This window comes from Strigops habroptila, chromosome 13 (genome assembly GCF_004027225.2).
Source record: "Strigops habroptila isolate Jane chromosome 13, bStrHab1.2.pri, whole genome shotgun sequence".
In the NCBI taxonomy this organism is placed as follows: domain Eukaryota; kingdom Metazoa; phylum Chordata; class Aves; order Psittaciformes; family Psittacidae; genus Strigops; species Strigops habroptila.
The window spans coordinates 8,494,788-8,566,876 of NC_044289.2; the positions used below are offsets into that span (position 1 = coordinate 8,494,788).

A 72,089-nucleotide genomic window follows, 5' to 3' on the forward strand; every position below is an offset into this window, starting at 1 on the left:
ATCAGTAACAGTAGATCTGTGTGCAAGGACACACAGCTGCATATCAAATAGCACTTCCACGCGCTGCCATTCGACATCACTCTTCAGGATGCTGATGAATGTGCTGACAGACAAAGGCTAATTGGCAGACTGTACGGAGTCAGTTTTTGATGACACAGGAGAAATAACAGGAGACAGAGCAGGTAACAAAGAAAGTTTAGAGGGAATAATAACAGAGACATAGAGAGGATTTCATAAGAGGAGAGTGCACAGCCTGAAATACAGCAGGAGGGAACCAAAGAACCCAAGAAACACACAAAAGCATGAAAGAAGGGAAAAGGTAAGGGGGAACTAACCCTTTACTTACTGCTATTAAAAACATCTCTGATAGGAAACTCGGTTTGGGATGGCACTTGCAACACTGTGATCTGGTTCACCGAAACGTTTGCTCAGGGTTTGTGAGCCTACTCCGCAAATGTGAATCCATTTTCATAAGAGCCCTGACTTGATATGTATTTTGTATTTCAAATTGTGGGCTCAGCATGGAGCAGTTTCGCCTGATTTTCACCTTGAGATCTGGGTGCAGACACAGTCATTATGAAGGCATTCATTAAAATATTTTGCTGGACATTCATTTGCAAGCAGAATTACAGTATGTGATTTGTGACCACCAACGTGTTCATGGCTTTTTGTAAGGCTACTTGTACATGGACAATCCTGAGTGTGTGGATACAGAGTTAATTTGAACACAGTCCAGATTTTACACTCATTTATACTGTCTCTTACTATGGATTTCTATAGCACCCAGTTGCAGGAGAGCTGACTGGGTCTTTGAGCAATTGTACAATGTAACAATTGTTACAATTGTACAACGTAAAACCTGAAGAAGGGATTTTATGTGGAAACCACCTGAGAAAGATGATGCAAACTAAACCAAATCCACTAAATTGTCCACAGACAGTTCTTCTTTAATTGCAACTGATTGGTAAAGGATTTCCTATACTTAACTCTGTAATTAAAAGAAGATTGACAACCTCTAGTATATTCTTCCATTAGAAATCTTGCATATATTTCCAAAGCTGAATTTTGAACCTTAGAAACTGCATTCGAAATATTGGCTAACATAAATCACCTTTTATCCACTATTCTCAGAGAAACTGCACAAGTTGAGGATATGGATCCGTGTTTCTAAGTGATTTGCGTAAGTGCTTATTAGCAGAAACGTGGGGAGCAGAAACGTTGCTCAGCCAACTAATGGATGTAACTGACTGAAGAAGAACATCTGCATTTAAATCAGTTGAGCCTGCAGCTGAAATCTTTTGCCACAGTTTTTAAAGGGAGCCAGAGTGCTTGGCATCTTCTTCCCCAGCATAATCCCATTGAGCCAAACAGACTGTGGCCAGACAAAGCGTCTGCACTGCCGATTGTGAGGTTCCATCAAGGATTTAGACATCTCCCTGATCTAAACTCCAGTTGTAAATAACTGCAGGTGAAATATGCACCCATAATTATTGTTTTCCTCACAAAAAAAAATGGTGGCATTTGATCCTTTTCTTTCTCTTGTTTTTATTATAAAGCACAAAGATGAAAAAGACACCATCACACTCTGCACTGTGCACAGAGACATTTTACCCTTTAAGCCTCCAAAGAAATATCAGGCACAAGCAAATGACCTAATTACTGTGTCTGCATTCAGTGTGTCCCAGGTCAGTGTGCAGATATATGCATAAAGGCAATAGCAGCTTTGGGAAATAATCTTCTTGATTATAAAACAGCATTCTACCTGTTCTCCTGTGTGTAAATATGTGCCACTCACCAAAATATAACCACGCAGTATCACTGATTAGGTATCAAAATGGATGGGGGATATGTGTATGTTTAAGGAGCATATTTAAAGCTATTTATCTCCTAAATCACAACATCGGCCAGTGGGAGCTAGCCTGACCTTTGCATCATGTGTAAGGTCTTTAAGTTGGATATTTTTCTCAGTAACTGACTCCAGAGTTAGCTGAATAACACCCTCTGATAAACTGAACAAATATAACCCATGCATTTACTTTTATTTTTCCAGTGTCCATAATTGTGGAGGTTTTTGTTCAAAAATGAGCATTTACTACTGCACTGAGGTAGAGAAGACAACGTGTCTTTTTCCTATTCTCTTGGCATATGAATCGGATTTCTAAAAATTCACTGTAGTAATCACAAAATGCTGCTGCAAAGAATTACTTGATAAAACCTTTTGAGATTTCAGCCTACCTCGTCCCTTTGTTTCATAACTAGAAGGAGTATAATGAATGCAAAAACTCTGTGAATAGAGCTCAGCAGGGCCTACTTTTTTCTCATGACTCCTGTGATTATAATAATTTGATTTTATAGGTGTCTATCCTAAGACCCCAGCTAGGGAGCAATCTTTACTGAGTCATGAACTTTCACATCATTAAATCTTTCTACATTTATTTTAAACATATCAGAAGTGTCAAATAACTTCAGATCTACTAAATTTTATTTGCATTGGGTAAAATGAAGTTTAGCCACTCGGGAAAATAAATGAAATAGTTTTCCTTAGCACTCAGGAACGTAGTTGGGCTCTGGAGTCTGTGTGATTCCACCCATGCGGCAGCACAGCCCATCTCCTGAATGGGCTAGGACACATGTTTACAAGGACAGGAATTTGAGTAATTTCCTACCAGTCTGAAGGGAATATTAAACTCTTCTGACAGTTGGATGTATATTATTTATGTTCCTTTTTTTATTGTTGTTGTTGTTGATTTCAAAAAATATTTCTTTGTTGGTTCAACGCTGACTCCCGATAGAAAGTGATAAAATGCCCAATATGTTAAAACACCTTATCACTAAATCAGAAGCAGAACTATAAATTTTGGCTTTTGAAACGGAACTGACTGTTGAGGATCATTTTGCTTCTGAAATATTACAGCAGTGATCAATTTGCTGTAAAATTAAGCAGTTTAGCTCTGCAATCTATAGATGGAAAACATGTTGTTCTTGAGCAAAGTTTATGCCCTGCCCAAGGGATAAATTAAATTTTATGGGTAAGACATGCATTATTATATGCTTATCTGTTTAACATATCATTCTTTTCCACATCAGTATTATAAATATTTTTAATCATACATTTGATCTCTTGTGCATATAGTGATATGGTAATTCCCCCTGCCCCCCTCAAAAAATATAACCAAACACAGTTAATTCATCACAGAACAGGGAAGAATATTCTAATCTTCCTAGGAAATATTCCGAAGATTGAAGCAGACGCACTTAAAATTGGGGCTACTTTGCCATCACTCAGTGGAATGGAATTTTCCTGAAGGAAGGGGTGGAGCTATGTTGCCTATTTTTATTATGGTTGTTATTACTGAATATTTATATTACAAGTCTCTAATCAAAACTGGGGGCTGCAGTTAAGACAATTCAGTTATAAAAGTTAGAGAAAGCAGTCAAATATATGCATTTAATAAACTTGCTACTGGTTTTATAAATTTGTGCTGATTTTCCTTGAATTCTATAAACTAGATTCAAGGCTCTCAAACTGACCATTGCACTGACTGTCCAACACTGGTAAACTTGTCTTAGAATTCTGCTTCAACAGAAATGGGTCTTCTGAAGGAAAGAGTGGGAAGCTGTGAATCCTTTGCCTTTCACACATGAGAAACAGCTTGAAGAAGACCCTTAAGGTGTTTGCAGGAGGAAGAGATTGAGGAGTCCTGATGCAGTGACAAATAAAATCATAGGTACAATCATCTGTTCAACATTTACAATATGTGACACGATAGTGTCCAAATTAGAAGCAGATTAACTCCACTTACCCATGTTTAGTATCAGCTACATCACTTGAATATATTTTAAAAATGGCAACCTTGTAAGAACAGAGTTGAAATGAAGGTTGAAGCTGGGAAAGTCAGTCATCTCCAGTACCTTTTCACCTCTTTTTCCTTTCCTTTTCCTTTTCCTTTTCTTCCGTTTCCTTTCCCTTTCCCTTTCCTCCCTTTCCTCCCTTTCCTCTTTTCTCCTTTTCTATCTTTTTTCTTTTCTTTTCTTCTTTTCTCTTTTTTCTTTTTTCATTTCCTTTCTTTTCTTCTTTCTTTTCTTTTTCCCTCTTTTCTTTTCTTTTTCTTTTCCTTTTCTTTTCTTTTCTTTTCTTTTCTTTTCTTCTTTTCTTTTCCCTTCTTTTCTCTTTTTTCTTTTTTCTCTTCTTTTTTCTTTTCTTTTCTTTTCTTTTTTCTTTCCTTTTCTTCTCTTTTCTTTTTTCTTCTCTTTTCTCTTTTTTCTTTTCTTTTCTTTTTTCTCTTCCTTTCCTTTCCTTTCCTTTCCTTTCCTTTCCTTTCCTTTCCTTCCTTTCCTTTCCTTTCCTTTCCTTTCCTTTCCTTTCCTTTCCTTTCCTTTCCCTTTCCCTTTCCTTTCCTTTTCCTTTCTTTTCTCTTTTCTTTTTTTTCTTTTCCTTTCTTTCCTTTTCCTTTTCGTCTCCTTTTCTTTTTTCTTTTCTCATTTCATTTTGCTTCTTTTCATTTTCTCTTTTCACTTTTTCTTTTTTGGGTTTTTTTTTGCTTCTGTTAAAGCAAATTAAAGGGGGTAGACTCAAACCCTCAATTACAAGTTAATTCATCTGGTCAGTTTAAATGAGAAAAGCAAAGACATCTTAATTTGGATATTTGCTCACCAGTCACCTTCAGCATCTGTTATCTGTACTTGACGTTGTCCATTGTGAATACTCCATGTCATACTATGTTTTATGTGAAATCTCTCCCCATATCTAATTTTGACTTGAGATACATGCAAATTCTACTAATTTCATTTGGAACTGGGCAACATACTACTTTACTTAGCTTTGAAAACGTAAAGCGTGGGTCCTTGTAACATTATCTTCATGGCTGACAGCTCTTTTCTGCTCGCACCACCCACTTGCTTCCTTTCAGTCATACAGATCATCAGTCTTCTAGTTTTTGGTGACATGGGTATCACTGACATTACTTGATCTGCACTAGTTTCTTACTTTTTATTTCCTGTAGCATATGATTCCATCAGTTTTTCTTATCAGTTATAAATGCTTTAAACTAGCACATTTTAGTGCATTTTTTAGACTGCCTTTAATATGTTTCCATGTGACTAATCTTTTCCCATTTTCATGGAATTAGAAGTTTAAGGTGAATATCATATATATATAAATATAAAATGCACTCTCCTTCAAGGTAAGACCTATGCCACTGTGGAGAAAGTGCTGGGTGATGCACTGCAGGGGACAATCTTGCCTTGCCAGGATGATGTACATACTAGAGGTAACCTGCCTTCCTCACTTGGAGTGTTGTGAGGATTAATCAGTGAATGTTTTATGTCCTTGGAAGTTGTAAATAGCTAAAGAATTGCTAAATATTATTTTTCTCTTTGCACTGTATATTCAAAGGTGAGTGGGTTTGAGGAGACAGTGCAGATGTGTCCCTTATTATCCACATTCTCCATCACGGCAAGGAAGTTCTGCAAATGTACGTACATCTCAGGAGTATGCTGCCAAAATGTAATTGCTGCAGGTGTATAAATGGGCTGCCTTCACTGGCTTTTTGGTAAACTTTAGTTCCATTTTTATAAAATCCCTTCTAAAATATTGCTCTCTGGAGCAGGCACTGTCTGTATGATCTGTGTTTGTACAGCTCGGTGGGACCTTGATCTGTGACTCAGTCCTGGATACTAGCACGCTAAACCAAAAATACATAAAAATGTTACTCACTGAGCAGAAGTTGTATCAGGCAAAAGATGCAAGTCCTAGGCATAATAAAGATAAAGTAAATACCAAGATATTCTGACTAGTCTTTATGAGGGATGTAGTGCTGATAAAAAATTATGCTATGAGCACTGATTTGTAAACGATTTATGAGCACAGATATTTACCTGCGCACTAAGGGGACGTCATTGTACATCTGGATTTTAAGACTCTGTAGAACAACTGCCGTGATCATACGTAAATGGAAACTATTTGAACAAAGAGCAGACAATAAAATAGTGTTCTCTAGATAAGCACTCTGGTGGCCAATGCCTGGGGTAAATATAAGTGAATAACATTTTCTAAGGTGATGTGATAAAACTGTTTTGTACATTGAAGATCTAACGAAGAGAATGCTGAAATGAAAATGTTAGAAAAGCTTTTGAGGAAAAGAAGGGGGTGGACACTCCCTGTGCTGTGGCACAGAAGGCGGCTCCTCAACTGGTCTGTGAGAAGCATCTCTATTTGGAAACGACCATGTATCAGGTAAGAGAAACACATGTATACCTGTATGAAGAATGTTTTTAAGAGGTAATTTCTCTAACATACCTTTTAACTGAACAAATATGACAGTGTTGAATCTCTTATTACTAATTTTATAGCCTATAGAGATTAAATATGCCTGATCAATTCAGATCTGTTAATCCCTGCAAATGCAACTCAAGTTGTAGTCTGCAGATGGGAGGATGGTGTGAGCCATCCTAAATGCGATGCCAACTGGAGGCCATAGTCTGAGAAATCTGCACTCAGAGGCACCCAGTAGACCCCAGACATGCGAGAAACATGTGAGATTGGGTTTATGTTCTATCTTACAAAATATCCATTATAACTTTACGATACAACATGTATGGAATTTCACATTTGAAAAAGCCATCCTACATGAACTACTCCGTCTTGTAAATCCCAAGGAACAAGTATTAGGGCAAGCATGAATTATTGTAGCAGGATATTAACAAAGACTGCAGTCCCATGTATAGAGTTCAATGACAATTTGCCACTGAAAACTGGAATGAGTCCCCAGATGGGATAGTGAAATATGTTCATACTTTTCCTTGTCTCTTGGAGAAGAACAAGACAAAGGAGGTGGTTCTAGGACTCCAATATCTCACACAACTCAACTACACTTGATTATTATTTGCTTCTCACAACCTGAAAAGAAACCTACTACCAGATTTGTCTGTCTCAACTCTGTTGAATCTGAACACTTTCATACATATGTATGGATAGCTTAAGTTTTTATGAGCATAATTTGGGCTTTTCAAAATAGTGACACAATAACAAAGCAAAATTGAGACATGCATGTAATTTGAATACTGATTTGGGTTTATCTCTTTCTGGTACTGGCACTTTTGATGCTGCTCTTTTCCATTCCATCTTCTTTCTGTTATTTCCCAATGAATGGAATTAGTTGTGAGTGCATTTGCTGTTTCTAACAACCAAGTATGAAACCTGAGGAAATATATATCTATGACCTCCCTAAGAGTTTTGGACAGTTACTCATTTGCTGCTACCTCGGAGTTTTCTATCGACTACTTAAGGACATGTTCCTGATCCTCTTGTCAAATAGGAACGTGAGCACTGTCAGATGGCTAGTGCCATGTTTCGTGGCATTTTCAGTACCATAAGCCCTGATTTTTATTTACAGCAATGGAGCATTTCAAGGATGTTACAGCAAAGGATGCCTTCTGATTATATTTAGGGTCAAATACCGTCAGTGAGCTGTTTGCATACATTTGGAGATGCAGGGCAGGATTCTCATTACTCCCTGGATTGAACAGAGGCACTCAACAAGCTATCTTGTGGGTCACAACGGTCAGGTGCATGCCTGTCTCTGCTGCTGCATCATCTTGCAAGTTTAGAGTTATCAATCTAGTTATCAGTCTATGGTAGAGAACTGGGTATGATGAAGCTCTGCAATGCCTCCTCACCCTTTTTTGAGGTTTATGAGTAACAGGCAAAAAAACAGACCTGTCACACCAACACAAAAGCACAGAGGCCCCACGCATGCAGTGGCAGGCAGGTCCCAACAGTTTAGTGTTGTGGAGAATCTCATCCTAAAGATTATTCATTAAAAGCACCCACTTAATAATTTCAAAGAGAAAAAACTAAAAAATGCTCAGGGGCAATCTATGAACAGAAAAAGGGTGTTAAATTCACCTAATAAATTATTTGCACATTGAATAATTCATAGAAAATCCAGAAAATCCCACATTTAGAAGGGTTTAATTCAGTGTGTCAGCCTCTTCTGGAAAGTGAAGCTGCCTCAAAAACTTTGCATTTTCTAAGGTATCATTCTGGTATATTGCCACAGCAGAATTTCCATCTGGATCCAGATGTGTGGTTCGAGTTTCTTGTCCCTCACACCAGCCAGTACCTTATGATAGAGGGAAAGCCGCAAGAAAAATCTGGCAACTGGTTTATTCTGTCACTAACAGGAAGCTTCTTGCATTGGGTAGAAACAGGAATAAAGGTTTTTCATAACTGTATTCCCAATCTGGCAGATATTTCCCCGTGTTTCAATTTTCATAACACGAGCAGAGACTTGCTCAGTTCTTTGAAGTTAAGCAGATGTACTGACCAAGTGCAAGTCTACATGTGTGTATCATTTACTGGTCACCTTATCATCTGAAAAATTGTTATGTCACAGACAGACAGACTTAAAATTACTTATATAAACGTAAATGAATATCTAAGACCTTTTGAAAGCTGTTAAACATGTGACTTGATCTTGTGGCAAAGAGTTAAATTCCACACAAGCACCGAGTTTACTTTAACTTTGGATAAAAATTTCAAAATGTACAAGAAAGTAGGCTGAAGTATGTTCAAATGCAATTGAACGCCTGGCACTTTAATACATAAAGTAGGTAACAAAAGAAACATATGAAACTTCATAAACAGAGATTTTTAAAACAAATTCAGTAATAGACTTTTTAAACTACCAAATCACTGTCAGAGCATATGTATGATAAAAGACTATAAATATATTTTAAAACAATCTATTTCCCTTTCACTTAGCTGCCAAGATCTCCATTAGGAGGTTTGTGTTTCCTTCCAGTGTTAAAGAATATCTCTAACATCTGTGGTGATGAACGGTAAAGAGTGTCAGTTCTGCTTCTGAAACATGCAATGCCGCCATTTGAAGGAGGAAAAATGTGAAATAATAAATATGCCTTTGGATAGAAGTCTGGTGCAACAGAAGATGTGCAAAGCCTCTTTCTAGGTTTGATCTGGGTTTCTTCTATACACCTACATGAAGTGCAGTTAATTATGCAAATCTAGGTCAATAGGAAAAGTATTGCCCAAAGATGCTGAGCCCAAACATGAAGTGCCACAAAACATACTACAAGGACTTTGTTTCATGTTTCCTTCCTTCTTTCCGGGTATGAGGAAGGAGAGAAAGGCAAAACATGAGACAATCTCATCTTAACTCCTCATGTTAGTAACCACAACTTGGAAAATTATTTGCTTTTTTTCCATGAAGGTTCACAGAAAGAAGAGAGGAATGTTGCGTTGGCTGGGAATTTGGGAGATTTGTGGTTGCTTTGCTTTTCCACAGTTGCTTTCTGTGTGATTTGGGACCCTCAGTGCTTCGTTTCCCTATCAGTAAAGGAAAGCAATAGCATTTTCTGATGGTTAAATAACCATCAATAAACATGTGGGTATACTAACGATTGCAAAATGCTCAGTCATTATAATAAAAGGGAGATAGGTACAACCATCGCACTTTTATAAGAGATGCCCATGTCAGGGGGGTTAGAACTAGATGATCTTAAGGTCCTTTCCAACCCAAATGTCTGCAGGAGCTTTACTGGAACCACAATACAAGGTGCCACAGCTCCTGCTGTGGCATAAAAGGACAGGCAATATTTTATCATGGCAAGTATCTTTTTCAAAAAGGAAAATTCCCATGTCTAACCTATAACCAAGAAATGTAACAGGATCTGCAGAACTTCCAAGGCCAGGAGAATTCACAAACACTTTCAAGCAAAGTGATCACACTCCTCATTTCAAGAAGAAAATCCAAACAAGCCACACTAGGTTTTAAACTGTGTAAACGATGTCTAACACTCAGAGACATGACTGATAAACACTTATTCTGCCTAAAACTGCAGAAAATTTTTAGCATGAAAGTCTTAACAAATATTTCAGCTATTCCCAAATTTTATGTGGAAAAATTCCTGCAATTACTCCTGGAAATCTTACTTAATCGAGATAGGGTGTGCTGCCTCTTCTGCAGGCAATAATGAGCAGAGACTTCAGTGACACTCCATCTTAAAAATAACAAAAAGAAAACTTTTTATTTTACAATTTTCACTTTAATCTCAGAATCTAATATCCAGCACTACTTATAAATAATTTCAACTGATATGCATGGGTTAGTTTAATACCCAAATGCATATATACAACAGGAAGTGTATATGTATGTAATTTATAAATACACAGGGGTATTCAAAGGACTGTATTTGCAGATCTGATTTTTTTAAGGACCCTGATTCCCAATACTCATCTGTCAAAGACGGACGCTGAAAACCACAGTGGTTAAGTAATAAACTGCTTACTCCTCAACCTTAACTACAATGAAGGAGGAAAAATCAGTGTAAATCTTGCTACTCAAGCCTTAATCAATTTAATATTTCGCTTAGCTTTTCCTTTTTCAGCATGTATATGATTTTATATATGATACGCATGGGTTTAAATTTATTATCTGTATATATGCTCACCCCCAATCGCTAATTTATCCTTAATTTTTTTTGGTTAAAGTTACACACTTAATGTTATTTTAACATAGGGCTTTTTTGTAATGTAATGATATTTAATTTGCATTAGCACAAGTGACATACAATAGATCATGCTATTATCATGATTGATAACAGATGAACTGGCATAAATTCAACGTTATAAATTGAGCCTATAAATGAAACTGTGATTTTACAGGAATTACTGTAGTAGAAAGGCTAAGGACCCTCAAGTCAACCTTAGTCAAACCCACTCTTTAGAGTTTTATATTTTATGCCTGCAATAAATGCTTTTGTGAAAGCCCATAACCTGCAAAAAAAAGTCATTGGAAGTCTATTAATTATAATAATACTATCCAAAAAGCTGTGAGGGCTTATTTTTGTGACATCACTCTTTGATTTCTTACTGCCTTAAATTATCCCTTTGTTGGCTGGGTGAGGGTAACAGTCATACTTTTGTCATTAAATATAAGGAGTTTTAAAGCCTGATCCACCCTAGCTCTAATTGATATTGCTTTCATTTGGCAGATAGTGACCTGATTTATAATTTAAATATGCATCATTATATGCACCTCTTCTGTATAATGAAAAAGCGAAGTTACTCTCATCTTTTCCTGCAATGTTAACATCAAGGAAAAGTATCTTTCTTTTTTTCCCTTTTATACTCAGAGCCTAATTGAAAACTGTTCATTGAATTTCAACATGATAGAAAAGTCTTTTTATCTCTCAATTTGTCCATTAGCTATTATAATTGAAGTATCTGCTACACAGCTGAATTGATATTGTTCTTATTTAAATTCTGGATTTCTCTAAGTCTTCTATGAAGCATCAACTAAAAAAATATGGGTTAGGAGACATTAGCTAACAATATTGCCTAAATGGGACATTAGACTAGCACTCCACATGTGTAAAGCTACAGAAAGTAGGAAGTCATCTAATTTTACAGGAGAACGTGTTACATAATAATCTTAACAGCATGACCATAAGCTTTGCTAATTGCCACATCTGTTTAACAGCTGTCAGATGTTTGCCATATGCTGCCATCAATATTACAACGGAGTACATTACAGGGAGTTTTATTGTGTTCGACTGTTATTTATTTGCCACAGACATTACTACAGCCAGTGACGTCTATTTATGTTAGATCACTAATTATATTTTAAAAGCTGCATGCAAAATCCAGGTTTTTCAGCTTCCTTAGACCCCAGTTCTGATGAGGCAACTAATAACTTCTTCCCTACGGATCTCTGAACTGATTTATAAATTTCTAACTCTTCTTATGGTAAATAATTCTTCCACAAAATAACTTATTTATGCTGTTTTTGAAGGATGTTTCTAAACCCACCTTGTGTTTTAATGGTGATGTTAGCAAGAACTCAAAAATAAACTTCTTTTCCAAAGAACCCACTACATCCCATGGTTTTTTTCATCAGGACACAGGTCAGGGATGGAAGATAATTCAGTTGTGTGCCTCAGAAGGTTGATACCCTGATTCTAGTCCCAAACCTGCCACTGCCTCCCTCATAACCTCGATTCATTGTATGATCCTAATTCTGCTTTGCTGATCTATCAGCTAAATACCTGCTGTACATCTGTAACATCAGGACTCATTAAATGTCTGTAGGTGATGCAGCACGATTACCATGAAAGTGTATAAATATGGCTGATCTCTGCTGTTCTTCCAAACCTTCTTGCAGGGATTTTTTAAATGACTTCTTTCAACTGGTCTGTCTGTTACTTTTTTGTTAAATATAGCTACTACAGCAATGAAATAGGAAGCAGAGATTGACAAAGTGCAGACTAGGCAAAATATGCATGATGTGATTTAATATGAGTTGATAGGTGTCACTGATCTCTATTATAAATAGACTCTGTGAATTCCATATGATGTATTATTTATCCATTGTAGATGCCTTTTTGTTTCATTAATAAACCTGGAAATCAGACGCATACATTTCCAATGATGAGGTTTTGGCAATACAAGGCATTGTGGCATTTGTTTGCAATTGCTCAATTATTTTGATGATTTTCTTCTTCTTTCTGTATAAATGATTAAGGCTTTAGATGTTTGTTCAAGATTCTCCTGATTTTAGCTCATTTGTCCAGCTGAATTCTTTTTTTCCCCTCTAATTAGAGAAGATTATTGCAGTGTAAGGACTCCCACTTTAATCTGAATTCCAGCTCCTTTGAGCTGCTGCACTGGAGTACACATCAGTCCTCTGACTTGGGTTTGTGTCCAACTGTGAGGTCTGAGAACTCCAACACATCTTGCACTAACAATGCAGTTTCAGTTTAGATCGGCCTCAAAGCAGAAAATCTAATGCTGTTCTACCTATAGTTAAAATGTTTCCCTGGTATTTTTGTACTTGAGAAAGTTAAGAAAATACATTGTTGTTTATTTAGACAGGAAAGGACTTATTTTTTCAAATTTCTGAAGAGAACAGCAAGCAGCAACCAATACCTTTCATTTACTCTTTCTGAAGATGCTCAAGCAAAGCTATCTTTGAAGACACTAAAGGGCAAAGAGTTTAAAATAAAAGGCAAAGCTGGGTGTTGTTCCAGGAGCCCCATCGTCAAGCCTCAGAGCCCTCTGAGACGGGTGAGGATGCTGGGGGAGTCACTGAAGGAGGGCAGTGGGGCTGCGAGAATTAGGTGCTCAACTCCCATGAGAAATCAAACTGCCTTACATGAACGCCTCCATCAGTAATCTGAAATTTGTCTGCCTTCTGCATTTGATCTCCTTATTTTCTTATATGCTTTTTTAATGCTGTTTGTAGCCATTTCAATTATGTGATTTCCTTATCTATATACCAGTGAGAATACTGTGCAAGACTTTATAAACAGCAACTAAGTTTATCTGACTGTCATTTGGTTTTCATTATGCAAGATAACAATCTTTCTCATATCTTATAAGAAGATATAATGTGATTGTTTCTAAATGGGGAAGGGAAAAAAAGGCTAGTCTGCATTATCCTTAGCCTCGCAGCATTTGTAACGTCAGTAGTGTCAGCACAATCTCCAACATTTTTCCTTGCTGTGGTCCAGGAAGTATTATCTCTGTAGTTTTTTGTGTTTGCTGCTATCTCCTCTTTTTCTCCATTTTAGACACAGTGAGTTTCTTATCTGGAGCATGGCTATGTGGCCACAGGTTTGCCTGTATTCAGTCTGATCATTCCTAACTGTTTTGTGGCGCTTGTGCACTCAAGGGAAGGATGAGAGGCAATTGTCAACAGTTCACTGTATTAAATATGGATAGATATTATTCATGTAATTTGACAGTTCTTGACTTTCAGCTGTATAATGACAGTGAAACGGTAGGAATTTCAGCAGCCGAACTTCCGTCTTACTTCAAGATAAGCTTATCAACTGTAGCCTGAATCCATTCAACTCATAAGCAGATCAAAACTCATGTCATGCTGAACTGCTGTGCTGATTCCTGCTTCCTACTATTGCTTTACATGTCCATATGGTCTTAGTTGTTTGCCATCTTACAGTTATTTTGCAAGGTTTTTAGGAGACAGACTGTCTCTTGTAGTTGTTCAGCACCTTGTACAGTGAAGCCCTGGCTGCTGCTTGATGCCACCAAATGCTCATGTAACATAAATAACATGTAATGAAGTGATAATAGGTGATGGTCAGCCCTTGTATTTTTTTCTCTCTTCATCAGTTATGCACTCAACCTATGAAGAGTAGCTGCTTTGTTTGGCTTCCCATTTAACGTGAAAAAATGCCCTGACATTTATCCTGTGCTATTTATCCTAGAGGTTCAGCGGGATCTCCGAACAATATGCAGGAATCACGTATATCATCCCACCACAGCAGCATGGTGTGGCAGCTGCAGACTAAACAATGTCTTTAGGTTAAGGATTGACCAAGTATCTGTGGAATTTCCATGCTCCCTTACGTGCCTTCTGGATTACACTTTCCAAACTGGTGGGATTTCGTGTCAGGGGGAGAAAGCTGTATCTGGAGAACAAAAACCAAGAAAAACCAAAAAAAAAAACCTGCAAAAGCAAATGTGAAATCTCTCTTTAGTCATCTCATTTGTTTTCTTCTCTGCCAGTTCACTGGATTTGAGTCTTACTGGGGCTGTACACTCCTCTGGGCTAGGACTGTCTTTCTGTTTCTGCCTGTACAACGAAAAGCATAAGAACATATAAAAATGTACAGATGTTGCTACTAGCTGCAGCCACAGGCTGGTGTCTTATCTTCAGCTTGACTGTCTACTCGCCATTGTGTCCAGTATCCCCTCTCTAGTTGGCAAATATGGGACACTAACATCAGTCCCTTAGACTTCCCAGAATATTTTGGATTAATTTATATTTTTTAAATCCTTGTTGATATGTTTTTCCTCTCTGAAGTTGATCACTTTTTGATTAGACTTTTGAGCAGCAGTAAACAAAAATGATCCTTATCAGAATAATGGAAGACACAGAAGTTTTGCAACTTCTTAACAGTAGAAAACCCTTTGCTATTTGAGTTTTCACTATAATATGTTGGTAGAAGTATAACCTCAGGTTTCAGGATTAAATGCATGCCTTAGTGGCTCAGTTTATGCATTCATAATATTTACAATTAGAAATAATGTAATCAGGAATAGAATTTTTTTTTTATTGACTGAGTGCACAAAATTAGTTGGGGAGAAAAAGTAGTTTTAAGCCGTGCTTTCTTCTCCACAATTTAGGATCGTTTAACCTTCATCTCTGACATATATTAGGAAATCATAGGCTAATGAAGTCCATATGGGGCAGTTATTACAGGTAAAGATTGCTGCGTCCCTCACTAGATTCCCTTCTGCACAGCAACGTCCCAAATGCTCTGGACGGAGTAACAGGACATAAAATTACCACAGTGACCCAGTGCAGTTACACTGTGCAATGGTTTCCTGTAAATATTTTAATTCCTTTGTAACAGAAAAGTGAGGCTTTAAATGGAAAAGCGGATGTGGAGAGGGCGCAGCATCATGTAATTGCGAATTCACATGCCCTGCTAGGCAGGGTTAATGGGCATTGCCCTGCAGTAAACTGGCTCCTGTGAATCCTTGAAATGTCAAAGTGGTACAAAACAAGACTCTGAACCAGGTCCTTCTGGTGTTAAATGGAGGCTGCAGGGCAGCTCTGAACCCAAATGCATAATTTGTAGACACAGGATGTCATTTACCATTGCTTACCTCTCATTAAAACTAATCAGAATGGCTTTCCGTAAAAAAACGATTTTTAATTGGAAAAGTCAAATCTGTGAACCTGTTTGATTTTTCCTTGCAAAGCTGGAAACATTTTGCTGAGAACTGATGGAGAATGTTCTTGTTTCTAGATACTTTCAAAACCACTGAATGACCTTTTTCCTTCAGTCTGTAGCCAATGAAAAGTATTTGTTTGCATGCTTTGAACAGCAATTTTTGTCAGAAAAGTAATTCTCCATCAAAAAAAAAAAAAAAATGAAGGGATGTTTTCACTTGCCAGATTGAGAAGCCCATTAATGCTGGGATGCAAACAGGAGGGCAGGCTCTTACAGTGGGCTTCCACACTTCTCATGATACTTTTCAACAGGGCTGTCACTAGCTGCACAAGGTGCAGCAATGTCAGTTTTAATTAAAACCTTTTGTTTTACCTACTGCACAGAACAGCTGCAGCACAAACTGAGAAGCAAAGGCACCTCAGCTTGTACAAGTTCAGGCTTCGCTGCACGTAAATAGGAGACATTACTAACATGAATGCCACACAAAGCTGGTTTGTCCCATAAATTCTAAGAAATGCCGCTCACTTCTCCCTGAAATATTCCACACAAACTTTTGCTGATTTTCGAAGAATGTCAACTAGAAAAATGTTTAAGATGAAGGGGCTTTAGGTAACAGACAGTTGAAGGTATCAAGTTCTTTTGAAATTTCAGCATGACTCAAAGATCGGCAGTATAAAATCTTAACCCTCCATAAATAAAAGATAACTCTCCCCCAATCCCTAAGGTTCAGCACTGCCCTATGTGCCACTGCTCATCCCTGCCTGACGATCTCACCTGCTGCGCTGACTCAGCTGCCACCACTCTTTTAGGATGTTCAACCTTGTAGTTAGTATAGTTCTCCAACTCTCAGCAGCAGAGTCAAAGGAATGACTTGGGGTAAAAGCCAACCATGGTCAAAGAGGCCAACGCAAGTACGTACATTTTATGCTGACCCATCCCACATGATAAATCTTGCCTGGAATTGAAATGTCCATGTGAGTATGTTGAAAATCAGATGGAGAAGCAGGTGCGATCTTGAAGGAGGTAAGTTATCTCCTTTCCCAACAATTAAAATGGGGCACACTCCACCCACACCACCACCACAAACCTCGGGTGGGCCCTAATCTCCCTGAGGACCCATTATTAAGTAAATACTACAGGATATCATAAGATGGTGTTTGATAGTTTTTGGTTTATAAATCTGAGCTGCAGCCATAAGGGTGTAAGCAAAAATTCACTTTGAAGCAGGTAAGTGAACAGAAGGGCTACTGTGGGCCAGCCAGCCTGAGCCCCCAGCAGAGCCATCTGGGTGTTTCCCAAGCCCTTCCACCCAAAATCAACCCAAGACAGTTTACACCAATGTGTTAACTGAAGCTGAGTAGGGAGCATTCACGATGACTGCCCTGTTGTAAGGTGCTGGAGGTGGAAATGCTCCACATGGGAAGTGGTGATAAAGACCTGAAAAAGGCAATGTCTTTGGCAGTACTGCTGCCCAGCAGTACTGCTGGCTTTCTCCAGCCGCAGTACTGCTGCTTCTGTTCCCCCTCACAAGCAACATGCAGGTAAACATATTCATCTCCAAGGAGGGGGACATTGTTGGTTAGATAAGATAATCAAGTTATTTTAAACTGAAAAGCTGCAAAGTCTGGTGTGCAATGTGTTTTTATTTCTTTGCTTGTTTTTCAGATGTGTTTTTTTTCCTTAATTTGTGAGCATTCACAGAAATATCCTTGCAAGATGTTCATCTCATTTTCATGAGTATTTTATGAAAACCCCAGGGAACAACAACCATATTACCTGAATTTACCTTTATATCACAAGATACAGGTAGCAGCTAGTCAAGAGACGCAAAGCACCTTTGGAATTTTAACTTGTTAGGTGTTCTGCTTAATATAGCTGAGCAAGAATTTATGCTGGCATTGAAGTTTTCAGAGCCAGGCTATGCTATTTAAAATGGAATTTCACACTAATGAGCCTAAAATAAAATAATGTGTGGAAGGAGATTTCAAAGTATACTCAATTGTATCAGTCGTTCTGTAGAAACAGAGAAAAATTACAAATACAACCAAACAGCACCCTCTTCCGGACACTATCGCCCATGCAAAACGCTTGCTCAAAAATACAGATTTTGCAGGAAGTCGCAAGAGCTATTCTGGTCCTAAAGGAGAAAGGGAGAGAAGGTAAGATGCTACAGATAACGTTTCACATTCCATTTTCCAAGAAAAACATAGAAAATATTACGCTACTTTTAGTTTTCTGTATGCTTTATATTAAATCATGAAAAATTAACAGAAACATAGCCCATTTTCTTCAGAAGTGGATCCTAGTGATTAAAGGTTCATTTTCATCACAGTTTTATCATTCCTGTAAGGTTTTTCAGTGGGTCACTCAACAGATCAGGGTTTGTTGGTTTTGTGGGTTGTTTTTTTTTTTTTTCTTATCCTTCATTGTTGTCTATTTCTGAGCTTATAATAATTTTTTTTCTGCTATGTATGTTCAGAAAATAGTTTGTGGAGCTACATTTATTTCGTAGGGTTTTTTACAAGCAAATACATTTTATGTACTTAAGATTCCACCTTTTTTAGGAAGGTGCTCTCATGCTTCTGATTTTTGATTGAATAAATTAAATTCTCAAGTTCAAGTTGCCAATGCAAATTTAAAATTTGCTTTCCATGAATATGCTGCCACACTCTCTGAAATTCATGAAGCCCAGTAATAAATGAATGTATTTGTTACAGGATTCCTGGAAAGCAAACATGTATGACCACAGAGAATATTACCATGATAAAGATTTAATTGTAAAAGAAAAATGTGTAGCAGTTGAAGTTCAGATAGTATTTCCCTTGCTCTGATTTTTAAATGCAGATGTTGTTCTAAAGGAACTTCAGATGTTACCCCCTCATGGTTGTTACCTTTGTGACATGAACACAAAGCTAAAGCCTTCTTTCAGAAGCATTATAATAATATGGGGGGGGGGGGGGAGGAGGGAAGAGGGGGTGGTAGAGTTCAAGAATAGTAGCAATAAATTGTGGTGCAAAAACAAAATACTTTTTTTCCCTTAATTATTATTATTTTACATCAGGCTGACTGAACTAATTGCCTTGAAAACTAGACACTGGTAGGCAGAATCTTCTAGTTGGAATACCCGCTGACGCTTTGTAAAATAGCAGTACATTTATACAGTTTAAATGCAGAGTTCTTTGCACATTATGTCTAACAAGATTTGGAGTAAAATTTCTTCTCTGTGTCATGGACAACAATTAAAATTAGCATACAAAGTGTCTCATATACTTTGCTGATCATTCTAATGATATCAAATGTAATCTACAATAGCATAAAAAGAAATTCAGCTCTTGCTCACTTGAATAATCCCACTAAACTCAGAACAGGAGTTTTCTCATAAGAAGGACTTGCAGTCATCAGGAACTGTAGCTCCAATGCCCAGGATGTGGTATTTAATAACTAGTATGTAATTACACAATAGAAAAGGCATTTGCTTTGTATCTACCATCAGCTAACCTAAGTGAAGAGATCTTGTAATTTAAACGCTGGAGAGGTTTGATCTCTAACAGCCAAGATATAAGCAGAAGTCCTTCTTACTGTCATCTGACAGTAAAACATCTCTCTTTTATGGACCTTTGCAGAAACCACGGTTGTGTGAAGAGGAAACCCAATAAAGGAGATATGATGGCATTGCTTGCACTGAAATTCTGCAGGCTTTTCTATATGCACAGACTTTGTGAAAGATAGTAAGATCTATAGAGAAAAACTGGCGGAAGATGATTATTTTTGGTAAGCTTTGGAGTGTATGAATTAATAAATTCTAGTTGTCCTGGCTCTTAGGAATTCCATTCTGTTTAAATTTCAGTTTTGTTTTCTGCTTTTCCTCCCCGGTAGAGTTGAACCTGGGAATAGCATCACTCAATGACTCATTAGTTTGATAAAGTGGCATAAGTGACTATAGCTACAATGGGCACTTCTAGCTCAGAAGCATTTATATGTCTCAAGGGAATTCTGAAAAATACCAGAAAGTCTTTAGGTACTGAATCACAGGCAAGTATTTTGAATCTCTAATTTTTTTTATATATTCTTTCCTATGAGAATGTCAGTACTAAAATATGGAATATGCTTCTCCCACTTGGTTTCTATTACTTGTAAAGCATTCAAAAGCTTCTAGAATAAAATTACCTCTATGCCCTGCTAGGGAGCAGGCAAAACTCCAGAGAGTATCAAGACAGTCCCTCTGCTGTGTGTTGCTGGTGTAGCTTTCCATTTTTAACCCAAATATAATAATAAAAATGACTAAATATTAGACTGGAGCTGTACAATCTTAGATACAGCATTTATTTGTTACCATGTTTATCCCAGTGGAGTTTTACCGTACTTCTATATTTATACAAAATGTTCTGAAATATATTCCATAAATTAGCTAGTTTATTTTCATGTGTGACATATTCATTATCATAATAATGTAAGTTTGTTTTAAAAGTTTGTTCCAATTATGATAGCAGCCAATTTGCATTTAGGAAAAAAAGAAGAATTGAAACAAAAATACAAAGAGATAAGTGCAGGAAGGAAGAGAAGGTATGGCAGAAAAAAGGTCTGCAAAGAAAGAAGCAAAGTGCAGATAACAGATTTTAAAAGAAAAAATTACAAAGCTTAAAAAAAAAATCTAACAGTTTGATAATAGTTTAGGGATACTCCAATTCAGCACAAATCTGAAGCCCACTCAACTCTCATGGGAAAAAAGTGGCGTGAAACATTTTCTTACGGATAATCAGAGCCTGATATCGGAGCAGCACTTCCATGCATGAAGCCCTAAGCCACTGGAGGCTGCCTGTGCACCAGCTTTGGCAGCACCAAAACTGGACAGCCCAGGCTGAGCATCTACCGGTGCAATGGTTGCTTGTTCTCACAATCTGCAGCATACAGAGTAACTGAGCGAGGAGACTGCACCAACCCAGGCTGTCGGGCATGGGGTGAAGGACAGCTCTTGCTGAGAAGCAACTGCTGATAACCAGAAATTCTCCAAGAAACTGATTTCAACCCTGAAACAATATCGCTAACTTTTCTAATCCTAACTGCGTATTTTCCACTTGGTGAAGGACAGTGAAGCACGGTTGCAGAGTTAACCCCATAAACCCCCGAGCATTTCCCCTTTGTGGATTTAGGTCTGCTTTCTGACAATGAGCAATTAGACATCTCAACATAAAAATACATTTCTGTTTTGTTAGAGTATTCATTTGAAGTTTAATCACAGTTGTCAATGTGCTATTCCGGTGAATAATATTTTCATATTATTTTACAGTTCTTACAGCAATAAGAAATATCTTAAGGTACTACACTCATTATTTAGACTGTATTTATTGTAGAGGAAAGCAATGACATTGAAAATATTGTATAAATACCAAATACATTAAACAGCAAAATCCCTACCTTGCATTATGAATTGAAATATTATTTTAAAACATTTGAAAATCACCATCATCATAATTATGTTATCAACATAGAGACAGATTACCTATTATTTTAACATAATTAATTTGAGCTCGGTGCATTTATGTTGCTGTGTATGTGATTATCTGTCAACACAATTATGAAATGCTAAAAATTGGGGTTTTTTATCTTTAATTGGCTAGGTTTTCTCTTTAAATTCACTGTTCATTTGCCTCCATCTTCAACATCTAAAATCTTTAATTACATTTATGGGGTTTTTTTGTCTGTCCCCTAGGCCACATTCCAATCTCACTTGGGATGTTTTCACACCAGGACCTTCAAAGAGAGATAAGCTTTCCCTCTTCAGTGACCACAAGCTTATAACCAAGTCTACGTTCTTTTCTTGCGATACTGTTGGGGATTTTTCACATCTTATTGGTATGTTCTGTTCATTTATACATTTATACTTCTAGGGGTTTTTTGCTCTTTTAAACCTATCCTCCTCCATCTATTGTGAAAGGCAAAGGAAACAATAAATGGTGTAATATTTTAAAGGGCTTTATTAATATACTAAATATATAGTATAATATTTTAAAGGACAGGAGAGCAGGGTTTGTTCTCCTGTCTAGCTCAACTGACAACTCTCTTCCCAGTACTTCAACAGGGTTGGGTTTAGTGATTATTTTCTTTTTTCTCTCAGCTTGCAAGGTAGGATATGTTGCCCCTGTGTGATCTGTGAAGACAGGAGGGCCGAGGGAGGGGGTGGAAGCTCTGTATGAAGGTAAAAGTCTACATGTTTCTCGTCATACATAAACGTCCATCTCCAGGAAAGCACTGAGGCCACAGCTGTCCAACACAGTACCCGGGAATGCCTGTCTCTGCGGCTCTGATGAGGCCTGACTTTTCATGCCTCTGATTTACTTTTCTCTCTCTCGTGATTGACATTTGTCTTTTCTGGGCCTTGTTTGCTTGCATTGCATTTGTAAGGACCCTGAAGCACTGCAGTATTTTCATTTCAGTCAGGTTAAGGGTGATGAAGATTACACATGCATACTGATTTATGCCTTAAAGGCTGGAAACAGTGTCAAGTGTGATCTCAGCAGAGCTCTGCTCGATGACTCAAGTGCTCGGTACGGTGTTACACTCTCAGACATCAATCCTCATCCAGTAAAATGAAAACTCTGTCCAGAACGTCGTTCAATAAAGTCCTGATCTGTAAGTGTTATTAGTTATTAATAAGATAATAATGGGGTTTTCAATGTTCATGCCAAAGCCAGAATTGAGGCATCATCAGGCTAAGTACTGTTGAAACACAAAGCAGCAAGCAGTGCCAGCCACAAAGAGCTTTCCCTGTAAATGTGCACTTGATAACCAGTATCTCTGCAAGCTACGTTATGCGCATACTCATGTGCTTCAGAGAACATTTTGCTATGAAGATCTTACGCAAAGAGGCGATATAACTGTCAGTCCAATGTTTTTAAAGGCAGGTCCTTATGTCTGGAAGTGCTGTATGTCAGGAGTTCTTCTAAATAGCAGTGGATATAAAGCTGGCTGTTATCCCAAAGACACGAGGTGGGGTTTTTCAAATATTTCAAGCTCTGCATTACATTGAAGCCAGTGCCTATTGACTGTTTTTTCTTCTTCTGTGAGAGAAGAAATGTATGTGGAACAAAAAGCAAAATAGAACCCAGAGAAAGTGATGTGACAGTAGACATTCCCTTAAGATATAAAAGGCCAAGGACTTGAACGACAGGCGCCTGCAGTGAGAGTTACTGCTGCTTCTTCTGCAGGTGCCTTTCTCTCTCTGGTTTTAACCACATGTAGCTGCCTGGATCTGAAAATTCTTTCCAAGCATGACATTTTTAAAATCCATGTCCCTATGAAAAGTATTAATTTGATCTCAACTCCTCCTTCCCTCAATGAAAAAGCCTGAAAATTCCCAGCTGAGCTGTACTTGCAGCATGCTGGGAAATACCAGAGATGGGAAGAACAACCCAAGAGCTGTCCAAGACTGAGCACTTTCCTTCCAATTATCTTCAGCCCTTGCCAGCACAGGGAACCAAGCAGTTTGGTTTGCTACTGACCAAGTGATTTTTGCAAGACATCTGGAAGGAATGATAGAAGGGGCGGAGGGAATTCCTCTTTCAGATGCCAGTTGCAGCCATACAGTTAACTCTGAATCTTTTCCTGAAAGTTAATTTAACATAGCTCATTAATAGTGTCCAATTGAGTAATGTAGCAAATGTTTCTGAAAGAGCTGGTAACGTACCAGACACGAAACCATTCATATCTGACTCAGTAATGCAACCTCAGACCACCCCTGTATCAATTAAATATTGTTACCCTGACACTCAGACTGAAGGAGCAGGCACATCAGTGAGTACAGCTGCAATGCTCTTTCCCTGCTGTATTTGTTCTGGCAGTCAAAAGGGGGCACAGAGCCTGCCTGCCTGTCACTACAGGACCTTGGATAAGTTTAAATTCACTTTTTAACACAACACAACACCTATTCTTTTCTAATGAAGTCAAACGGGTTTGTAGCCTAATGAAAAAGCGTTAAACTGAGGGAGAAACTAGTATAAATAAGTTACGCTGTACTCCAAAGTACACCTGTGACTGCAACTGTAATTGGTGGATAGACAGGCAGGCACTCTGTCAGCTTCGGAAATGGGTCATAATGTTCTGGAAAAAAAAACAGCAAAATGACTTAAAAAGACAGCTTTCAGTTCTACAGCTCTATCTATACTGTGGAAAAATAGATTCAGGTTGATTATTCTTACCCGAAGATTTAATTTCTTTTGGATATAATCCCAAAACAGTCACATCAGCACTAACCGTAATCTTGTTTCTGTGCTCTGTTTTATAGTTACTGCCTGTGTAGCCATGCTAATATAAAACCATCTGTATTTCCAGAAATCAATGTAAATTCCTTGTATTTTACTATTTTAGAAGACAGAGGGGATTCTGAATAAATTTTGAAACTCCTACTAATGTTCCACATTTAATACCCATTGTGTGGAGTTCATTTGGCTTTCTTCTTCGTTAGTATTTCAATGTGTTAATCAAATTCTTAATCTAAAATTGGACTAAAATATATCTGAGATCTTGAAGTGAAATAAATTTCATCCTTACAGCCAGCACTACAATGTGCTATCTAACACAGTTAGCAGGTTTCAGAGGCCGAACTAGGATTATCACCTTTTGTGTCTTATCTTGGCCCCCTAACAATCCCATGTCTGTGCTATATTGTTTTGGCAAAATGGGTCAACGGAAATGTCAAGCAGACACCAGTTTCCCAGGAAAATAGAACTTCAAGTGTAACATGAACTGGCATCTGAAGTTCTGGATATGTTTAGTGCATGTACAAGCTGTTATGCATTTACTAATGAATACACAGTTAAACCTACACAGCTGTAAAACCACGTAGCACCAAAATCCAATTCACAAGGAGAAAGCAGAATAGTTTGTTTTCCGATCCACATTACATCCACATTATATGACCTTCAGTTACCCATGTTAGTCCATTTTCCTCCCTCTGCAGGCACTTTAGCCCTGTATCACCAGGTTAGCATTTTCCTTCCCACTACCGTGCACTCCCCAGAGCACAGAATATCAGTACCTAACGCAAGTCTGAAGGTAGCAGAAGCCTGAACTGGATGCAAAATGCGCATAGAAGGGATGTCTGTCACACTTCAGCTGCCAAACACTGAGTCTTTACTGACCCCATGCAATTGGAACTTTCTGTGTCTTACAGCTTGGCAAAATTCAAGTAGCAAAAGGCATCTACCCAAACTAAAGGCCATCTGACCTCCAAATTTCCATTTTCTACTCAGTGTATGTATAATGCTGGGTGTCCTTGAATCACCGCACTTTTAATACAGGGCAAAGCAGCATAACTTTCAGTGAGCTGGCACTCCAAAATGGCTGAGCCAGTTTGTTGCTGCAAAGCCCTGAACGCACTTGGCACAGAATGTGTCAATCCCCCTGAAAAGGGGTGTCATCTTATAGGAGTCTTCTCCAACCCCAAGCATGAGGAACACTATCTCCCTGTAATGCACACCAAGGCCTACATCCAGAAACCCGCTCAAATGGAGAGGCTTTCCAATAACTTCAGTGAGCATCACTCTTATTTGGCACTATAAATTAAATTATCTTCGACATTTGGAGTGAGCATGACTGAAAGAAAGGTTGAGGGCTTGTGGAAGACAAATGGCCTGTAAAGCAAGACTCTTGAAAATGAAGACTGGCAAAAAAAGCTGGAATACCAGAGTGGTTTTCTGGCAATCATGTCTGTGTAACCACTTTGGTTCTCTGCAGTTATTAGTACTGCAGTAGCAGTAAACATGATTTTCCATGAAGACCAATACTATGACCTGAAAGGCCAAAACTTAAGGCTGGTTTTCACTGCTTCTACTGCCCCAAGACCATCTCAATGCCAGACCCAACTCTTTGCCAAACTCCCAAAAGCACTGCTAGGAACATTAAAGCTCTAATTCAAGATGAAAGCCTCTGAGGTAAGTGGTGCTGAAGCACAAGCGAGGCCTCAGCCCTGCTACCACAGCCATGGCGGAGCAGCATGGCCACCTCACCGCCGGGGCAAAGGTGCCATCTGCTCCACAGCGAAGGCACACACAGAGCACTCCGCCTCCTACGGAACGCACAGGGCTCCCGTCGGCTGACATAAGAGTTTTATAACGGTGGTCTGGCTTCTTAGGGATGTGCCTATACGGGTCGGGTGGCAGAAACGAGACAGGTTCAGCCGCGCTAAAGCGAGGAGGGGGCGCAGCGGCAGCAGCCCTCAGCCCGCCGGTAGGTGCGGGCAGCCGCAGCCTCGTCACTGCCACTGAGCATGCTCGACTCCTCCACATCCGCCCTGCTCGGCGGCCGAGAAGCGCGGGGGGAGCGGTTCCCCGCCGGTAATAAGCCCCTTGCTGGAGGCGGCGTGCAGGACTCACTGCCGCCATGAATCCCGGCGGTGGCGGGGGGGCGGCGCCGGCTTTCCCCGGCCCCGTGCAGTGTAAGTGCCGCTGCGCGCCAGCGAGGTATGCGCGCTCCGGGGCTGGCGCGGCGGAAACCGAGTTGAGTTGGGGCCTGGGCAGGCCCCGAAACCTGAGTAGCGCATGAAACGGGCGGGAGCGGAGCCCGGGAACCTGGCTGCGGGGGGGGGGAACCCGGGAATCTGGGTGAGCGCCGCGGCCGCACCGGCGGCGGGGGGCTGCGGGGCGCCGAGCTTTGAGCCCGGGCGAGCTCTGTAGAGCCAGGCCGCGGCCGCTGGGCCGGTGCCCTTCGCGACGGGCGGTGGGGACCCCCGCGGGACCCTGAGGCCTTCGGGGAAGTGTGTCCGGTGGCAAGGGTGACCGGTTCTACTGACAGCCCTGGGCCGGGAGGTCACGCAGTGCCCAAGGGGCCCCCGCAGGCCTAGGCAGGGCCAAGCCACCCTGGGCCCGAGGGGACTGCCCCGCGGCCGAGGCGCTCGGTCAGTGGATGTCTGTATGTCAATTTGAGTGGTTTCACGCATTCCCGTTTGCTCTGGACAAGCTCCTGACAATGCTCTTGCTCCCACAGTCCCCGGTGGTACCACTGTGCTGGTGGAGCTCACCCCCGACATTCACATCTGTGGCATCTGCAAACAGCAGTTCAATAACCTCGATGCCTTCGTTGGGCACAAGCAAAGTGGTTGCCAGCTCACTAGTGCAACGGCCGGGGCCACAAGCACGGTCCAGTTTGTTTCGGAAGAAACCGTGCCGTCAACACAGGCACAGACCACAACTAGGACCATCGCTTCGGAGACCCAAACCATCACAGGTACCATGGTGTTACAGACCAGGAGCTTGAAAACACTCAGTTCAAGCAAAGTGGCAGCAGCATACACCCCTCTGCTTGTGTGCCCCCATCACACTAAGCTAAAATCACAGTTTTCACATTAGTCGTCACATACCTGCAAGCAAAGAAAGAATAATAAGTGGTGTGCTGCTGCCTTGGTTTTGGTATGGCAACAGTTACTTAATTTGCTGCTTGAGATACAAGTTTACTTACTTAAAGAATTGGTTAAATCTGATGTGGTGCATAACCAAGTTGTGCAAACTAATTATAATTGTCAATACTTATGAAATATAATCAAATTACTATGCATTTTGGTTTTTTAAGAGTGCGCTTGATGAAAAACAGACAGAGAATTGCTGTTGGGCACCAGTCCAGGCCTTTTTATGTGAGAACACTGCATTCCCTAACATTGCTCCCACAACTAATTGGCAGGAAAAATATTACTCAAAATTTCTGCCCATGCGAAGGCTCAAGTGAGGTCCTGATCCTGGAGACATTTAAATAAAACTAGAGTTTTGTTCCGCGTGTGAAGGTTTGCCCTTCTATATATAGTTTTATTTTATTTTATTTTGGTCTGGGACCTTACTAAAATCCAAATTATTTGAGTTTAATTTGGATAGACAGATTAGGGAGAGAATCTGGAAGAGCAGTGAAACAAACTGAATTCGGGGCTCACTTCCAGGAATTTTTGTATTATAATCCCTGAACTCAGTGTGGGTTTTGGATGAGTCATTTTTCTGCTTCATATTTACTCATCTTTAAAATGAGGGCAGTTACATCTTTCTGCCCTTTTGGGGTATAGCGTTGTCTAATTGATTTAAAAGCTGCTACTTTGGCTGAGATTGTTTCATCTGTTATTCTTGTGAGTAACAGCTAAAAACAGTATAGTTGAAAGACACTGAACTTTTTTAACAATTTTAAAAAAAGAAATTGTTTACATGATGCCTCTGACAACATTTGCTGTATAAATAATTTGAGATTTCTCCCTTTTGGGCTGTAGCACAGCTGGTGTTAAAAGACAAACATACCTTTATTAATGGAAGACCTGGACAAGCATCAGAAAAATAATGAACTGCTGAAGAAACAACAGTGCAGTCAGATAGGATTCAGCGAGACAAGTGGGCCTACGTAGGTTTGTACTAAGTTCAGCATGGCTCATCTTGACAGAATTTTCACTGATTGCAGGATAGCAAGGGAGAGAAAAGCCATTCTCCTTTCCCCTTCACCCAGGTGAATAGGAAGCCAGGAACAGGAATTTTGCTGGAAAAAAGCAGAGTAGAGAAGTAATTAATGAAACTAGAAAATAATTAGGTTTTTCTGACTGGAGAAGTTAATATTCTCACATTGAGCTGTTTTATCTGTTTAGTTTCTGCACCAGAGTTTGTTTTTGAGCATGGCTATCAAACATACCTGCCCAGTGAGAGCAGTGAGCCTCCAACTGCTGCTGTCGTCTCTACACCACCAAAAGCACGATCAAGAAAATCCACTTCCTCACTTACACAGAAGAAACTCAACTGCTGCTATCCAGGTAAGATGTGAACTATACTTTCTTCCTCCTCGCTTTAAAATTGATAGATTTCATATACTGATACGCACAGTAGTTCTGTCTGGTTTAAGCAGTTACAATGTGCAGAAGGTGTGATGTATTATCATTGATACCAGTAGTAGTTTCGCTGTTGATTTTACGTATCCTTAGGCTTCAGTCCTGTACTCTGGCAATGCTGCAAGGAGTTTGCTACAGACACTGGCCTATGCCCACACCACAGCAATGTAAGAGCAGAGTCTTGCTACCTTTTTGCTGACTGCCATTGTTGTACGTGAGAAATATACGTGCATTTTGCATTATATGTTTTGTCTTTGGTCAGTTAGCATCTTTATAAAGATAGTTTGAGCTGGAGTATTTGGAGACCTTAATTAGTAAAAACCACTCAATATGCAGAAAACGTGTAGAGATAGCCATGAAGTGAGTAGTTGTGTTAGTGGTAGCAGAAGTTACAGCCTCCTTTCACAAGCTTGCCTTCATTTGAAAGGCACATTTCAAATGCTTGACATTCATTTCTGTACTCTGAAAACGTAGCAGTTTCCACTTAGGCAGAATTCCTGAATGGTGAGCTGTTACCAAAGTTCCCAATTGCACTAACTTGAAGTCATATGTGGAATTAATTAGTTCCTCCAGCATCCCCTGTGTACTGTAAAGAGCATCTCAAATCCTAGGCAGAGATTCCAGAGAATTTGTTTCAAAGCTTACAGAAAATAGTAATGTAGAGAGTGAATTGCCTCCTAGGGGAAGCATTAGAAAATGAAAGTTCACAGGTAAGCCGGTCACTATTTTAAGTAGATGTGAGTAAACAAGATGGGGAATTTGTTATCTGTTAATACTGAATTTAAAAAAGTAGTGTTCTTGAAAATAAACATAATGCCCAGAATATGGTAGTATATTTTTGTTATTTTGTTACATTTTCCTTGAATTTCATGATCTTGATCTTACCATTGTCAGGTTGCCAGTTCAAGACTTCCTATGGTATGAAGGATATGGAACGTCATCTACGAACACACACAGGTTTTTAGAGTTGCTGTATTTTGTTTTTGGTGTGACTTTTTCCCAGAAGGAATTTTCCCACAAAATAAAGTCTCTATAGATAGAATGTACGCGTACGGCTGAACCCGTATCGTAGTTCTCTGTGCCTGGGGAATTGCCCTTTGTGGGTAAGACATATCCCACTATGGACAGTACTGCTCATGAGCGCAGTTAAGGCACAGTTAAATTTCTGAGGTGCAGACTATGTGTTTATCAGGGTGCAGTGTGGTGGTAGTGCATAAACCTAGTTTCTTCTTAATGTGGAACGTTTCCAACATTTTACTTCCCTTCCCCCTAAACTTCAATTTCAGAGTTGTAAAGGGAGAAAGTTCCAGAGGGCCTTCCAAATATGTTGCGCTTGTGCATGCACCCTTCCGGAGCATAAAAGAGTTCTTGGCTAATAGGCTGATGAAGCCCAATGTCCAGCTTTTGAAAACTAGTCCCAGTTCTGTTAAATCCCAGTGTGTACTTTTTTTTTATTGCAACAACATCCTTATGGTGCAAAATTCTTGATGTGTTGATGCTCTTCTGTTTGTTTCAGGAGACAAGCCCCATAAATGTGAAGTTTGTAACAAGTGTTTTAGTCGTAAAGATAAGCTGAAGATGCACATGCGTTCTCATACTGGGGTCAAGCCTTACAAATGTAAACACTGTGACTATGCAGCTGCTGACAGCAGCAGCCTCAACAAGCACCAGCGCATTCACTCCAATGAGCGTCCTTTTAAATGCCAGATCTGTCCTTATGCAAGCCGCAACTCTAGCCAGCTAACCGTACATCTCAGATCCCACACAGGTACGTTTGTACTAAATTTCAGATTTTGAAGGTCATAGGAAAGACCTTTAAAAGGTATACAGGAGTCAAGAGGCCAGAAAGGGCCTGTTTGAATTCTCAGAAGCATCTAGGCATCCAGCTTCTGTGAACTTCTTGGGCATAGAATTTAGTAGGGCAATACAGCTCTACTAAGAATACATGGAAGCAGTCAAAAGACAGATAATGATTCTTGGTAGATTTTCTTCTAAAATGATTTTGAAACTATCTATTGGGTGTTCTCAAACCAGTAGAACTGAAGGACCTAATTGATTGATTAAGAGATAAGACAACCTATCTGTATCTCTCAATTCAAGTCCACTATATTAGAAACACTGAAATTACCTTATAATTAAACTAGTTATATCAATGCAAACCTCAGCTGCATACTTTAATTTTTCTTACATCAGTAAATTAGAAAGTAATTAGCAGCTTAAGTTACATCATTTTTTGACCTTTCTTTGTGGTACCTGCCAGTTGTAGACTGATAGTCATTAACAGTGTCATATGAGCAGCCAAAACTATATTCTTCCCATGTAATTTTTGCTCTGTGGCTAGGAAGCTTTAGCTTTCAGCCCTATAAACATTGTATCATTTTATATTTGCATTATTTGCCTTAAGTTTCATTTTAATCAGATTTCCATTTTATAGATTGTTCCTAGAAGAGATTTGCTGTAAAGATACTGCTTTATAGTTGTCTTTGAACAGTTGTCTCTGTATGTTGTTTTTCACCTAATCCAGGGTACTGGATTAGTTTTTGTTTTGTCTGTTATTCATTTGATTAGTTTGGTGAATTCTAGCTGCAAGGTGACTATGGTTCAGTGATTACAAGATTAGCTTTGAACCTATCCTACATCTGATTCCAGATTCAAATACTAAACAACATTAATTCAGATGTGTGCAAGATGGGATTTATTTTGAGTAGATAAAAGAAAGAAATCCCTTGTGCATTTTGAAGGAGGGGAAGGTTAAACCAATCTGTCTGTAGCAGAAAAGAATATTTTATACTTCACAAGTCTGCTGTGATGGAATAGGTAGGACTGTCAGGCAGTTATTTTACAAGTTTTTCCTCTTTCTATTGCTCTGTAAGAAGATGCCATGGTCAGTCAAGATGGTATGGGTTTTTATGAGAAGTTACCTGTTAGTAAGCACACTAGTCAGAGAATATGGTACTGCATTTTCCCCATGTCATATAAGAGCGTGCATACTTGTACATTTATGTACATGGCCCGGTATGCTCTGAATTTGGCTGTGGGAGAACCTGTGAATGATCATGATTCTTTTGTATTTCCAGTCGAGTTAGATTTTTGTGGCATTAAATATTGCAATACTTGGGAAGCGGTTTAGGCTACCTTCTTTCTTTTTGGTAGATCAGTCTCTTGTATCATAAGCCATTGAGTTATGCTAAAATTCAAGCCTTTTATTGCCTCTTCTATTTCTCCAAAACAAATCCTTTTTCTGTAAAAGGACTTCCTTGATTCGCTGAAAGGCAGCACAGGAATTCTGAAAGTAATCATTTCATCCTTGGTAGGTTACAGAGCTGTTACGCACACAGCCAGTTTTAGGAGAAAAGCGAGACTGGTATGTAGAATGTATTGCTGACTGGAATTAAAATTAGTCATACTCTAGAAGGTGAGTTGCTCAGAATTGCTCAGAATGAGATCATCATCATTACTTGTTGAACTACGCATCTAAAGATCAGTTTCCTGTTAGTCTGAATAAAACCACTCTTACAACTAATAATTCCAGGATCACTCTAATCTTTTTTATTCTGACAGATTTTATATTCTGTCAGTGTCAATTAGGTATGGGCAGAAATGTAAAGAAATAAATGTAAAGTTATAGACCACTCTTTAAATAAATGGAACCAACATACTTTGCTATATTCAGTAAAATTACTAATTCTTTTTCATATATTGTGCTACTCTGTATGTGAGAATTAAGTCATTGAAATACATACTGTGCCTTCATCAGCAAAGTAGATAAAAAGTCAGCAGCTGAAACTGTAAAATAAATGAGATGAACAAACAGTGCATCTTCATTAATAAAATCTGTTTAATATAGATAATACACCAAGCATCTCAATTATTAAACAGATACATGGATTAGCACAGTAGGCCACAACTTGATTTGAAAAATACGCAGCTAAACCAATGACATATGTAGCTGGATAAGCAAATTATGCAAAATTATACAGCTATCACAAACTCTATAAAATATTAACTTGTAAAATAAATCAGGCATTTGCAGTTTGGTTATTAAAGAAGATAAATGCTTGCTGAAGTAAGTACACTCTCATTTTCCTTCTCTCACCAAGGGTATCTTAGAACCTAATAACACAATTCTTTGACTTTTTCAAAATAATACCTGTTTAAAGATTTCATGCTCAGGTATTTTAGAGAACTACATATTTAGGTTAAAGAAGAAAACTGAACAGTTATTTAGTTGGGTTTGTAGGTTTGCTTTGGATTTTTTTTAATGACTTCAGAACAGAGTTACCAGGTCTTTATCCTGGAATTGATTATGGACTAAACAGAGCTACAGCTTCATTTGGTCCTGCGTGTTGTGATACAAGCCTGCAAATAGAAAAAATGCAGAATAGTGGTTTAGATCCTGGCAATTCCAATGGTTGTTCATGTAGTTAGTCTGACATAAATAGACTTACAGAGCTCTTGCAGATAAGTGTGTACATTTTTCATGCTTTATCTGTTCAGAATTTGACCTAACTTTCAACTACTATTGTTCAGTTTCTGGATCAGCATTGCTCTCAGGGAAAAAGAAAAAAGGCACTTAGGACTATTTTCTATACTTGTTTGCATGAATCCAAACTGATACTAGATTTTTCTTGAAGTGATCTGTGAAATGTTATTGGGTATGATACATGGTGCAAATATCTCTTTCTTGGTTGCTGTAATGCCAGAAAAACAAAAGCTTAATGTTACTTCTCTGTGTAAGCAGATTTCCCTAGAGTCATGTATTTGCATGCCTGTTTCATTAGTCTCACATTTGTCTTTGCCAGGTGCATTTATGTAGCTGCTGTGATCCCCTTTTTTGTTTGGGTTTTTTTCTTCCCCCCTTTTTTTTTTTTAATAGTGATGCTCTGATTGTGCAGTCACCTGACACTGACCTAGATACGGACTTTTGTCCCTACATCTCTCTATGTTCTGGCAAGAGTTTCCACTGCCTTTCTGTGCCCGCAATAGTATTCATGTCGCACCATGTGAACCAGGCTTAAAAAAAAAAAAATCCATTTTTCTTGTCACCTAATCTAACTCACCATGTGAGTACAAGAAATGTATAAATGTACAAAATGTACAAATGTACAAGAAAGGCAGTATGGAATGTATGGCTGAGCAGTAAGGCTGATGACCATTAAGCATCTGTTTCTGCAGTAGCCTACCATTTACCTAGGCTTAAAGTTAGCCTACAAGCCTCCCTGTAGATCCTGTAGTAAACCCAAGACATGGATGTGTTTCTGTTGTTTTCTTAGACTTCAAAAATACAGCAGCTGCTACAGTGGTTTTTTATTAATTTTAAACACTAGATGAGATACACAATTGCTAAAGAGAGGCAAATAAGAAACTTCAGTCACTTCCTGGAGCATGCTGAACAGTGTTACACACAAAATACACTAAAAATGGAGAATATCAAAGATGCAGACATGAAAAAGCAACAGATGCTGGCAGACATGCTTGTGGAGAGTTTGCACACAGCTATGTCAGACCAGGTGATAAATACTGTGTCATTAAAGTTCTCTACATCTTAAAAATGTGTTGGGAGTTTGCGGGTATTTAGAACACATCAGCTGTACATAATTCATTACAACATTGGTGTCTCCAGTGGATCTTGGTGTCTCATCTGTAATTTGAACTGGGGTTTTTGTTGACAGGAGATGCTCCTTTCCAGTGTCAGATGTGTCCTGCTAAATTTAAAATCAACTCAGACTTGAAGAGGCACATGCGTGTGCATTCTGGTGAGAAACCTTACAAGTGTGAGTTCTGCGAGGTCCGGTGTGCCATGAAAGGAAACTTGAAATCACACATTCGTATCAAGCACAGCATGGAAAATACTCTCAAGTGTCCAGAGTGTGAATTTCAGTGTGGAAACAAAACAAGCCTTCGCCACCACATAAGAACTCATCAGCCTGAACAACCAGTGAAGTGCTCAGAGTGCAACTACTCTTGCTCCAACAAGGCAGCTCTGAAAGTGCACGAGCGAATTCACTGCAAAGATCGTCCTTTCAAATGTGAATTCTGCAGCTTTGATACCAAGCAGCGGAGCAACCTGACAACTCATGTGAGGAAAGCTCATAGTGACAAAGTTAAGACCAAGAAGCAAACTATGGAGAAGAAGGAAGGAGATAGGCCAAAGCAAGGTGGATCCAGGCAAGTTGCCAAATTGGATGCCAAGAAAGCATTTAAATGTGACCTCTGCGACGCTTCCTTTGTCCGAGAAGATTCTCTTCGGAGTCATAAGAAGCAGCACAGTATGTATAATGGATCTAAAAATAATGAACTAGCTGTTCTACAGCTCCAGATGGATCCTAGTCGGCAGAGCAGCGCCCCAATTACTGTCAGTCATCTCCAGGTGCCACTTCAGGCTGCTCAGGTTTCTCCATACAGCGAGGGAAGGGTCAAGATCATTGTGGGACACCAGGTCCCTCAGACTAACAGTATCGTTCAGGCTGCATCAGTGAATGTCGTGCCTCCTACGTTAGTTGGCCAGACTCAGGAAGACCTCTCAGCCAACAGCCGCTTGCAGCTTTTGGGCCAAGTCAGTTTGTTGGCACCACCTCCACCTCCTATATCTCAAAGTGAAGCTGGGCCTGTGGCACAACCAGCAGTTCTTCTCACAACCCATGACCAAAGCAATGGAAGTGCTTTACATCAAACTCTGATTCCTGCTGCTCCTGTCAGTAGTCATGAGGCTTCAGCAAACCAAGCTTTCATCACCAGCTCTGGAATCAGCTGCTCTGACTTAGAAGGCCTTAATGCTTTGATACAAGAAGGAGCAACAGAAGTGACTGTGGTTAGTGATGGAGGTCAGAGTATAACAGTGTCCACTTCAGCTCCCCCTCCTCCTATCTTTTCTTCACCCTCTCACACAGAAGCCCCAAAGCAGACCTATTCTATCATTCAGAGTGGAGCCCATACAGCTTTGCTGTGTCCAGCAGACTCCATACCAGATTAGTCACAAAGTACTATTACTAAACAAATTTCAATCTCGGAGGCAGTGCTGAATTCAGCAGAAATGCATAGGATAGAAGTGAATGCAGGATTTGTCCTACAAAGCCAAATACGTTCCACCTGCCCATTTTACTTTCTGTACAGAGAAACATACATCTTGTATGTGAAAAAGAAGATGTGTATATTTATGTGCCTCTGAAGTCAGAGGCTGTGTTCTTTGTAAAATGTGAGCAGTGAAGCAACTGGTGAGAATTTCTCCAAGCAGAAAGATGCCCGGAATGATTCTTATGTTGTGCTGGTTAAAGTAAGAAAGGCTCCCTCACCTTATGGTAAATTACTTTCACAGTGGACTCATTCTTTCATGCAGACACAAAAAGGTGATAGTCCAAGCCATTCTGAAGTTTATTTTTAAGTGAAGTCTGTTTCAATTACATGCTATGTATGCATTAGGTGTACCTGGCTGATTGTTGATCTGTAAGAAATGTCTACTACTGGGTCTAATGCAGCCTCAGAAAAAATTAAGGGGGCTGTTTCTTACTATATGTAGAAGTTGCTAGTACCTGGCACTCAATCAGGAAATGCTAATGCAGAAGGCCAGGTGACCATTTTTAGAAAACAAAAGAATCTTGTCTGTCCATCAGTAACGACTGACTTTGTTAGTAAGAACATTATTGCAAATCATGTATGTGGCACAGTGATCTCTGTCAGAGGCACCTGTGTTTTCAAGAGCAAAACAACTGCAAATATATTTTTTACAAACACTTCTTAAATTTTGTTTTTATTTTGGTGCTGCCTGTTTGTAGTTGCATGGATGGTAAAAGTGCATTATGTTTTGGCTCTGCTCTTTTCAAGTTGGAGATGAGGAAGGAAAAGTTTGAAGAAGGAAAAACTAAATGAAAGAAGTAATAGATTCTAATCGAAGGTCTGAAACTCTAGCATAAATTCAGATTGGATCACAGTGAGTTAGTAATTCATCATTATGTGATGCACATTTCTATAATGAATGAAATCTAGGCTGTATTTTGAACTATACAATATTATAGTCCTACCTGGTGAGCATTCCTGTAGTGATAGTTAATATATCTTTGCTACCAAACTCTCTAGTCTGGAGAACAGACACTCGAGAAAATAGATGGCTCTGTAGGTGCCTGGATCTGCAAAAACCAGATATCAATTAACAGCCAGACAGCATCCCAAGGACAATTGTTAACATACATGAAGACTGAAAAGAGAGTGTTATCAAAACCAGCTCTGAGATTCCCGCTTTGAGAATCAAAGTCAAGTTAAATTTCACAGTGTTTGCTAGTGGGAGACATTGAATGATCGCTTTAAGTGCTAGAAACATGCTTGGAAACTGTATAACAATTATCTAATTAGGGCCACTTTCTGAATAGTCCTCATGTCTGAAATCTTTAGCTCGGTCAGTCTTTATTTCGTGTAGGTGGGGTGCTCCCTGCTCCTTCCCTCTGTGTGGTACATACTATATGTACAGTGTAAGGCTTCCTGCTGTACAATGGCGAGTAGGAAAATGCAATCATAACTCACAGTTGTACAGGTTGTTCTTGAAAATGTGACCTTTGGTTTTTGTTGAAATAAGGTTTGTTTATACTTGAATGCTCCAGTTTCACTGTCATTATTTATGGGAAGTAGTGTTTTTGAAGATCCATAGCTCTTCTGCCTTCCAAATCCTTGATTCTTAATATTCCTTTATTTGGAAGTTATGTTGGGTTTGGGGTTTGGTTTGGTTTTTTTTTAAAATCTAGGGTTTGATTTGAACTGTCTGACAGCGTGCCTGACACTTGTGGATATCAGAAAAGACCACGCTCCAGTGAGAGGGAGAAACTTCATAAATGATTAATTAAAAAGGCATTATTAAAGACTTGTTTCCCAGGCCCATGCTGCATTGAAATATGAAGCAAAAGTTCTGAGTTCACCAACAGTTGTATTTCAGGGTTTATTATTTCCGGCACTTGTTCAACTTTTCTGGTGATACAAGTTTGTCTCCTGTTAATTATCTCTTCCCTACAGATACGTGATTTAAGGAGCTGACAAGACTCAGTTCCAAGTCACTGAGCACACCTATTTTTATATAAATTAGAAGTAAGTGGGAGGTTTTTTACTACATTAGATGACTGCAGAACATTCATTGAGAACAATAAATTGAAAGCCTAGATACTCACACTGGCATCGCTGTTTTGTGGCTCTCCAGCCATGTTTCATGTTTCATTGTTGTGCCTATAGCACAGACCCAATCATTGCATTTCAACCACTTTGAGACTACTTGTAAAGCACTTGGAAGATAAAAGGCATCACAGGTAAGTGCTTGATCCTGTTATATGTGGTCCCTCATATCCAGGTTGTAAATGATCACTGGAGCAGCATGGATCAAACACTTCATTATCTTTGAATTAAAATGCATGGCATGGTAGCAATTCTTCACTATTAACCCATCTCTGAATGTGTGTGTACTTATGTGCGTGATCTAAATCGTCAGACTGTGTACAGTGTTTCTGTGCACTTGGCCAATAGTTACCGTAAACACCAATGAAAGATGGGAAACTCAGTCCTGAAACAGTAAATACCTATTTTTCACCCAGCTTACAGTGGTTCTAGACCACCTGCAGCACTCACGTTGCAGCGGAGGAGATGCTTCCCCAGAAGCACAAGTGCCTGGTGGGGCTGAGCTGCCCAGGCTATGGCACTTGTGACCCACAGCTGAGCTGCAGGAGAGGGGAAGTTCAAGTCTATGTGACCTGCAGAGGGAGGGAGCTCCTTCAGGTCATCTCAGCGGTCTAGGACTGTTCCACCAACAGTTACACTAGGGTGGCAAAGTAGATGGTAAGCTACAACCAAGATCAAACAGATGATTCGGGTGGACAGTTTCAGCTTTTTTGCTAAATTATAATACTGAGCAGCTAAAATGGTGATAGCAGTTCAATTCTCAGCTTTCAAAACCTGTGCTAGGTCTTTGCGTAGGATTAGCTAGTCAACTGGTGATCTAGGTTTTAACACTTAGATATTTTCCTCAGACAAACGAATCTAAATTGATCTGCCCTCACATACTTGGTTTTGTCACTGGTAAGTGTGCCTCTGTCTCGGTTTGCTCACATCATTTTCCCAATATTTCTGGCTGGCTGATTTTATGAAGGCTGACGATCTCAAGGGTAATTATGTTCTAATTTCTACAAGCCACATGGGTAAGAGAGTTTAAGTATCGCTACTGAGGGGCTTGCATGTCAGAGACCTGGAGCTTTCCAAGTGCTTCAGCTGGACAAGAAAGATGGGAGCTGGTGGACATGTGCTGCTCTGAGTTGAGAGCTGGTGGCTGTGCATTACTGCAAAGGGGTGGTAGTCTTATATTAAGGCAAAAGTTAGGACGTAGTTAAACTTAACTGCTGGTGCTAGTGGGTTCGGTAGGCAGGCTTTCAGTTAGAGGAAATTGTACCAGGCCTAAAAACTTGTAAGTGCAAATGTACTACAATTTGGCAACTGGGGAAAAAAAAACCAAAACATTAATTTTCGTGTACTCCTTGGTATAAATGAAATCTGCATGCAAGGCTTCATGAGCGTGAAGTGTTTTGTGTCATCTATAGGTGGTGCTGGAGATCCAGATAAACTTTTAACTGTTACCCGTTTTGCTTGGTGATATGTTTCCTGTTAAACAATTCCCCACTTTTAATTCTTTGCTGGGTAAAAACATTTCAAAATCCACTTTTATAAGAAAAGCTTAGCTATAAAATCTTACTTTCACTTAAGGTAAAAAGCAGCAAATAAAAAAAGTACAAAGTTCTCTACTCTTAAAATCCCATGAAGCAGATCTGTGGCCAAAACTTAATCTCACAATTTATGTTCAATTGCTCATTTTTTACTCCCTGTTAATTAATTTTACTCTGTACATAGTTTGCAGCTGCAGAATTGTCGTGCACTACAAGAATGATGCAAAATGAATGATTTGACAAAGCTGATGGTTTGAACTGCAATTTATCTGTGTTTGCACTTGGCCAACAGACCTGCACCCAGGGGATGCCCCACCGCGTCCAGGAATCTCATGTTCAATCTAATGTTGCACTCAGCGTTAACACAGCTCTGTTATCTGCATTTCAGTTTCACAAAAAGCCTTGTTTACCTTCTAAAATAGGAAACCAGTAGATTTGTCATATTGTAAAGACTAACCTTCATTGTGGTCCTGTGTGTGCCTCTAAGATAAACAGGAAAGATAACAAAATGGTGTGAATGAATAGACAAAGCTTAGTGCCGCTTCTTCAACATTGTTTAGCTGATTGCATTATGTTTAGTTGAACAATCTAGAGACTTCTTTCCTCCACCCTAAAAAAAGAAGCTGATAACCAAGGCTAACACGGGGGCAATTGTTTGGGTTGTGTTTTTCAGTTTTCCAGCATTCTGGCTTTATTTCTCTATGTGACAGTAATGGTCTTTGTGTTTTGAAGCTGGCAGAAGCAGATTGTTTTAATCTGATATTCGTTTAATACATTCTTCAAGTTATCAACAGAACTATCCCTTGAGAGAGCATGGTAATTCATAACAAGTGTCTCTTGTAGAGCTTGCTTGCATATGGTAAACAAATAGTAGTCCTTCCTAGAGTTCTGCCGGAACCTCGGAGCTCTGTAGCAAGTTGTCTCTTTCCCAGACAAAATATTGGGATGGATTTTGTTCTTCTTGCCTGGGGACCCCCAGGGTAAGCACTGAGCCCCATGGTGCATGTGGTACACATGGGGTGAGCAAACCCGTCTGCTTCTCACTTCTGCTCACTGGTTACAAAATGGATGATGTTTACACTGACTTTTACTGAACTGGCTCTAAGGGACAAACGTAAAACTTAAGTATTTCATGGTTAGCTTCCTTCAGCACAGGTTTTGTTCTCTGCAGAGTCTCATGCCTTTCACACAAGTTGCTTTTGGGGTCCCATTTGTGAGTTTACAGTGTGTTTGCAGTCCTCCCTCTTCTGTGAATGTGAATTCCTGTGACTGTTTAAAGAAATTGGGTTAAACAGAGCAAGAGCATTAGCCAGAACGCTAAGCAAGCAGTGGTGCATAGCCTGTATGCATCGCACATAAAGCAACTCCCTGCCCTTGTATCCTGCCAACTGGGTTTGATTTTGTTGTTACTCTGTGACACTGCTTTTTAAAACCAGATCCAAGTATCACATGAGCAGAGGCTTATCCTCTGCAAGACGCGCTAGAATGTGCTTTTCCATCATGTTTTTGTGATGTAGGAACATGCAGCAGGGAAAGAAAAATACAAAGTCGAAAGAAGAAATCGTCTTCACCACCTTTAATTGTGTTTCGAGGTGGCAGCTATCTGTGTGAGCTCCTACACAGTGTCCCCAGAAAGATGCAGTTTGAACAATAAACCAGCAGCACTCAGGATTAAGGCCTCTATCAGTGTTGCTAGTATCTTTTATGTGGTTTTGATAAACACTTCAGCTGTCATTTGCATCAAAATGGCAGATTCCTGCTCAAAACTAGCATCAATTTGTCCCGTGCACAGGGGGGGTTACTGGATACGCAGATGCACCAGAAAGCACTCCTGGATGAGTGAATGGGATCAAGTCCTCATGTGAGGTGAGACCTAAGAGCAGCAGAACTTGGCCCAAAGCTAGCTCCTTTGGGATCTGGGGGAAAACCAAACTTACATTGAATACACATGATTTTTGCAATTAAAAATTGTAATCAGAATATTTCCCAATCATTTTGGCAGAGCTGTTTATTGCTCTTATGCTCTGACTGCAGTGGAAAGTACCTTCTGTTGTGGGGTTTTAAATTGTTCTTTAAAAAATGTTAGAATCATGCCAAGACATTTTTCTCCACATTACAAACAACTGGGGAAACGCTTCTTTTCAATACATTTATTCTGTATTTCTGATTCTTTATTTAATTGTGTTTGCAGTCAAAATATAGTTGTCCTTTTCGCAATGTGATGCGCTGGTGGCTGTAAAAATATTTGCTGTGTCCTCAGTGGAAAGGCTTCTAGCCTATAATTTCAGGAATATTGACTGGATACTCTAATGGCTTTTTACATCTGTAGCTGGAAAATCTTTAGCCTTGTTATTTAAATTTTAAGAAGAGAAACCAGTATTGTTAGGAGAAACTGATGTCTCCTGTCACTTACCCCAATGACCTCTCATAAGGTGATAAAGGTTTCTATAGTGACCTGAGGAAGTAATGTCTCAGGTATCATTGTGAATTAAAAGTCTGTCGCAGGAAAAGCTTTCTTTTTTCTCTCAGGTATCCTGTTCTGGTTTTGTCTTTATTCCAGTTGCTAGACATGGAGAAGGACGCATAAAACACACAGTATTTGGTTACATGGCTGTCTTTTATCTTTTAGAGACTTCACGATGTTGTAGGGAAGTAAAAACGTCCATGACAAAGCAAAGTTGGATTTTTTTAATGCTATATACCTTTAGAGTAGCAAATAACACTTATGTTCAGGGTCTGCTGCTGTAATACCACTGAATTCTGTGACCTGTGATATCAGCTAATTTATTCCATAACCTTCATGAGATGGGTTTGCTTCTATAAAAAACAGGAATTCTATATTATTGCAGATTCTTTTTGGCAGAGGTGGTGCAGGATTGCTCTAAATTTCTGGTTTCAGACCTCATGTAAACTTGCTTTTAATGTCTGAAAGCCAAAGCTCTTTTGGTTAGTGATAGAGTGGGTGAATTTTGTAGGTAAAAGTGGAACGTTATCTGGGAAATAATTATTTGAGGACCTGTAGTGGGGTTTTTTTTGGAGGGGTGTTGTTTTTTGTGAGTAGTTGTGTTCTGGTGCATTTATGCCTTATGCTCCTGGATAAAACATGTTATGCCATGAATGTCTTTCAGTTTATCAAACCTGACTTGAGACACACCTAAAACAAAGCTTGGAGAAACCTCCAAATTTTCAGCTTGAGTATCCCATCGATGTATTTCAAAAAGAAGAGCTGTTAAAATCTTCGTGCTATCTGTATAAGCAGCATTTTGAAGTAAAGGCTGGTCCTACACAGCAGATTTGTGCTGGATGTCCCTGTTGGTGAGAACTGTGCAGACAATTTTCTATCATTTTGCTTTTGATCACAAGATGGAAGCTTATTGAGACTGGGAAGCCCTGGGCCGGTTGGGGCAGTGCAAGACCAGTGGTTCAGGTGGTGTCACAGCCCTCAGCCATCATCCCTTTCTATCTGGTAATTGGTTTTGCACCTTTTAAATGTTGGTCTCTGAAAGAAAGTACTCATCCCCTGCCTTTTCTTAATGCAGATCACAACTTCATACTTCCAAAGTAAGTCTCCACTTAACTGTTGCCGGCCATATTTAAATATTATATTAGTAATGTGTATTTTCAGTGAGTAATGCTGATGCATTCCCCACCTGGAGAAGGTGACGTGTGCCTCAGAAGTATATTGTGAGGACGAGAATGACTTGGATACCTCAGTGATGAGCGAGATGCAAATACCTAGATAGATACTGGAGATAGTCACATCTCATGATGGCCTAAAGGAAAATCTGAAAGAACAGGAATGCATAAAGCTAAACTGCATAATGCATAGCAGTCATAATTAATAGATTAAAGTTCTTTGTGAAACATGCTTTTTTATTCTAATAAAGGAAAGGGGCTATAAATGGTGACAGTTTTAGAAAAACAGCAGTGTAAGATGCCATGCTGATGCCATGTTACAGTTGTAAAGCTAAAGAGGTGATAAAAATGTACTTTGTTTTTAAATTTTTACGAGACTGATGTAAGGCTTATTCTCTTAAATAGTAGCACTTTTGCTCATCTCTGCCTGTATTGGATCATTCTCTTAAGTACATATGGTTGCTGGGGGATTATGAGAAAGTTGCCAATCCTTGCTTCTTAGTCCCTTCTAAAAAATTCACAATTTAACTTGTGAATCAATTTGCCTAAGCAATGTTAGATTTTGCTTTTGTTGTAAAATCATGTAGATCGGCCACTGATACAATTTTAATCGGCTGGAGATGGTCATGATTTTTTCTCTTTAAAAAAAAAAAAAAAAAAAAAAAAAAGGCCTGCCAGCAAAATTGCTTTTTGGTGATGACTCTGCTTGAAAAGTGCTCTGCAGGGGCCCATTCCCAATTGATTATCTTTCACAGCTAATAGCTTCAAAGGCTATTTGGTGGACAGTCCAGTTTTACATTTAAATGTAAATCTTGATAGCCTTGACAGACTGATGATCAGAAAAAAAGGAGGTAAAAACAGTAAAATAAATGTACAGCTGGTATAACTTTCACCAGCTCCTCCAGGGGCAATTGTAGTAAAATTAAAGCGGTTACAGTTTGACAAAGCTCTTTAGGGTGGACAGTGAGTGAAAACTTCCCTCAAAAGATCTAGCATTAATAAGTTGCTAAATAGCGTGTCAGCCTTAAAAGTTCAGTACAGTGTCAATGGCTCCCATTTGTGCTTCATTTGGATTCAGGAGTAAAGTTCAAAGCACTGAAGCCACCTGGGTAAAGCCAATCTTTTTGATGAAGCTACAGCAGAGTTGTCTGGCAAACCAAGTTCACATTTGCAGCTAAATCCTCATTGTAGGCTAGGTGGCATCAGCATGAGAAGACGTGTTGGTTGGCCACCAGTGTCCTGCAGCATGGGAGAGGTGGTTCTACCCTTCAGGCCCAGGAATAGGAGCTGTGCTTCTCCTCAGTCCCTGCTTGGATTGGCGAAGGTGGTGTCTGGATTTTGACAGACCTTACAAGTATCACCAAAGTGGTATGGAGATAAAACAAATGGAGATGGCAGAAGTCTGGTTCGCCAGCACCGTGCCAACTGCCCCATCCCTTTTACAAGCTGGCTGGTGCTTTGGTGAGGTGAGGGGGGTACAGGCTTCAACCTAGTGTTCATCTTGGGAACAGATGAGGCAACAAAAGGACATTGAGGATTGCATAGTTGAGGGTTCCTGCAGCAGTGATGTGCCTGTCATCTTCGCTGTACAGTGACTGAATTGTGGCAGCCTGGAGGACCCTGCAGAGGTAGCCCACATGCTTTGCCATAGCTACTTTGCTTCTTTGACCCTTTCCCTGAGCCTTATCCCTTCCTTACACATTCATGTCAGGTCACAGTTAGCATGTTTGTTGGCTTCACTGCCTGAAATGCTCAGGACTCTCTGAGTCACTGGCTGTGATATATTCACATGTCAGCTGCACCATGTTGAGCGAGGAAAGCAGTCATTGAGGACAGCAAGCAGTTAATGCCATCCCATTGGCAGGAACCCTGGGCAAAGGCTCTTCACAAGAGAAAACTACTGAAATCAAAGGCTGTCCGGAAGTAACTCAGGTTTCTTACCTCATTGCCATCTTGTTTAATTTATTATGTGCTCCAGGACCCCTTACATAGCAGGAGTTAATGTGGTTTTGAACTGTTTGGTTGTGTGAGTCAGTGACGAGTCCTTGACCACAGGAACTGCTTGCAGGGTTACAGATGCAACCGCTACTCTGGTCCTGATGGCCAACCTTGCCATCTGCTCCCCATTGCTTACATAAAGTGCTCTGAAACTGTGGTCAGTGGGTAGTGCTGCCTCTCTGTCTCATGCTAAAATATGTTGTCAGGGAGCTGTAATCTCAAACTGTAATCTCAGACTGAGCCACTGACCACTGCTAACCATCAGTGTGAATGCTGCTGGTCCCTGTGCTGTGCTTCCACAGGCCATGAGAGAAAAGGTGGACAAGGAATTCCTCATCTCCAAATCTGAGCAACTGTGAGCAGGTACCTTCTTCTCATTTTTTAGTCTTTGTTGCCATGGAAACTGAGCCATAGGCACCCGCTGCTCACTTCCTCCTCCATAGTTCTTGCATCCAAACACTCAGGAATACCAGTTAGCCACTGTCCAGCATTTTCCAGACTTTCAAAGGAAATTAAAATAAGGGACAAAAAGGGAAAATGCTCAGCATAAAAGCCATTGAGAAGCAGGAGATCAAGGAAGGAAAGTTTGTCTATCTCAAAGGAAAATAGGAAGGTAAAGAGCTAGGCATGCTTGGTGACGAAGAGATAGAAAAAGTGTTTAGCCTGAGCTAGGGCTGCTGCAAGCGACTGGAACACTCCGCAAAAAATTCCCCTTGTCCTCTACTGCTTTTTCATACCAGTTTCTCAAATCATCTATGTAAGATGGTTTGTACTACTGCAACTGTAATAATACCTGGCACGGCTCATCCATGTGTAGCAACGAAACCAGCAGCTGGGTAGGAACACCTTGCTGGTGCCTCCAACCTAGTCATGGGGCTGGTTAGCCACACGTGGTGCTAGCTGGGTGCATGCTGGGTGCAGCACCCATCAGCCTCTGGGTATTGAGCTAAACTCAAAATGTTTGAGGTAGGGAAGGTGAAGAAGGCAGACCTTGAACTTCTTTCAATAGCAAGTCCTTCACAGGAAGAACATGCTTTTGTTTAAATTCCACTCCAGTGGTACAATATTCCTGTGTAACAAAGTAAAATTCATCTAAGCCTATCTTTTCCTTTTTTCTTCTTTCATTTTTATTTATTTTCTTCTTTTTTCTTTATATAAAAAAAACCTCAAAACCCCCAAAACAACAAACAAACAACCTCCCCCCCCAAAAAAAACCAAAAAAAAAAACCAAAACCAAACCCTTCTACAGCTCCATAAATCCTCTGCAATAAATCCCAAACTCCCTCAGGAGTGCTGACTAGCATAGTAAAATTGTATCAAATTTGTGTAGGATGGCGTTGTAGTAAGTAGCAGTAAATTGACCATAGTAAAATGGTATCAAACCTGGGCAAAAGCCCACCTGCCTTTTATTGGTCTGTCAGTCCAGGACCATAAATTAGCCTCCCTACCAGTGAAATCATATCCTACTTCCAATATAAAATTATAAACATGCATAAAGCATGTTAACAAAACCTGACACATACCTCCCTCCTTCCCCTGCGGAATTCACTCCCAGGTTTTTATTTAGTCAGAATGTACAAAGTCAAAGAGCCAGCAGATACAGAAACATCACCCAATCAGCAACAGCACTGAAAAGGCCCAAAATTAAAAGGTTTATACCATGAGAGAACTCAAACTGTGGGATTTTTTTGAGCCTGAGCCCCTCCAGACACTGGAGTAGTGAATGTCCCTGATGTCGTGGGAGCAGGCAGCAGATGGGCAGGACCTGGCATCAGCTTGGAGTAGGGGGTTCCTGGCACAGGGCCTCCTGTTGCTTTTTGAGGGAAACCCGTCCATGCATAGACAGTGACTGAGGGATGAAAACCTAGCGGGCTCCTTGCAGTTACTGAGCACCAGCTCGTACAGAGCAGTTGCAGCAAAGTACTTAAATTTGAATTAATCCTCTTTTCCTCCCCATGTAGATAAGTCTTTAATAATAAATCCAACTATCAATCCGGTTTATATGAAAGGATATGATCTATAAAATCAATGTGCAGAAATACAAAGTTCTGTCTATATTAAGCTCTTGAATATATTATTCATGTGGCCACTGAACTTTGTAGGAATCTTTCCATTGACTTCACCAGGCTTCGTGTTAGATCCCTAGTTAAAATACTCTTGGTCATATGGCTGGTACAGAAACTCATAGTAATACAAAAGAAAACAGAAAAAGAAGTTTGCTTTACTTGTTCTTTTACCTTTGTGATGTGCCACCTTCCTGCTCTGGGTTAGGTTTTCAAATATCTCTTTCAGAAGCTGTTGATGCATGCATAATTGGGGCATTTGCATGTGCAAATTTCTATTATTTTCTGTGCATCTGCATCTGCACAGTCCATTGTATGCATTCCATTTTTGCATTTGTTAAACAGAAATACTTTGGAGGAAAAGTAGACGCTCCCTATAATTCTTCTATTTAAGATGATAACTAACAGCAAGTATTAAAACGAAAAATAAAAAACCACACTCACCATTAAAACAGTATTAATTCCTACATAAAAACCAGTTCATCCAAAGGTTTTCCATTTTGTACCCACCCATGCTGTAAAGATGTTGACTTTTTAAATCACAAAGACTATCATTATTTTAGTTCATATTTAGGCACAGAGACTGTACCATAAACTTAAGAATATTCCTCTCTTTCTTTCTGCATTGTTATTAGTGGAAAACAATTACAAAACACAATTTCTTTGAAGGGGACTTCCCAAAAACTTAATCCCTATTCCTTTTAATTTTAAAGATGCTCCATTTAAACATTGCATATAATTTTATGTATTCATGCTTGGTAAAAATCTGGGTGTTCATAAATTTTCTGTGCCCCCCGTCCTGCTTCCTTGAGCTAGCTTGTCTGAAGGAAGAAGGTATCACTATGGTAATTGAGAGCAGTTTGGCAGTGAGGGGTTAGTTAGCATTGCTGATGAGTTATGCTGCCAATACCATACTGATTTCCAAGATAAATGCAACACTGAGGCATAACAAAGCACAAGTTGTGGCCAACTGTCTGCATATGTGATCATCTTATAGTGATAATATAGCTTGGAGTTGCTTTTATCACTAGCTTGGTGATGCATTTATTGTGGGGTTTTGAAAGAAAAGGTTTAAATTAAGACAGTATGGCGTTACCAGCTAAATTCTTTAGTTGAGCTCCCAATCGTTGAACAAGTTGTTCTGTTGACATTGAATGAGTCTAAGAAAAAAAATGAAGTATAAGTGATTTGCTAGAAAAGCAAATAATTTGGCTTACAGTTACAGAAACAGAATGTGAGGCCCCTCAGTGACCACATCACCTTCTATGTACAAACAATTGATAATCTTATCAATGCAAAGTTGCCTCCGTGCTGCATTTGAAAGCAAGTTGCCTTTATTCCAGCTTCCACTCCATTGAAATCTGCTATAAATACCTACTTTATAACACTGACCCAATATATAAATTGCTTAGTTCAAAAGAAAAGCTTTTTTGGAGGAAGGGGATGGGGAGATGGAGTAAACGCCATGTGTTGTAAAAGCTAAGTGGTTTTATTGGCACTTTAAAATACCCTTTTATGCTGAACTCTATCTGCTCTGATTATATATAACAACAGTAGTTATGTATTAAAAATGTGTGTCAATAGTTCTACTAACACTGTGATTTGTCATTTGTGTGCCAGAGGTCCCAACAGGCTTGATTGACAAAATCCAACCATGGCTTAAAGGGATTGGACGCTGGGGTATGTTGTTTGTTGGGTAAATTGAAAAGAGTAACCATCTCAGTGATTTAAATAAGAAACTACATGTATCGACCACAAAAAATGCTAATGCAGTCTGCACTTGCACATCTCTTACGGATGCCCATTGTTGATGGTGGTGGAGAAGCCTAGACTGCTGTACCAAGTCAAGGAGGTTCTCGTAGGAATTTATCAATCAAATAATAAATAAAACCTCTAGTAAAGAGTAAGGAACGGGTTTACTCATATTTACATAGGAAGGCTGATATTCTCTAGTGGTTTAGTACATGCCCTCGTAACTGTGTGGCTAGATGTCAGTGCTGGTAGACCCTATGAACTCTTGCTCCCAAAACAACACCTCTACCACAGGAGGTAAAGGTATGTCTCACCAAGAGATATTAAACCTTGTATTTTCTATGGATGGGCTACTCAGAAGTAGCATACATCTGTTTTTGTGAGACTGTAGCCGGGATGTATCCACTCAGACATAAAACAAGCGATACCACAATTGCTTGCAAAGATCAGTCAAGCTTTTAGAAGGATGAGTTTCAGACAGTACTTTATATAAAACAGTGAATAAAGTTTCACTGCGCTTGGCACAAGTGAAGCTGTCCTCAGGCAGCAGGTGTCGAGCCTGTTTGTTCAGTGAGGAGAACCTCTCTTTTTAACCCGCTTGTTCTGCCTGCGTGTGAATTCACAGGCTGTGAAATGAAACATCCTCCCGGACAGCTCACTCTTTGAATTCTCTCAGCTGTGTCGTACATAAATTATGGTACTCTGAGACCGGAGGAAGTAATTTAATGCTGGAATTCTCCAAAGGGTTTGCCTGCTTGTTTTGCTGAGGTGTAGCTATGTTATACATTATATATAACCAGTGACTTTTGAAAAACCCCTCTTCTTTGCAGTCATAACTATTCCCATAGGAGTTAGATCAGTGACTTTATATTAATTGCAGAGTACTCAGTACTTTGTTTTCATACCATCCTTAGCTGAAGTCCATGCTGAGCAATGCCTGCAGAACCAGCCAGCTGCTTCTCACCTTCAGTGAGCATGCTTTGACCAACGGGCCACAGCTGGAGAGCATGCACTTTCCCTCTGTCTATAGATATACCAGCTCCCTTGCCCTTGCAACCATGTCTTTAGGTGCGTTCTCAAGCCCTAGTTCCTCCTTGCTGCATACAGTAGTTGCTGAACAAATGCCCATGTATGAAGCTGATGCTCTCTGTGGTACAGCTTCTGTCACCTCCTGGAGTAGCTGGGGTTAGTTTATAGAGCATTTGGCTGCCCTACTGCTTCTCTGCTTCATCTTAAAGAAAATCGCGTTATTACTGGTGATTAAAGCTATTGTGCTGTAAGCTAGGATGGTGGGAGCAAGTTTCCTGCTCTGGAAACAGCAACCTCCAAGAAAGAGCAGAGTACGGCTGGGACCAGTGATGTCAGCAGTTACCTGGGTAAGCTGCTTGGCTCTCACAGGAGCACTGGGCCAGTATGGCTCTGGGAGGGAACATCCTGCCAAACATTAGTGGTGAGTGGTACCAGTGAGTCCTCATAGGGATGGGAAGTTTGCAGAATTATCACTTTAAGGTGACAAAAGTGGTCTTGTTCTATTTGTAAAGCACCTACTACTCTTTTAGTGGCTTACAATTAGAACGTAAAAGAAATAACCATTTCAAAACATTTTTGTTTTAAAACTCCATTTATAACTTTGCAATCTAGACTGGTGGGGATTGTCACAAAGGCTGGCCATCACCTAATGAGGCTAATCATACCCTGCCTGCTCCGTATCAGTGGAGGGAAACAGTTTTCTCCAGGGCTGAGTCAGAACAGTGTCAGCTTTGACTCACCCATTGGAAGAGCTTCTCTCTCTGTGTTGATATGCAGTGAAATTAAACCCATGAGGTTGAAGATGGGCTTTGCAAATACTCCATGTAAAGACAAAGAGATATGTCAGAGACTCCCTTCCTTCATCCATGCTGCTTAGTTTCGAGGCACTTGTTTTCAGTTTTAAAAATAGGACTGTTAAATGTAGATTTTATTTATTATATTATTTTAAAATAAGTTGAACTTTCTTTATAAGCTGCTTATTTCAACTCCAGTCTCTGGGTAACCAGCATGTTAACCAAGCAATGGCCGGGTGTTTCTAAGTACTCTGTTGGGGAATAGCGATATACTGGTCCTTCTGTTGTGTAACAGAAATTGTATCTAATAAACTACCCAGCCAGTTCTGTTAGTAGCCTTAAGATGTCACTAACTGACTTGGCCTTGGCTTTTTCTGCTGGTTTGCGGAGGAGCTGGGGCTGGGGGAGCGGAAATAGGCTGTTATTTTTAACACATCTCCCCCCTCCTACAGTGAGTGACAGACAAGGTGCTGATGTCAATTGGCTAGTGTTACAGGCATTAATTAAGTCAACTAAAAGTCCTTTTAGTTTCCATTTCCTTCTGCAGGGACAGCTAACCTACATAAATGAGAAGTGCAAGAGGAGAAGGCGAACACCGGCGTGGCTTGCTGTTCTGGGGAGTGAAGTCCGCACGTGTCCTGGGTTCGGCAGTAGCAGTCATTTTTCTCCTTCTTAGTAGCTGGTGCAGTGCTGTGTTTTTGACTTTAGGCAGCAAGCCCTGCATCTGCTCAGGGTGTACTCATGTGAGGGCCCCAGCGGAACGCTGTGAGGGTTGTTAAGCATCTCAGTGTTTTTCACTCTTTTTCTTCAACCCCTCCTTTTTTTACATTTCACCACTCTGATCTCCCCGTGCCGTGCCTTGCACTGAATTGCTGAAGCCACTCTGTGGTCCTCCTCTTCACATGACTCAGTAGTCTGCTTATTATCTCCCGCTTTGCCTGCACTGAGTCCTGGTTGTAACACATTTATTTTGGCAGTGATGGTTTATAATGCCTGTACCGAGATACTTGCAGTGAATGGGCGTGGGGTATGGATGGATGCAATTGGAGACTGGTAGAAAACTTGTTTATAGGAGGGCTAGTTTATACCTGCTCCAGAGTGGGTCTTTGCAGCTTCTGGTACTCAGGATGCTGCAGGGAGGTTTCTGGCTGCCTGAATAAGCCTTGAGGAGTCAAAGACTGGTACAACCTTATTCCTTATCTGCCAAGCTGCTGTAATTGACTGTAAGGCTGGGCAGTGTCACATCTATGGTAAAATCCATGAGTATAAACCCCTGTAAAGAGGTTAATTAATGCTTCATTTTACATTTGCAGTGGGACAAGACTATATTAAGCTAGCTGACGCATGGTAACCAGTGCCAGGCCTTGGGCTGCTGATTCTTTAGCTCAGTTGTTTCAGATCTTGTTGGTACCATTCTGAACTTTGCCAAACTATGACAGACCACTGACAACTTCCAGTGATCTTTAAATTAGATCCATAGTATCCATCGTAGTGTCATCCATATAGCTGGGATTGGCAACAGAATTGTTTGTTGGGTTTTTTTTTTGTTAAGCAAATGTTTGAGCACTGCAAAGGCTAGAATTTAACATGGAATTTCTGCTCTAGTGCATTAAGATATGCTGCATGTCCCCTGAGCATCTGGAAATAAATAAAGGTTAAACTGGGAGAGAGATTATTTCAGCTCCTTTGTCCATATTTACAGATGTTAAATAGATACTGTATTTCTATAAAACTAGTCATGATGATTTTCTTAATATTTTGCCAGATTCTGAAGTTTAAGCTATCTTTGCACTAACCTAATGTTTCCAGTCCAGCCAGTATAACATAGTATGAACAGCTCCATATCTGTATCTGATTCATATAAGTAAAATAGATATCTAACCTCCCAAGATTAGAGCATACTTTACTGAAGTACAAATCTGTGACAAAATCTATCAAACCTGTTAATCGGTTGGTTTGGGGTTTTTTCTGTTCTACCAGCTGCTTCATCCTTTTCATAGAAATGTTTTTTTTCCTTATAATTCTACAGATGCTTAATTAATTGGGATCTGGTCTGCATGTTACTTCCTTACCAGTAAAATTATTGTAAATAGTTATAGGAGTCAAGTCATGGCTTTTTTAAGAGACATTGGTTATTCCTGTACAGTAAATTCACAGCAGCAAACAGGACAACCACAAGTCACATACTAGCAGCTACGGTGACATAAATCATATTGACAAAGTCATCATCCTACAGTTCAAGTTTTGTCTCTTTTTTACCTGATGAGGATTCATAGCACACTTATCTTGGCACAGATTTGTCAGGACAGGAAAAGCTGTCAGGTTCCTCAAAGTTATGTTCACCGGGAAAGAGAAAGATTATGGCCAATACAGGGGACTGGACACCTCTTTAATAGTGCTCATTAATTAGGAAAATAAGTGAGTATAAAAAGAATGGCTTTTGTGTTGTGGAGTGACACTTTAAAGCTCTAGTGTAAATGCTTAGATCTTCAAGAAAATATTGTATTCACATCTTATAAACTTTATTGCTTTAAAGGAAAAAAAAAAGTAATGAATGGTAAACACCAGGCAATGTGGAAGAGCACAGTAAGAGAGAGTATGCTGGCTCTGGCTTATAGTAGAGGTCTCTGATTCAAGGTTTGCTACTCTGCCATGGTTTCATGAACCTTTTTGTGACCCCAAGCAAGTTACTCCCATCTCACTATTCTTCCATTTCCTCTTTCTGTAAAATGATATTAATAGCACTTCAGCTGCAGAGCAAGTTTATTGTACAAGGCTTAATGAATGTTTGTCTCCCTCTGATTGAGATTCTTTCCTGCTGGAGGCAAGAATTTTAAGCAGGTTGACTAAATAGAAAAGGTCTCTAACTCTGAAGCTATTGTTAAATGCAGAAGGAATTATTAAACATTAGGGAATGTTTAATTTTATGTCCATTAAAATTCTGTAAAACATAACAGCTTTAGTTCTTCTGTTATTTAGCAACTTTAGTTTTGTCCCCCTCTAGAAATTCTGTTAGTGAAATGCTCTGACTTTTGAAATGATCCAAGGTAACTAATGCCTACACAGACACTGCTAAACTCATTGCCCTGAGGAACAACAAATCACAGCAGTTACACAGTTGGAAAACTTGTCACTGTATTGGCAATTCCCCCAATTCCCCCCCCCCCGAAATGGGGGAAAAAATGGATTTTGGAAGTTTGGCCAGATCCAGTCCTCTTCCCTAAGGCTATGATGTTAGTGTAATGCCCTGGCATGAGATTTCAAGCACTGAAAGGTGCGAGACTCTTGCTGTTTGCACAGAGAAAGCTCAGAAGCTTGAATGGATGAAAGAGGCTGTGCTGAGCGTGGAGCACTAAATCAAGCCAATAGGAAATGCTGAAGACAGCTTTAGGATAGCCCGAATGCCTTGTGGAGGTCGGTAGTGGTGTACCTGTGTTCATCTGCAACTGGAAGCCCAGAGACATCACCAATGTCTTGCTCCTTAAAAGAGGGTTGCCACTCTTCCTTCAAAACATTGCTGCTAAAAAATGTGGTTGTGCCCTCTTCTGCTATGCTTTATTGCTGAGAAAATAGTTTATGCCCTCTATCTTTGCAGTCCTGAGAGGTTCAGATGCAATTCCATCCATCATGAGTGGTAACCGCTGTGCTGCATGCACCCCAAAGCCAGGTAGCCTCCTTTCTCATGAGAAAAAGCACAGTTATTGCTCTCTGGCATTGCTCTCTTTCTGTGATTTCTGTAAAACCATCTTTGGATAGGACACAGCAACAGTCCTACAAGCAGGGGCTGCAGTTCAAGGGCTTTAAGTCCTGTGCCAGGTTTTAATCTGGAATTACTCCATTTTCTTTCCCCACCTCTTGCTGTCATGATGTTCAGATAGCTTCTACCACTAAGAACATTTGGAAGGTGACTGATCCTGCTGAAGGAAGATTATCAGGTGTTACCTACTTTAATCCTTGTAAGATTAAATAATGTTTGGCACTCAGAAAAATATGGAGTAGGCAAAGTGTGAACTTACTTTGGTGTACACTAGTCTTGTGTGTGGTTTGCAACTCTGAGTAGGGGCTCCAAGGGTCACACACCATGGCGATGGTGCATGGCCATTTCATCCACCCTCTGCTCGACCCAGCAGCATGCTCATGAATCAGTTGTGTCAGCATAAAGTTACATGCATACCCATGGAACATGCTACAGGATCTGAACACTCAGCTCTAACACTTCTGAAAATTGCCACAGAATCACACTTTCCAGGTATTGTATACTTAAGCATACCTCCATAAAAACAAAGCAATATTTAGCACAGTAATAAAAGTCTAACTAGAGTATCCTGTTTTGCTTTTGTATCATGAAAGAAGGAATTTGTAAACACTCCCAAAACTTTCCCGAAACTGAAAGCTTCAGGAAGTTCCTCAAAAACTAAACATGTAGAATGTTTTAATTGTATTCTGGAATCAGTCTCCCTTCCCTGTGAGATTAAACAATCTGAGTTATCAAATATTTATCTATAGTGGCTGTTTTCACTGTTGTATATAGTGCTCTTCTCCTAGGGAATGAGTGGTAGCAAATCTACAAAGGTTTTTGTTGGGAAGCCTTACAGCCAGATCTTCACTGTGGTTCATACAAGCACTGAGCAATAGGTGACTGCACCTCTGACTATAACACACGTAAAGAGGCAAACGTAAGTCTTCTCTGAATTCAGATATTTACTACAAAATGGACCTACATGCTTGACTAAGGAGTTTTTACAAGCAGTTGTATGAACTGATATTAGCAGTTATGTGAATTTAATCTCTTTTCTGTGGATATGATTAAAAGCTTGGCAAGAATTCAGACAGTAGCCAAGGCGGGTGTTACAGAGCCCTATTGTGGGTCAGGGATTATATAGCTACTGCTGGTGGCCAGAGACAAAAGATGAGATGTTTTAAGAGTTAGCCCCAAATAGAAACCACAGTGTTTCCATTATTATACAAACACGGCTTAAAGTCCTTGTCTTTTTTCCTGATGTGTTAAAAGCAATTGCACTGGTTAATAAAATTCAGGGATGAGAAAATGGAGTGGATGTAGCTTCTTCAGAAAGCTGTAATTTTGCTAGTATCTGCGATTTATAGCTAAGAAAACTAATTCACATTTCCCATGTTACAAGCAAAATGGCCAAAGAGGCTTTGTAAAACTCGAAAAGGGAGAAAACCACAGGGGAATGTGTAAAGGAAGATTTTGCTATGGGAGCAACAGCTTTAATATACAACACACACGTGGCCAGCAAATCTTCCTCTTTTTTAGCTTTTTACTTTGATTCAGTGACCTGACATTTACTCCTAAACCTAAGCTGCTTCTCTTGTTCATGATACCAACTACAGAATAAATAGATCAATGTCGGGAGTCAGCATGATAACATGGGAGCAGTGCTTAAAGTGATGGGATTTATAGGTGGTCAACAGAGGCAGATATACAACACACAAGTGGGCATGTTGGCAGCTTTTCTACCAATGGGCTACAAACACCGTGGCTAAGAGGCACCTGTGAGCCCACGGTAACGTGAGGAAGAGCATTTTCCATTCTCCCTCCTTAGATACCGGGAGGTACAAAACCATTAGAAATTGTTAAAATCATCTTCTGTTGTCAAACTTACAGAATGAACAGCCTTGTGTAAAAATACTTGTACACATCTGGAAGGAGGTTGATGTGGAGCTGTGTAAAATGATTGCCATAAAATCTAAACAGTGCCAGTTTTGTCAGGGTTTGGATTCCAGATAAATTATGCTCACTTCAGTGAGAAAACTTTTGAGGTTTTAAATGAATTCATTGTTTGCTTATTCTGTGTTAAGCATAATGTGTTTTTTCTGTTTGGCAAAGAAGCTTGTAGTCAAAATGTTTAGTGTCAGCTTAATCCTTCCAATATTTGCAGGTCGTTCATTTATGAAACCCTCAGGTTATTCCTATCCTGCTCATGTAGAAGTTACTACAAAATTAGCATGAAATCTCCCAACAGAAATCAGAGGTTTCATGGAGCTTTTGCTAGGAAAGCGTAATAACAATGACCATTTCTTGAAACCTGTTCAGAATGCCATACTAAGTTTTGGATGTGTTAAAAAATAAAATAGACCTTACTTGTCATTCAGTTATCCAAAATAAATGGTGAGAGTTTCTCTGGTAGCTTAATTCAGAGCTTGTGTCTTTTTTACTAGTACTACATTTTGGTATGCTCAGGCAATAAACCCAGTGATTCTGCCCATGTAAAAACATGTTTGATAAGCTACAAAACTACATCCTGTTCCCTCTTCCCTGCTATGAGGATCTTTCAGCATCAGTGCAGAATTGCACATACAAAAAAGTATGCAAACGGAGGAGGCTGCAGTGAAAATCAGATTTACGATCTTCTTTCACAAAGAATCATGTTTTTTCAGGTTGTCTGCAGAGTTGTCAGAATCCATTAAGACAGAGGTGCTCTTTTCCCATCCTTTAATTTTTCAAACATGGGTAAAGTGGTTGTGCCTTTGTAATAACAGTTGCAGTAGTTGTTTGGAGGGAAACTGCACGTTTACGTAGACAATTAAATGCAAGTTTTTATTCCAAATTTGTTAAAGACATTTTTGAGGGCATACTTCTTAAGGTAAATTGTCCATATTTCTAGTTTCTCATGTTAAGAGTTTGTTTACTTACTTATTTCAGCTGCTGATCTCTCTCTAACTATTGCATTACCAATCACTTTTCTTCCATCAGAGGAAGCAATCAGAAAAAGCTGTCGCTGCCCCTCAAGGTTTCTTGTTGGCTAATTGGAGTTTTTGGCTCTTTATCCTGATGATTAAAAGAACAGCTGAGTGGAAGTCAGAATGCATTTACAGAGCTGACACACCCAGCTTTGGTCTTCGGTTTACTCTGATTAATTTAGCAAATGAAACTCCTGTAAATTCACAGAACTTTTTGCCTATACAAAACTACCGTTGCTATATAGTTTCAAGTAAGCCTTGAGTAAACTATCCCGTAGATAACTGGATCAGTATAACAAAAGCTTCTAAAAAGCTTTTTGTTGAAAAGTGCTTTTTGGTAAAGCAACATTTTGTGCCAGGGCATATAGATTGTATGAAATGAAACAGCCCTTTTCAAGAAGCTGCCTTTATTTTAGGGTATGAGAAAAACAACTGTTACTGTTTACGCTCTTCAATCAAGGTAAGCGTGTTTGTCGAAAGTATTACTACAGCTTGGCTTGCAAACACTTGAAGATTGCTTACTATTTTTCTATATATAGACTCCTCTGTGGAATTGTCTTTATCAAAACTTTTGGGAGAATCTTTAACAGAATCCGAGAAACTTGCCTAATTTATGCAGCCATCTATTCTCCTTCTATTGATTCCCCCCATGATATATGTTTATCCTCCCTGCCTGTGAAAACCTAGAATTAAAACTGAAGCATTTCTATTTCATGCCTGTAATTGCTGGTAGAAAAGAGATGGGTTTTATGGGTAAAAGCTGTAATCTGTTTGGTGAGCTTTAAACAAATCATCTTGTAAAACTGAATCCAAAACTATCCCAAGTTTACAAGACAGAAACTTCCAAACAGTAAAGCCTTACTTCACCAGAGTTTTTAGAAACTACTTTTAAAGAGCTAGCTATTCCCACACCTTTTGTAATGACATAATAGCAAGTGAACCATCCAGCTCCCTGGTTTTGAGAGGGGAGAGTGTTGGGGACATGGTCCCCACATCAAAACTGTCCTGGAGAGATCAACCATTGATGATTTAAATCTTCACTACTTTATCTCTTTGTTTGCTGCTTGGAATGCTATTGATACCTTCTTTGTCTTTGTAATTGTTTTAATTAGCCACCCAGCATGGGCCCCTGACAGTGCTTGTGATAGAGTATTATGGACAACCCAGCAGGACAGTGAGCCTGTTAACATGAAACACAGACATTATGGCAAGCTTAATTTCTTTTATTTGTGTCATTTTTTTTCCTCTCTTCTTTGTTTGTGTGTGTGCGTGCGTTATTACTTGAAAGAATGAAAATAGCATCCCAAGTACTTTGCTTTTTTAAAGGGGGAAAGAAGCATGAAAACACCATCGCAAACATTTCTTGGGGATTGTACAATTAAAACTGATATTACCATGTACAATTTCTGTAGTCAGACAAAGAATGAAACATTGGCCATATTGATTGGACTTTTCATGCATCGTGTCTTCAGCAATTAGACTGATATTTATGTCAGTTACTGTACTCTCGACTCTGCAAATTTCTTCTTAATTATTATTTTTTGGCTCTGTAACATTATTTGTTCTAGTTGACCACATCCTTCTTTTGTAAATGGAAATCTGGATGATCAATTATGCTGCAGATCTGCAACACATTAGCAGTAAGCCTTGGTACTGTTGCCATTTGAAGACAATTCTGTCATTTAACTTGTGGGAACTTTTAGCAATGTGTGTATTCTGGGGGAAAAAAAAACAAACCCCAAAAGTTTGTTTTTAGACATAAACAATTCAACAACATAAAACCCTCAAATCCTTTCATAGTATAGTTTTGGTTGGGGCTTGTTTGTTTGCTTGGTGGTTTTGGTTTTATAAATTGTGCTTGGGATAGAGGAATGTGAACAGAGAGATGCTTTATGAAAGCACAAGTTTCCTTTGAATTTAGTTTGTTTAAATTAGCCCAATGTCAGTCCCTGCCAATTATTGCCCCACTTCAGCTGTTCTCTGAACATTAATAAAAGCATCTGCTTTCTTAACTAGGGATCCAGTTTTGCACTCTCAAAGAGAGAATTTTGGTGGGGTTTTTCCTCACAGTGTTGAATTTCTATCTCATTAGCCTATCTATTTAATTTTATTGGCCTCCTTGAAATATATCTATGATAAAGTATTAGTTTGTGACGTGATGGACCAGACTGAAATCATTCCCCACTTTGATGGAGTTGAATGTAAATGCTAACCGCCTGGGAATTCCTATGTTGTGTTAACCTAGAGGCACTGCTTATTTTCAGTGTTGCCAACTCTCACACTTTTTCACATCCCTCCATCAAGAGGAAAAGGTGTGTCGCAAGGGGGAGGCTTGTTTCTTAAGGAAGATTTTAATCGTGACTGTTTTGAAGACAAGCTGAAATACAACACTTCAAGCCAAAGGGAAACCTGGGGGGAAGGAGTGGGAAGGGGGCTGCGATGCTGGGTGTGGATGGTGAGCTCAAGCCCCATAAGAGGCGTATCACTGTACAGGGAACTGAAATCTGAAAATGAAAGGGTATTGCCCCAGTGCAGGGTGGCCGCACAGGAAGCATATCTGCTGCTTCCACAGTGTGCAGCTCAGCAGCTGAAGGTAAATTCTCATCCTTTTCTATTTATGTTAATACAGCAGCGATGATTGAGGGGTGGAGGGCTCTGAGCCCTGCCTGGCTGGGGCGGCAGCAGGAGCCTGTTCAGCTTCTAGGGGGACAGTATATCAAAGACATATTAGCTGTAACTGCATAATTCAATACACTGGAAAAATTACTTAATTCAAATTGGGAGGATGAGAAATCTCTGTTGCCATTAAAATCATGAGAGAAGGCTCTTTATTAGAACAGACAAATAATGTTGCCTTATGTAGAGTGTGCGGGACATGGGTCCTTTGGGGAAGAAAGCAGTAAAACATTCACTGGCCACGTTTACCCATCTTCAAGATAATCTAAAATGCAGTAATATTAATTTTCTATAGTCTAAAATACGGTAATATTACATTTCTCTGCACCACGGCCCCATTTCCTTTGCTGTCAGGTATGAGGAGACAGAGATGTGTAGTTTTCCTCAGCACATTTCGGTTGTGTTAGCAGGGCTGGGCTGTGTCTAGAGGTTAAGTTGTCTAGAGGTTTGCTAATTTTTCTTTAAAAGGTCCAAGTCACGAAGCATATATCTTGGCCACAGACTTCTTATTTGACCTTGGGCAACTTGCAGAGCCCACTGTGTGCTTCAGCCTCCTCCCTCCATGAAGTAGGGGTGGCTCCTTTTGCTTTTCTAGAATGCCATAGGGCTAAAAAGCCGCTAAGGATGGCAAAGAGCTCAGAGACTGCTTTAAAGAAAGCTGTTGGGGCTGAGTGGAAGAGAACTGATAGCATCTCTGATGCCAATGCTTAGCCATCCTGTACAGAAAAATAAATAATCTTATTTATGACTGTTTATTTGTTTCTATTCTGCAAATAGAAATATAACTCTCTAGTAGCACTCAGGCTGAATAGCTGTGGCATGCCGTGCTTGCCAAACTGATACTTATGTGATATTTTAGTATTTTAATCAAAATAATTAAGCTAAACATTGCAAATCCTTTTGTGCTGTGAAATCATGCTCTTGCAAACTTTGATTTTTATATTTCTGAAGTCTCCGTTCTGATTACTTTGAATTTGGATGTGCATTTACTTGTAGCAGTGGTGGCACTGCTGATTAGGTAATTAAATTTTGATTTGCTGATTTCCATATATATTCATGGGAAATGTGTGTACAAATTAAAGGTACAATTTGCTGTTTGGTGCTCATTATATCCCAAATACTGCACATGCTCTTTTTGATAAACCTGAATGATTGTAAAGTAGATAATGCAATTCCTGTGTTACCATAAAGGCAGCTGGCTGTGGGCAGCATGAGTTCAGTGACGTAAGAGCCAGCAGCCAGATCATTGCTTTAATTATCTTGGACTCTAAATTATTTATCCGCAATCCACTGAAGCCTCTTTCGTTGATCCCGCTGGTTTTCTTGTTGGCAGCTGATGAGTGCTGAGGCTGCTCGGGACACCTCAGCCCGTGCATGGACACTGCAAGGACAATGACAGCTCCATCAGCTCCTGCCTCCCTTTCCTCCACCATTCTGTTCCATTCTTGTTCACTGGTTATTTACCAGATGATGAAGGCTCCTCTAAAGTAACAGTAGAGATATTTTTGTGTCCCTCAGTCTGACTCACGATTTATAAATAATAGCTGTGTTTACTAATCAACCATGAGCAAAACTCTTCTGGATGAGGCAATGTCTAAACAGAGACAGTTTAATTAGTTCTTACTTAATATTTGGTAGGCAACAAATGGCCATCCCAATGCCAGTGGAAACTGGTGACTGTCTTCAAGGGATGCTGGTGCACTTTGGACAAGGAATTTTATTTTTATGTTGGAAAACCTGCATGAGAAAGGTTTGTAAGTTATCTGTAAGCTCCAGACATTGGCACGCAATAATGTAGCCTCATGCGGGCTGCTTCTCTCTCCAAGGCAAACTTGTTTGTTGTAGAGTTTAAAAAGAAAAACAGTATCTTCTGTATCATGGCTTTACATTCTCACTGGCAAAGGCTACTAGAACTTAAACCCATCCTGATGGATGGGGAAAGGATTTCGTGTACCTCAAGCAGTGGGGAAGGTTATTGTAAACCTGCCAGGGAGAATGGACTCATGTCTGGAAATGAGAGAAATACATGACTTAGCTAAACTATTCATTTCTTACACAAGGATTCTTGTAGTAACGCATTTACCAAGAGGCAGCCTGAGTGTAAACAACTAATTGTAAAGGTCGAGTGATTATTTTCTAGTTTTCATTTTGAACTAGATGGTGAAATGTTTACATCTCCAATAGATATGATTGATGTGGAGAGCAAACAAGAAAAAAAAATCTTTTACTGGGTCAACAGGTTACTTAGAAATGTGTGGAAAGGTTAATCCCAAAGCTTCTGTCCTTTTTAAGTGACCATTGTTATTTATGTATTCATAACCCTGGAAAAATCATAAAGACCTTTCCCCCCACTCCAGGAAGTTATACTCATGCATTTACCTGTTACAAATGACTAACTAAAGTAATCCGCAATTTTTATGACCTCTCACTGCACTTTCAAATGAGTTTTTTTTCTTTGTGAGAGGTTGGTGAGGTATTACTTTCTGCTCAGGTGTAACTGAAATCCCGGGTCATCCATTCAAGAATGTTGTTGCCTGCAAGATATTAATTGCTTCTCAAACCTTAGAACTACTCCAACTTCCAAAGGTTAATGGAGCAGATAGATTTAGAACATGTTCCTAACCACACAGGTTATCCTCCCTTCCAGAAATATGACACTCGCTGGAGATGGGTCATTCATTTTTATTGTTTAAAATGTAATGAAGCATGGCATTTATAATCCACTGGCTGGGAACATCTCACTTGTGGAAAAAAAAGAGGCCACGGTATACACTGCTTTTATGGATGTTGGCACATCCATCTTTGTTCTCAGTTTCTGGAAACCGGCCGTAGAGGCACACATTTGGACAAAGCACCAGGTTACCCTTAATGGGTAAACCCGGTGTGCCTGCCAAGGACACTGGTGCCCATGGCCCTGCCAGGGTTAGGTGGTTGCAAAGCCTCTGAGAGCTGTACAGTTTAGACTGATGTGAAGAGCTCAAACAAGCACAATAAGAACATGCCGCTGCCTAGTTGGGTGCAGTGAAAAGTAGCTGGTTCAGCCGTACAGGTTGGGAATGTGGTGGGTGGTGTGCTTTGTTTAAGAGCAAAGTCCTCCAGCAGTGATGTTTCAGAAGTTCCTGAGGTTCCTTGGAATAGCCTCACACCGAACAGTAGCGTGCTCTGGGTTACATTACACTTGGTTGACACAAGCCTGCTTTTCTGTGGTGTAAAATATACTCAGCTGAAATTTGGAATGAAATGTTAGTTTCTTTAAATGCCAGTAGGCCAGGACCCTTGAACTCCGTGCCAGACGACACTCTTGAACAGCAACAACAAATTCCTCATGTGAACTTCATTATCCACTCCTAATTTTCAGAAGTTATCTAAATTCTATCTATCATAAACCCTTGGCAAAACAACTGCTAAGTTTTGATAAATATTTGATAAGCCCCAGGATTTACTGGGAAGATTCATGAGGGTCCCCTCGTCCCTCCCACACACACTGTGGGCTCTGGAATTTTAAAAATATTTGCATAGGTTTTGTGTGAGCAGCGTGTGTGGACACGTGGCTACCCATAGCATGGATCATCTCCAGCTGCTCCTCTTTGTCTTACACAAATGGATGCAGGAGTTTGGCTTGCCAGGTTCTCCAACGTGCTAGGTACTGGAAATATGACTGTGGAGGTCTAAATCTGTTTTGTATCAGTTAAGAACCATGTCTATTTACCCCAGTTAGGGTTTTGACCAATAACTGTAGTCAATGTTCCATGCAAAAGAATAGAAATACTTCTGGCTTTCTGGTGTATGTCAGTGAAGTCACATATTTTAATAGGTTGAAATTGTGATATGAAACTGTTATCACTGATGTTGCTATAACAGGCTGTATTAAAAACAATGATGAAAGATATTTTCAGAATAGGAAAACGAAAGAGAACTTTGATCTTCATTTGGGAGAGATCCATGCAAGCATTAAGTTTAGTTGCCATCCCAGGGAAATTGGTCAAATACTGTGTAAAGGCAGGTGTTGGGCAGACTTTTTCTTTCATTTAAAAATGAAGGCCTAAAGGAAATAGTGCCCTCAAATGTCAATGGTATTTACTTGGGAGCTATTGGCAAACTTTATGCTTTAAGTTTTGATCTTGTGGAAGAGTCTGTCCAGTTTTTCTGAATGCAGTGTCATTGCCCTCCATGCTGCTTTACATTAATACCAGGTTCTAACTACCTTGAGACAGTGGCAAGAGTTTTTAATGTATTGCTTAGTAAATCTCAAGAATATTAAGTGGAGTCTTACTTTGTAAATTTAATATTAAACCTTTTTCCCATTCTTTTAAATTTTTTTGAATTTCAGAATTCTGAATGTATTCACCTTTTGCTTTCAAAAGCAGGAATTTCCTATTTCCTCCAGTTTCTCAGTAGAGCATTTATGGATCACAGCAGTAGCTTAGCAAGTCAGTCAAATATGCATGCACATTGCCTACCACTTCAATGATAAACTGCACTGGCTGGAGACTGCAATGTCCGGGTTTAAATTCAGGTGCAGTTTACCTTCTGCGCCATTGCCAAGCATCTTAAAAGACTTGGGATCTCTTTAAGACTCCATCTCTGTTGTGATTAATATAGCTTTTAAGGAAACTCCTGAGGAACTGGGATTAGCACTGTAATTTCAATATGGGTCTACTGGATGAGCCTGTAGACTTTTTGCTGGAGGATATCTGGCCTCCTCACCCCGAAGCCAAGCACGCTACCAGTGGGAGGACCACAGTGATCTCAGTTGTCCACAGAGAGGGATGGTAAATTATGTGATGCTCCTATGTTCTCCTGCTGTGGAAACTTACATAGACCATGGAGTTGAGTACCACATTGCAAAATATGAAGGGGGAAATCTTACATCTTCATCACAGCATGATATTGAGGATGAAATTACTTCAATACTTATGACAAATAGTAAGTGGGATAAATTGATTAAAAGCACCCAAAAAGTCAGCACATCTTTATGTGGAGCCAGGAAGAAGCTAGATAAAAAGATACGCATGCAGAAGAGCGAGATGTTTGCTGGCTTCTGGTACAGTATGGGCTGCCTCTGCAGCTGCTTAAAACACAGTCCTATCAGGCTAATAAAGGGCTATATACATCACAAGAAGAGAACAGTTGTTTAACAGAATTTCTTCACTACTGCATTTGGATTAATTGAATCCTGTGCGAGGCCTTATCAGGAAGAGCTGTCAGCAAAGAATTCCAATAATCCAATCAGGAGGTCACGAGTGCAAGAATAAGTATCTACAAATCGGATTGAGAGAGCCAAACCTGAAGCCAAGCAATATTCCAGAGATGACAGAATAGATGATTTCACCACATTGCTGATATAATTAATGGAGATTGATAAGTTCATCACAACACCCATGTTTTGTTTGTTGTGCTGGAAAGGTGATAATCTAAAATCCTGATTAAAAAAGCAAGAGAACGAAACAAGAAGTGTAAATCTGGTGCTAATAGCAGCTAAACAATCATGTCTGTCATGTCAGAGTCTGTGCAATATTGTGAATATCGAGTGGTTTTAGGCAGGTGTCCAGTGTTAACCACCAGGTTTAGTACAAAGTCATCTGATAACTGAATAGCAGATGAGTTAGAGGTTATTTAACAAAAAAAAAAAAAAATATCATCAGTCGTGGGACTGGATATGTCAAACAGTTGCCTAAAAACAACTGTTCTGCAGTGCAGATATTCAGGAATATCATCTGTATCAAACTGTTTTTGGGAAGAAATATTTCAAGTGGATGATTCAAACTTTAGTCACTTCTTGTTGTGTGTTTTCTATTGTATTTACCAGAGAAGTGTCTTAGCCTGAGAGCTGTCCTATATAAAAATAAAGTTGTCCATAACTGAATGAAATACAGTAAGTCAAACTTACATCCTGGTTTCACTTGCCAGTCTACTGATTTAAGTTTTGGGGTTTGGCTTGGGTTGGGATTTTTTTTTTTTCCCTTGTAGAAAAAGATAGTCTCAAAAAGAGAAATGCAATGTGTGGTCAGGACTGGGTCTTGAGTAGGGAAAGGACTGTGAATATGTGTGTGATTTTTAACACATACCTTGACCCAATTGAAAGGTAGTATTCAACCAGGACAGATCTGGGGACTTCTGACTCTCCAAAGAGGGGGAGTCTGAGCTCTCTTATCCAGTGCAACTTTCGGTCTGTGAATTAGTGATGTGAAACATAATGCCATACATGCTGTGAATAGATATTTCCCCATGCTCACTGAAGAGCAATTTTAATTTTCTGACTACAGATGCAGAGAGTATACATCTACATATCTATATAGTGTTTGGTTTATTTCTGTTTCAGTGTTATTAGATAGAAAAGTCTGTATATGCCAATAAAACAAAACAAACTGAAGACGAGAAAAAGTTTAATGTGCTAAGTTCAACTTCCCTTACACAGGAATAACTGAGAGTAACTTCGTGATTTAACCCAGTGTGACTGAGAGTTGATTTGGTCTATTGCTGACTGCATAAAGGCTTCCCTGATCCAAGAGATGCCTCTCTATTGTAAACCCTTGTATTTCTAACCTTTAACATCTTACCAAGAGTACTGTCCAATGCTTTCACATCATTATCTGATTTTAAATACCTCTCATCTGAGCTTATTCTTCCTTAATTTTTAAACCTTGCTTACTGGTACCTTCATATTTAATCATTCTCCTGCTTTGTAAAGCACTTGGGCATCATTCCAATGATAAATTTCAGCTTCACCAGCTACTGACCCACATATGCTCGGCTGCCAGACTACAACTGCTTGTCCCTATAGGTCCTGGGGTAATGTTATAATTAAAGAGCAGCTGCTGGCATATATAGGCTCCATGGACTCTGTCATCAAAGGACAACTGATGTCCCACATTAACTGAATGGATCTCTAAGGAATTTCAGTGATAGAAACCAACTCTCCTTCTCAGGAGAAATTATAGCACATCTGCCTCACCGTAACAGATGCTGTGTCTCATCCAGTACTACTGTTGTGCCTATAGGTATGGTGATTGAGGTCTGACAGCACATTGGGACCTCTGTCCATTTTGCTAGGATTCCCCATGAGTACCAGAGGTGCTTCTGTGCATGTCACGCAATACGTTGTCTGGTTAATTACACTTATTTACCCATCTGATGATTAAATGGCAGTCAAATTTAAAATGTCCTTTTATATGTCAACAAGAATGGATAAAAGAAAATAATCTTGTGTTTGGTGTATGATTAACCTGTGGAATTTACTGCAGTAGGATATTACTGAGGCAAATCTTTTAGTAGGATTTAGGGATTAGACACATGAATAAGAAGAGCATTTACTAGCTACCTTCTCTAGATCTAAGAAAGGTTAATTTCTTTCCAATGCAATTCGATATATAAGGTCAGCAAACAATTGCTAGCATCAGGATGGGCAATGTCTTCTCCAGTCCATGGCTTCTAGCAGGTCTCCAAGACAAGATTCTTCCTTCCTGGAGAAGGATAAGGTATCAGCATGCTTGTCAATCAGGGCAAAATACTGTACTGAGTGCACAACTGCTCTCTTCTATTAAGGCATCATTTTGTCCCTGTGGGTCAGGTCAGGACTGTTTCACACCCTCAGCAGTTCAGGGTTTTGCCCTCCCACCTTTTTTTATTCCTTTCTTAATTTCAGAAAGCCTGACAGTGTGGCCAATGCCTTTCCGCAACAATCGTTACAACTAATGGACAAGCCTATTTATTATAAAGTCTGTTAAAGGGTAGTTAACAAGCCCTGATTTCTATTTAACTGTCACTCTGTAACCTGCTTGAGAGCAGATCTGCACTCTAAACATAATCACCTCTTAATGCTTCTTATTTATTTATTTAGAGGCAGTATAAACACCATAGGCCAGAACCTCTGCTGATACATCGGCACGCCCCCAACAGCCAGGATCTGTTGAAATCAATGGGGCTTTACTGATTTACATCCCCTGAGAATCTACACATAAAACAAATTCCAGCCAGAAGGTAGGAGATACATGTATATGCAGAAGCCAGATAAATTGCTGAGTTTGTGTGACACATAGACATTTCAGGGTCAGTAATATGTACAGAAATCACAGTTCCTTTAAAAGAAAATGACTAATCCAACTTATTAAACCTGATTTATGTTTGTTAAAAAACAGTCAGGTGACAACTAACTGATGCATATCTTTATTTGCTTTGGTGTAATCCTGCATTTTTGTTTTGCACTCGAAGATATGATGTTTCACTGTTTTAAGGTCAGAGTCTAATTTCAGATGTCACAAGAAAGGTAGTGTACAAAGCAGCACACTGCTGCTTTGTGTGCATGCAAGGACAAAACCAGGTATTTTGCAACACCAAACTCCTCCGCAGTCACAGTAACTATAAACTGCCCCATCAACCTTAAAAACAACAAAATACATTTAAATCAAGAAGTTGTAAAACGCTTTTCAGACTGTCACCCTGGCCAGCCAAGTTTTCAATAAGTCGCAATAGTCCTGATTTTATTTTTACCCCCTTTGTTGAGGTTGGTCTTCAGAAACCTACGTGCTGCTTTTGCACCAAGTCAAATGAATATGCATCCAATTTTCTGAGGCCACAGTCCATGGCATGTGCACAATTGGAAGTTGCATTAAGCTGAAATAGGTGGATTTCTACTAAGGAATGATAGTATTGTATATTTTAAGTACATAATCTTAACTGACTCATTTCTCTACCGCTTTTCCCCCCGCCCCAGGATGAAAGAACAAACCAAAACTTTTGACACAATTATTTTTGTGTGGTTTAGTGATGTAGCCTTGTCCCTTAAGACAGGACTACTGTACTGGACTTATTATAATGCCGTGCCATGAAACACCTCATAAAAATAATGTTATTTCCTCTGCTTTCTTCTGAACCTTTACAAGAAAATTAGTTTCAGTCTGCTTAAATCCTGTTACTTTTTGTAGCAACCTCTCACAAACAAAAGCAGCGTAGTTAACTGGGTTGATACGAACAAACCAGAAAAATAAGGTAGATGTTAAATTTTTTCTCTTTATTTTGTTTATTGCTTTGTCACTTACCAAAAGTTAGAAGCAAAAAAAAGTAATTGGATGTTTTATAATTTGTGACCGTTTAGAAGAATAAATGACCTGAATCAAAGGTCAAAGCCTTTGTGCTTTCTGCAGTAGAGAGGTTTTTGTTTTGTTTTCCCCTGAATCTTTTTATACTGGGAAAAAAAAATTATAAGGAAAAAAGTAAAGCAGAGTGAAATAAAAATCTTCCCTGTGCATATTCACACACAAGACAGCTCCTAAAGGATCTTTACAGCTTCTGATTTAAATGTCTTTTTCCTTAGAGCTTGCAAATATCAACAACATTCCTGCGCACTGTAATCAAATACTTTCCCAAAAAGCCGTGGAATGTGCCATAATTTGTCAAAGATCCTCACTGACAAGTTTTTAGTAAAGTCCACTACAGCAAACCCTCCTCGGCCCCCTTGACCCACGTAGCAAGAGACCTTTGACCCTATTTGGGCCTCTTTTATGAGCTTCTTTCACTCTGACCAGATGGCTAAACTATCAAAGGTTTTTATGAGTAAAAACTGCTTTTCAAACTCACAAGTTGTATATTTCTCTCCATGTTAATGTGAACTATCAACCCAAAGGCTTTAAATTGAAAACACAAAAGGTGCTCTGCAGCTGCCAGCTCTGCAGCGGCACCTCGCATTGTGCTGGCTGGGTGGGGATGTTTGCAGAGTAAACAGCTGATGTCCAGATGAAGACAGTTTAAGGCCAAATAGTTTAAAAAAATCACCCATCGAAACCCTAATAAATTATTTTTCCTCAGGATATTGTTTTGAGCCTTATACATGACGTTTGCTTATTCATTCACAGCTACTGCCAGCCCACCCTCTCTCGTCTGCATGGACACCACTACCCGGAGTGGCAAATTAGGACTAATTAGACCAAATTGTGTCAGAAACAAAAATAGAGAGATTACAGACTTCTCAATCAGTTTAAATTTCTATGCAAACATCTCTCAACACCTGGACGTCACTTTTTTAAAGCCAACTGAGCTGTCTTGTCTCTTGCTGTCCATGTGCTGTCAGAGTAGCACCAGGGAGGATTTTTGATCTAAGATCATTAGTGGATATTTGTTGTTACAGTTTCTCTCTTTCACATTGTTTATCTTTACAGAAAAATTCAGTAGGGTGGGTTTTTTCTTTAACGTAAAATATTCTTGTATATATCTTTTATATAAACATTAATATACTATATATATTTCACAGCATTTTCTCTTCCAATTTTTAACAGATGTTTAACAATTTTCAAATCAAAATACTATAAATCACAGAGAAATTAATAAAGAAAAATCATACCCTCATAGGCTTTCCCAAGAAAGCTAGGGAATATAATCTGTTCTTCCTCTTTCTCCCAGGTTTCCAAGAGCTCCTTTTTAACCCTTTATGTTCTGGCATGCCATTCTCACCATGGCATATTTGTTTCATTAATGGAAAATCATGTATTGTCAAAGTTGCAGAACTGCTCGTTTGGGAACAACTTTAGTTTAACATTCTTAATCAAATTACTTTTATGACAGGTATTTCTTTAATTCAGTTTGAAATGAGGGTCTTAATTGGTTATGTATCTTTTAAAGTCAAATATCCTTGCCTCTCACTTAAAATCACAAAAGGGTTTTGTTTGGAGGAAAACAATGGTGTCCAAGTAGGATAAAAGATAAATATTGGCAAGAAGTCCCTACTTTAGTGAAACCAGGGTATCTGTTAACATCAGGTTCATAGATCACATGGTCATCTGTGCATTCCAGAATCACATAGGCCAAGGCTGGGTCTTCTCTTCAGTAGCTGTTCAGACCTACTGTACTTACAGCTGCCAGTCATGCCAGCCCATGTTACAAGTGAAGATAATGTACAGAAAAATATATGTAAAAAATATCATTTTTTTTCTTAAGGAAAAAAAAACCCTAAAAAATCAGCTTATCCTTACTTTTTGTCTAAAGCTTTTCACTTTCTCAGATTTCTTTACATGTGACTTGTTAATCCATCAGTCTTGTTTATCCAACCAGGTTTATTAATGACAAATGTTGCTGGCCTTGCTGAGTTATGACTGTAAACTGAAAGAATATGAGGGCCAAGGTGAAAAGGTGATTTCTTTATAACAGCTGTAATTTATCCTGGGCTTTGGCCAGGCCTTTGATTTTGGGCTGGCCCTGGATATAGTATTCCTACTGATTGCATTAGAATAGCCCTCAGGGGTCATGCTGAATTCCAGGGCCCTGGAACCAGTTAGAAGAATGGAAGATGACCATATGTGCAGGGTTAGAGAATGATAATAAGGTGCAGCACAATACAAGCCTGGGTGTTGTGGAAATCCTCTGCTATGCCTTCTGCATGCTGTCATTCATATAAGCATTGCATAAGAAATTCATCCCAGCTTGGTCAGGAGGAGGAGAAAAGAAAGCAGGAAGAAAGAAATTAAGTCTCTCAGTCCTTGGGTTCAATAAATGTCTCCTGCAATGAGAGGGTTTGAGTGTATCGTGTTACTTGTGTTTAGATTTTGAAAGGTAGGAGATGTCCGTGCCATCTAAAGCAGCTTCAGCAATTGTTGTTTCCAAGTATCATTTCTTGTGCAAAAGCCATTTGGTCCTTATCCCACAAAGAAGGATGAGACGGAGAATATGAGGGCCTCATCTCTGGTTTTCACTTCATTTGGTAGTCCTGACATCAAGTCACACAGATCAGCCATGTCCTGTTCTATTGACAGCACTCGTTTCAGAGACAGGGTCTTGGTCTGTCTGGAGGTGATCCTCCCCTCCTTCAAGCTATGGGCTTATGGTCTCTGGAGTTGGAGCAGTCACCCAGGTGTAGGAGACCTCTCATCTGTTCCATTTTCAGCTTGGGTGAATAGTGTATCTTAATCAGGAGCGAGTTCTCAGTCTTTCCTGTTGAAACCATTTCACTTTTCATGGAATAATTAGAGTTTAAAATGGAATTGTTAGGCAAGAACAAGAACGCACATAACTTTCCTAACTAGGGGTTAGGGAACTGTCTTGGAAGAGGTAAATGAATACGGGTCTCTGCTTTAGCATATTTTTGCATTATTTGATTAAGAGTCACTGATAAGTTACTGCAGGAACTTTCTTTATCGTTTAATGTTCCATTCTGAACCATAAAATCACAAGAAACTACAGGAAACAGGAGGTCTGGGCT

General features: G+C 39.5%; 1 protein-coding gene across 1 annotated transcript; it reads left to right on the forward strand.

Moving 5' to 3' along the window:
- Positions 1 to 26,006: 26,006 nt before the first annotated feature.
- Positions 26,007 to 37,412, forward strand: ZFP64 (ZFP64 zinc finger protein). Its single transcript, XM_030503420.1, has 6 exons — positions 26,007 to 26,155; positions 26,704 to 26,943; positions 28,328 to 28,489; positions 29,459 to 29,521; positions 30,081 to 30,332; positions 34,237 to 37,412. The coding sequence occupies exons 1-6, from the start codon at positions 26,101 to 26,103 to the stop codon at positions 35,535 to 35,537; spliced, it is 2,073 nt and encodes a 690-aa protein (XP_030359280.1). The 5' UTR covers positions 26,007 to 26,100; the 3' UTR covers positions 35,538 to 37,412.
- Positions 37,413 to 72,089: the final 34,677 nt, after the last annotated feature.

Bases quoted from the DNA above. Each gene is read 5' to 3' on its own strand.
- ZFP64 (XM_030503420.1), top strand. From the start codon at position 26,101: ATGAATCCCGGCGGTGGCGGGGGGGCGGCGCCGGCTTTCCCCGGCCCC. The intron at 28,490-29,458 runs GTAAGATGTGAA...TACCATTGTCAG, and splicing joins ACTCAACTGCTGCTATCCAG to GTTGCCAGTTCAAGACTTCC. The intron at 29,522-30,080 runs GTTTTTAGAGTT...TGTTTGTTTCAG, and splicing joins TCATCTACGAACACACACAG to GAGACAAGCCCCATAAATGT.